Here is a 72,089-nt window from a genome sequence, read left to right as displayed (position 1 = left end):
ACTCTGCTCTCACCATTTTGGGAAAACCTTTTAAAATGATTCTTCATTGAAGTAATGTCCTCCTCATTTTTATATTAGCACTCACTTTTGACGAAAATGTAAGCAAATTTATTTCTTCTTCGAATTTTTTGCACCAAAGGGAATTACTCTGCTCACCTCACTGATTTCCTGTAGGAACTACAATTAATTGTGAGCTGTGTTATGGCAAAAGCATGTTTGTCTGGCAACGGCTCGAATCCTATGGACAATACTTCAGTGGCTGAATATAACCTCTTTAGTGATTTACAAGAAAATATGGATGATTCTGAACCTGGCCAGCCTCACACAGGCAACGCGACATCTACCATATCTCGTAGTAACTCCAAGCAGCCCTCTAAAATTCCTTCTACTTCAGCTTCTGTTTCTACCAAACGTATCAAAAAAGACCCACCATCACCAACTAATTCTACAAGAAATTTGTGCTCTCAAACCCCTCATGGAGGAAACAAATAACCGTCTCCAACATCTTGAGGACAAATGGTCCCAAATGGAATAACAAACTTTACATCTGACACAACGTGTTGACACAATCCAAGCTGTTACCAACCAGATCCCTCCTCTCCAATTGGAGGTTTCACATCTAAAACAAGTTGAAATTTAGAAAATCGCAATAGGCGTAATAACTTACGCATGTATGGTCTTGTAGAGGGAATTGAAGGGTTGGACCCTCTCTCCTTTTTTCAAACATTTCTTACAACTCTTTTGGTTCTTTCTGCCTCTCCGAAATTAAACATTCAAAGAACACATCGCCTCGGTCAAATTACAAAATCGTCATCTTCCAACACTAAACCAAGAGGTGTTGTTCTATATTTTTCAGAATACACTGACTTGCTTAACGTCCTCCATGCTGCCAAAATTAAAGGGAAAATATCTTGGCAAGAAAACAATCTCTTTTTTGCTCAGAACTATGCAAAAACAATTGCTAACCAATGGAAGAAGTTCTTGGATATGAGTCCAGCTCTCCAAAACCTGAATGCTCAATATGGCTTGCTTCATCCTTGTCTTATGAAAGTGACTTTTAACAATAAAACCACTACATATGAAGATCTGGCTCATCTACATTTCTTAGACACTTGCAAAGATGAAAATTTGGAAACTCCTAGCTCTGTGATGTTTTGAGGATATTCTTGGATATTTTGCTGTTCTGGATATGTTTTTCAATCAATCAATCAATCAGGAAATTTGTATAGTGTGCTACTCACCCGGAGGGTCTCAAGGCGCTTGGAGGAGAGGGGTCCGCTACTGCTCGAACAGCCAGGTCTTGAGTTGCTTCCTGAAGGAGAGGTGGTCCTGGGTGAGACGGAGGTGGATGGGGAGGGAGTTCCAAGTCTTGGCAGCCACGTAGAAGAAGGATCTTCCTCCCATGGTGGCTCTTCGAATGCGTGGAACGGCGGCGCATGTGCATCGCTGATCGATCGTAGCTGGCGGGTGGGAGTGTAGAAGGCCAGGCGTTTATTGAGGTACCTGGGGCCCGAGTCGTGGAGAGCCTTGTGTGCTTGGGTGAGAAGACGGAACGTGATTCTCTTGCTGACGGGGAGCCAGTGCAGGTCTCTCAGGTGTCCGGAGATGTGGCTGTGTCGGGGGATGTCCAGGATGAGTCATGCGGAGGCGTTCTGGATGCGTTGGAGTCTTTTCTGCAGTTTGGCTGTGGTTCCGGTGTAGAGGGTGTTTCCGTAGTCCAGTCGGCTGGTGACGAGTGCCTGGGTGACCGTCTTCCTGGTTTCGGTGGGGATCCATCGGAAGATCTTTCAGAGCATGCGTAGGATGTTGAAACACGATGATGAGACGGCGTTGACTTGTCTGGTCATCGAGAGGGAGGAGTCCAGGATGAAGCCCAGGTTGCGTGCATGGTCCGTTGGTTTGGGTGCGCTGCCCAGTGCAGGGGCCACCAGGAGTCTTCCCAGGCAGAGGGTGATGATCCAAGGATGAGGACTTCCGTCTTGTCTGAGTTCAGTTTCAGGCGGCTGTTCCTCATCCACTCGGCTACGTCTTTCATCCCTTCGTGTAGTTTGGTTCTGGCGGTGGCGGGGTTGTTTTTGAGGGAGAGGATCAGCTGGGTGTCGTCAGCGTAGGAGATGATGTTGAGGTTGTGGTGGCGTGCGATGGCTGCGAGGGGGCTCATGTACACGTTGAAGAGGGTGGGGCTAAGTGATGATCCTTGTGGTACGCCGCAAATTACTTCGGTGGCCTCGGATCTGAACGGGGGGAGGCGGACTCTCTGGGTTCTTCTTGCGAGGAACGAGATGATCCACTCCAGTGCCTTCTCTTGGATTCCGATGTTGCTGAGGCGTTGTACTAGGGTGCGGTGGCAGACAGTATCGAATGCTGCAAAGAGGTCCAGGAGGATGAGGGCTGCTGTTTCCCCGTTGTCGAGCAGGGCTCGGATGTGGTCTGTGGCTGCGATGAGGGCGGGCTCAGTGCTGTGGTCGAGGGATCCGTTCGTCTCGAGGAAGGCGGCAAGCTGTTTGTTGACGGTCTTCTCGATGACTTTGGCAGGAAATGAGCGGAGCAAGATGGGGCGGTAGTTCTTGAGGTCGGTGGGGGTCTGCTGATGGTTTCTTCAGGAGGGCGCTGAGTTCGGCATGCTTCCAGCTCTCTGGGAAGGTGGCGGTGTTGAAGGAGCAGTTGATGATGTTCCGGAGTTGGGGTGCGATGACGGAGTCGGCCTTTTGGTGGGGTCATGGGTCGGTTGATGATCCGGAGTAAATGGTGTTCATCGTGCGGATGGTGTCTTTGGTGCTGACCGGAGTCCAGGTGCCGAGGGTCGTGGTGGGGGGCGTTGGTTCTGTGGTTGGGTGTGTGGTCTGTTCGCCGAAGCTGTTGTGTATGTCTGCGATCTTGCTGTGGAAGAACGAGGCGAGTGAGTCGCAGAGGTCTTGTGAGGGAGTGATGTCGTTGTTTTCGCTGCTGGGGTTGGAGAGCTCTTTGACGATGTTGAAGAGTTCCTTGCTGTTGTGTGCGTTGTTGTCTAGTCGATCCTTGAATGCTGACTTCTTGGTGGTGTGGATCAGCTGGTGGTGTTTGCGGATGGCATGCTTGCGGGCGGTCATGTTGTCTGTAGTCGGGTTTTTTCGCCAGGATTTCTCGAGGGTGCGGCAGTTCTTCTTGGAGTTCTTGAGGTCGTCGTTGAACCAGGGGGCTTTCTTGCTTCTGGGCCTGCTGGGATGGTTTTTCAGGGGTACGAGGTCGTCAGCGCAGTTGGTGATCCAATGTGTGAGGTTGTTGACTGCTTGGTTGGGGTCCGTTGATCTGGAGGGAGGGTTCTGGCTCAGTGATGTGATGAGCTGGTCGGTGGTGATCTTGTTCCAGCTCCTGAGGGGGGCCTGTTGCGGGTGGTGGTGAGTCGTGGTCCTTCTGAAGCTGAAGTGGACGCAGCTGTGGTCTGTCCAGTGGAGTCCGGTGGAGTGGCTGAAGGAGATGTACTTGCTGGAGGAGAAGATTGGGTCAAGCGTGTGTCCGGCGTAGTGGGTGGGGGTGTTCACCAGTTGCTTGAGTCCGGGGTTGGCGATATTGTCCAGCAGGGTGGTGGTGTTGTTGTCATTGTTGTTGTGGTGTTGTTGTCGTTGTTGTTCTCCAGGTGGAAGTTGAGGTCCCCTAGGAGGATGTAGTCAGAGGAGGCGAGGGCGTGCGGGCTGATGAAGTCTGCGATGTCTTCACTGAATTGTGTGCGAGGTCCTGGGGTCTGTAGATTAGGGTGCCTCTGAGTGTGGTCTTGGGGTCGGTGTGTATCTGGAAGTGAAGATGTTTGGCGGCTGCGAGGGTGTCGTCGGAGTTGGTCGTGATGCGGATGGTGTTCTTGTGGACGATGGCGATTCTTCCTCCTGTCTGGTTGACGCGGTCCCTCCGGGTAATCTTGTATCCGTCTGGGATGGCGATGGCGATGTCGGGCGCTGAGGAGGCGTTCATCCAGGTTTCCGTGAGGAAGGCGACGTCTGGAGATGAGGTGTCGAGCAGGTTCCATAGTTCCACATCTGTAGACGGAGCGGGTGTTGAGCAGGATGCACTTCAGGTGGTTGCTGTTGGTGCTCGGCTTGGCGGGTGCGGGTGTGGTGCAGGTCCGGATGCAGGAGAACTTGCAGGATTGGCAGGTGAAGGGTCCGTGGGTGCGTCCTGGGGTGGCTCGGTGGCAGCCGGGGATCCGGCCGGTGTTGAGCGCGTTGAGGGTGGCGGCGTCGTACGTCCAGCGGTTGGGATGGCATCTGCGGGGGCCAGGGGGACTGGCGCTGGGCGCGGACCAGGCGCGGACGGGCGCAGACGGGCTTGTCTTAGGCTCACCTTCAGCGCACCATTGGCGCATCCGCTGCGCGTGAACGCTGCGCGTACGCGCGGACTCAGCCATAAATGGAGAGTGGGGGGGCGGAGCGAGGGAGGAGCAGCTGGGAGGCGGGAGCTGGGTGGCGAGTGGGGAGAGAAGCAGAGCGGTGATGCAGGAGGGAACGGGGGTGGGGCCGCGGGGGAGCAGCGGCAGGGAGCGGGGAGCGGGGTGGAGGGGCACAACAGTGGGTAGAGAACACAACAAAATACAATGGCAAAACAGGGGCAAATACAAATACGATCAAAAATACAAAATTACAAAATTATAGGCACAACATGCACAACGGGCAAAACCAGATACAATACGGTCAGGCGAGATCACAGGGGTCAGGGTCAGGGGCACAACAGAGGCACAACAGGCAGTGGCGGCGGCAGCAAGCGGAGACCGGGCACACCAAGGATGGGCCACGCGGCGGGTGGAGCGACCGGCTCTGACCAGGTCAGGTCAGGTCACCTGACCGTACATCATGTCCCTTGATGTACGTTATTATGTATTTATTGCATTTTTTTCTTTTATTAGGTGCAGTTGAATGTGGTACTTGATTTTGTGATCCCACCTTTTCCTCCTGGATGATGTCTCCCTTTCCCGTTTCGTCTTGGAGTTTTCCTGCTTGAGCATACTGTTTTCCTTATGTGGTTCCACCATCCCCATGTTTCCGTGTATTTTTGTGGTATGTTCTTTTATTATGTTTTCATTTCTTTCTCTTCTGTATCTATCTTATTTGTATTCCTTATATCCTCTTTTGTTCCTGTTTCATCTCTTTCTTTCTCTTTCTCTCCCTAATCTCCTGTTTTACCTCAATCACTGGTCTTTCTTCTGTCTTTTTATCTCACTTCATCCCTTATCTCATTCTCACTTCTTTTCCTACTTCATACTTTCCTTTTTCAATATTTACTATTTCTATATGACAATTCCTCAAACTAATAATTTCTCATCCGATGTAATTTTATTTATACATACTTATAACTGTTCTTATCAAAATTTCGGATTCAATGTATATATTTAGATGTCCTTAAACATCATATCTTGCAATGTTAAAGGTTTGGGCTCTCCCATTAAACATCAATGAGTTTTAGCACATATTGCAAGTTTAAAAGGAGATATTGCTTTACTGCAAGAAATTCATATAACATATACTGAGATAACCTAATTACGACGGCACTTGGCAGGCCATGTTTTTGCATCACCAGGTTCAGGGAAGCGCGATGGTGTTGCTATTCTCTGTCATAAACATCTGGATGTTCAGCTCATAAGTAAAGATAATGGCTCTGAAGGTAGATGGGTTGCAGAATGTTGACTGATTAACAAGATTCCTCTAACTGTTTTTTATATATACGCTCCCACTAACCAAGATAAACTTCTGGCCCCAAATCCTTTCCTCTTTGAAGCAATATACAGATGAATATTTACATTTTTGTGGTGATTGTAACATGATTATGAATCCTTTTATAGATAGAAGGTCTAAGTCTAGATTGTCCCCCTCTTCCATGCACACCCAATTTACCTCCACTATCTCCCAAAGGTCTCTTTTAGACTCCAGGCGACTCTGTCATCCTACCTTAAAAGCATACACGTATTATTCACCTGCTCATTCCTCTCAATCACCAATAGATTATCTCTCTATTTCCAAAGCCTTAACTCAACACATTTCCCACTCAGACATAGGCTCTATTTTAATCTCCGACCATGCTCCAGTTTCTTTAAGTTTGGACTTGCTCCCTCCCATCAAAGGTACTAGGAGATGGAGATTCAATAACTCTCTTCAATTAGACTCTAAATTTACATCAGCCTTTCTTGATTTTGCAACCATATTTTTTGCAGAAAATGAATCTCCTCAGTCATCTCCTCAACGTATATGGGATACTTTTAAAGCTGCCTCTAGAGAATTCATTATTTTGTTTGTAGCCCAAAAATGACGAGCATCTTCTCACTCCATAGTTACTTAATACACAAATTTTAAAAATTGGAACATTTTTATTACTTAAGAAAGAACCAATCTGATTTGAATGACCTTATTAAAGCCAAACTATCTTTCAATAAACTTTCTAACGTATCTGCAAATCTATACTTACTCAAGTCCAGTGCTAAATACTATAGCGTGCAAAATAAATCCGGCAACCTTCTTGCCAATTATCTTAAAATTAAAAAAGGAACACACGAAATTGAATCTATTGTAACTTTATCTAATATTACAGTACATAAAGATGAAGATATTTTATTAGAATTCACTAACTTCTACCAAAAACTTTACACACCTAAATCCCCTTCTCAACCGACTGACATTTCATAATATTTATCTTCCATTCCCCCACCCTCCTCTCTGGATGTAGATTTCTCTTCCTTAGAAGCTGATATACAAACTAAAGATATTCTTAAAGCTATTCAAGTGCTCAAAAAAGGAAAAACTCCTGGGCCTGATGGCTTTACAATAGAATTTTCCCAAATTACATCAGTTATTTGTATGCTTTATAGCATCCCAGAAATCTGAAGGTTCTTTGTAAGAATAATAAACCCATCTCTTTAATTAATTTGGACTATAAGATATTTCCGAAAATTCTTGCTCTCCGTTTAGATAACATTTTACCATACTTAATTGGCAAAGAACAATGTGGTTTCATTAAGGGCCGTCACTTATCTGATAACACCCAACACTTTTTTAATGTTCTTAGTAAATTCCAATCTCATAGACACTCATTGGCAGCTGTTGCGCTAGATACTGAAAAAGCTTTCAATAGGGTTAATTGGCAGTTTATTTTTTTCAACACTTGTTTGGTTTGGTTTTGGACCCAAATTTCTTTCTTATGTCTCTTTACTCTATTCTTTTCCTAGGCCCTTTATTCATGCTAATGGTCTTGTATCTTCCTCTTTCCTCTTTACAGAGGTGTCTGACAAGGTTGTTCACTTTCTCCACTTGTATTTATTTTGGCGTTAGAACCCTTTCTAACAAAAATTCGCTTGAATATTGATATCTCAGGTTTTCCATATGGTGATAAGCATCTAAAATTCTCAGCATATGCAGATGACATTCTCTCATTTATTTCCAACCCTCAAACCTCCGTACCGACTTTTCTTGCAGAAGTCTCAGATTTTGCTTTAGTTTCAGGATACAAACTCAATGTTGATAAATGTGAAATCCTCCCCTGAAACCAACATTGTTTCCATGCCGATTTTCTGACTTCCTCTTTTCACTGAAGCTCAACTACGTTCAAATACTTAGGCTTATGGTTCACACCCTCTATTAAAGATACTGTAGCATTAAATTAAAAAAAATTACAATTAACCTTAACTAATTCCATGACACGCTGGCATCCCTTATTTTTATCTTGTTGGGGTAGATTACTTCATTTTTTTCTTAAACATTCTTCTTCTTATTTATCTGAGAATAGGACTGATTCTAACTCCAACCTTTGTGGGTAGAAATTGAATCCTCTTTCTTCCATCCTTTCACCTTTGAAGAATTTGTATCATTATCTCAAACTCCAAAACAATTGCTCTACCCATTCTTGAAAATACCAGTAGAATCTTCCATCCTCTCATATTAGATGGCCTAGATGATCGTACTGTAGCAGGGATTCTGCTCATACACAGAACTGTGCATAGAGACTTGGAACCTCAGTGAATTAGGGTGTAGCCAAAATCCCCTACCAGACTAGCAATCAGTGTCTCATTGGTTCTTCCATACCCCCAATGATTAGACAACCCAGAACATGGAACTTAGAATACTTAGGCAATGTGGAACACATGAACACTCTTTTGTTATACTCTCATACCAGTCCAAAACTGGGAGTAAATAAAGACACATGCAAGTTTGAAATATTTATTTCTAATGCTGTGTTCTCAGGCGCGGTATCTTAGCTAATACAAGCAGACATATTATAAGCAACAAGATTATCAGCATAGTTACTATTCCATAAAATACAAAAGGAGAAAGCATGTTAAAATGCTAAATGGAAATAGGCTAGATTTCACCCTTCCTTGCTAGTAGGTTATTTTATATCTACAGAAGGTCTCTTGAGTTTACAAGGGTGGCCCCATACCTCTGGCCCTAGTAGAAATGGATCACATCATTTTCGACACCAGCTCTCTGCATGCAAATGTTCTCCAAGTGTGTGAGCATGCCTGCGCAGTGCATTATTAAACGCGCCAAATTTAGATGTGGTAGAAAAAGTGAGCAACCCAGTAAACCTTTGGGGGCTTGGGTACAAATGTGATAGGATGGGTAGAGTTGCCTCCAAAGGAGTTTGTTGTGCTAACTCAGTTATTTTACTTATGTAACTAGATTGAAAAAGATAACTTAATTATCCTGGGTGAAATTAATTAAACAAGCTTAAATGAGCATTCATAAACTAAACTAAACAAAACAATACACGAATAGACATGTGTATAGGCAAAAGGTGAATTTTATCAAAATTGAATCATCAAGGGAAAAATACAAAACATAAGGAATCAGCAAAACAGGAATACAGGACAAATATAATAAAATAAATCAAAGGAATCTCTGTAAAGCCTGTAGGTGGCCTATCCAAAAAATAAAGATTATGAGAAAATCTTCTTTGGATAAGGCCTTTTGACCACTCGTGAGCGCCAGAACAAAACTGGCATAGTATGTGTGTCCACCTTTGGTACCCATTCCAACATTATCAAAAAAATAATTACAAAAAACTGGAGTTTATTGTCATCCATTCCGGAATTAGCGCAAATCCAATGTTTGCCTTCAAGAGAGGCACCAACATCCGTGACAGATTAGTGCATGCATATGAAGAGATAAGAAGAGCCTATTGTAAATAACTCACTGACTAGCATGTTACAAATATCGCCTGTAATAGGTCATTTTAAATGTCAAAACTGTGCAGCCTGTTCCACGACTACAACTGTTAAGTCATGTGAAATTAATGGTATTAAATTCACAGCAAAAAGTTTCTCAAATTGTAACACAACCACTGTCATATACTGTATTCAATGTCCCTGTCAACTCCATTATATTGGCAAAACAATTCAACCTGTCAAAAAAAGGATCTTACAGCACCAATCCCGCATTAGGTGCAAGAAGGAAAATGCACCACTTGTTGAGCACTACCTTCGTGCTGGCCACAAGGAAACCGACATGTCTTGGTGGGTGCTTGAGGTCATAAAACCTAACAGAAGACATAATAACTTGGACAGAACACTCTCTTTAAAAGAAGGAAAATTGATATGTTTGACAGATACTGTGAATAAGGGTCTTAATTTGTCCACAGAATGGCATTCACTAGCATGCTTAACATAGGTTCCCCTCACCTATATATAATTCTGCTATTTCGTAATGCTGTCAATATGCTGTAAGTGTCTGTGTCTATAGGATATGGTACATAATGACGCTCAATAATTCAGGTTGTTCCAACCAACATGTTTTGTCTAGATGAAAATTTAATAAATGTTTTAGATATTTCCGTACACATAACAGATATAACCTTGGCTTATTGCCCTTCAAGCTCCATGAAATGCTATGAAGTGATATGTGAATAAGTTGTCCAAAAAATGTAATGAACAAATATGTTTTACTTTTAAATTTTGTAAAACTTTGTCTGCCTTGAACACTATCAGGGTGGCACAATGTTGCCCTTTACAACGCGTCTATATCGCAACTAAATACCGATTAGTAAAAGCATATTTAGTTCCAATAACAGATAGCAATATCTGTTAGTCCTGAACGCTTGTTTTCACTCGGACTTTTTCACCACTACAAGATGGCGCCCAAATTGGCAACATAGTCCTATTTCGATCTCCAAACATTTTTAGTTTAAATTCACGTGATCGCTCAGTGAAGCTTCTTGCTTCGAGAGTGACGGTTCGCACTACCTACTACCTTGGGATTGAGAACTTGCTACAGGTAATTGCTCCCTATCCGTGTGCTTCAGACTCCTCTAATCTGGTCCAACTTTGCCACGCCTGACTTGGGATGTAATTCTTTTACCATTCTCACCCACCTAGATCGCGCAATTCTGGCGACTTGGCGTTTAATTGGGATCTCCTCTACAAACTTTTGAGGATTGATTTGCTCGCGTTCCTGCCTTGCCCAACGCATTTACAGGTAAATGCAGTTGGTTTATGTGCTATATCTCGGGACCCTCGTGTTAACTATGGGCCCTAATTTGTTGAATTTCTTTACCCGACTTATCTTTATAGATCGTCCTACCTAGACATCTTGAATTCTCTCTGTGACTCGCTGCACGTTAGTTGATGCGACTTGAACAATCAACTATGAATAAACACCAATAAGTTTAACTTCCTTGTGAATTCAGAGGTAATGACATAACCATACTTAATGTCAAAGTACCATTTTTTAATGGGGAGAATAGCAGGCATTGACAACCCCTATTGGTTAATATTACAGATTTACCTCTGTCCCGGCATAACAAATCACCTGTCTCCAACATACGGAGTTAAAGTCTTTGATTTAAGGTACCATTTCTACTAGAATCAACTAAGTAATGAAACACGTTTAAAGAATGCTTTGTAAATTCGAGGCACACGATTCCTTTCTTGTGTTTTTGCATCTCTTAATCAATGTATTGTAAGTGAATTGTCTCATTTGTGTTAAATGGCCATCAAAATACTAGACTGCTATTAATTTGACAAATCGATTTCTAGACTGTACTGTGAATTATATCACATTTTGGTGCGTAAACTGAATTTCATGTTGCATTTAATTGGATACATTGTTATCTCTGTACAGATTTTTCTCACTGTGTTGTTTTCATGTCACTATTGTCTAATTGTAATCAACTTGTTGTATATTTTAGTACAGGTCATATAGTACAATGACTACATTTTAGCTAGGGCATATGTTTGCTGTGTGTATATAGCTAGGACATATGTTTGCTGTGTGTATATATGTGTATAGCGCAATAATGATTGTTTAATTCAGCTATTATGTTATAGTTATATTGTTTTATTCTATTTTACTAGGGATTTACAAATATTAATTGCCTACTGTCCTGATGATGGTCTTGCAGAGCTATCCATAAAGACCGAAACGTCAACCTCAACCTTATCCAAAGAAGATTTTCTCATAATCTTTATTTTTTGGATAGGCCACCTACAGGCTTTACAGAGATTCCTTTGATTTATTTCATTATATTTGTCCTGTATTCCTGTTTTGCTGATTCCTTATGTTTTGTATTTTTCCCTTGATGATTCAATTTTGATAAAATTCACCTTTTGCCTATACACATGTCTATTCGTTTTTGTCTTAAGTCAAGTATTGTTTTGTTTAGTTTAGTTTATGAATGCTCATTTAAGCTTGTTTAATTAATTTCACCCAGGATAAATAAGTTATCTTTTTCAATCTAGTTACATAAGTAAAATAACTGAGTTAGCACAACAAACTCCTTTGGAGGCAACTCTATCCATCCTATCAAATTTAGATGTGGCCACAGCTGCGTATATATTATGTCTAGAACGTGCGCTGATCAGACCGAACAACAACCACTGTGTTGAAATAACCTTGAAGGCCTCGGCACTCACAGTTCAGACAAAGCTTGCCAAGCAAAGCTGTTACTATAGGAAAACATATTATTCTCGTGTGAAGCAAAACAGTCTGCTAGACTCTAAAGATTTATAATAATGTGTGCCGTGTGCAAAGGCAGCAGAAAGGAAAAATGGTGTTTAAACTTCTAATAAGCTCATGGTAACTTAACACAGTGTAAATGCAAGGCTCATCCCCATGACACCCTCCCTTGATCCGAGCACGGATAAGACAAAGGACAAATTTGGAAAGCAGAGGTCAGGAACAACTGTCAGAACCAAGTTCAAATTGCCACAGGGAAAAAACGAGAACAAAAACTCCATAATTTGAATGCACTTCAGATCAAGTAATTCTAGCCATGGACATAGTGAAGTCAGGCTGGAAAAAATTAAATGCAAAACTGCCGGGAACACACCAAATATAGTTTGAAAAGAATTCACAAGGAAACTTCTAACAATTTTAAAAAAGTGAGCCAGCCCTGTGGTGGAAGATGCAATAAAGATAGTGTGAATTAACTCACCGAAATGCCAGAGCAAATCAGTATTTAATAAAGCATGCACTTCTGTGCAGGTGTTTGCCACGTGAAGGACAAATGTTTAATGAGCAGATGTGAGGGTGACTTCTTTCTGGGACAATAGAGCTCTTATACAACTCATTTTGTTGAACTCTGCTTTCAAGGTCGGTATCGTCGGCCAGATGGAAACATCAAGCTTCCCATGCGGAGGAGGACACATTACATTTTTACAACAAACTACATGCTCACTGACCGTAACCACATAAGGAATTCCGCCAACAATCCCACAACAATCTTTATTATTTAGGAGTAAATAACTCCCGTAATGTGAATGTTGGCATGATAGCAGGTGCTGGTGTTCCTTTCAAAACACAGGCCAAATTCGGCTCGTTCTGGTTACAAGAGCCATGCAATTGGATATTCCTACACATTAATGAGTTATCTGGTGTTGTAGTGCTATCCTCACCATTCAAGTAAACCTATTTTCCCTCCCTAAGGCATCTATAGGTAAACGGTAGCGACTAAGCTTCATGGAGATAAGCGGTGCCCAGAGGTTCATATCTGCCAATTGCATAGTACTTCATACAGGCTTCGAATTTGAAAAGGGGAAAAGGTAGAGTTATTAACCTGTGGATAAGCCACGTTGCCAAATTGGTCTCATCCATTGAAAATGGTAACGGGTCTAACTTTCCAATGTGCAACATAGAAAAAGTTGCATCTTTCATTGACATAAAACGTTACTTTTCAGTCAAATTAAATGGGGCAAGTAATGATGACGTATTCATGTAGTGCCATGGCACTTTTCCAGCTTTCAAGGCTTGTAAGACCCATGCAAACTGCATAATAGAACGCAATTGATTTTGTCCATGGTACAAAACAGACACTTCATCTTGCACAATATCAACAACAGATGACACATTATTATCTAATGTGTAAATGCGGGAAGAAAGCGTGTTAATGCTGTTATCTACAACTGCTAGCACTTTTTCTAAATTTGCTTGATCTATAGCTCTAATGCGGGAAGTCGCCTCAATCTGGGAAAGTTTCCACACTTCGTTGTAAATAGCATATATCCATCTCTTAGACCTGCTGGAAGCCGGGCCTTTCACAAAATCATTCAGATCAACATTGTCAGTCAATTTAGATAAATGCAACTTAACTGACGCCAAAGTGGAATGTTTTAGCCAACTCTGACATAATTTGCCTACAGAATAGGTAGTCACAGAATGGCCACTTTGAAAACGGGAATCCACCCTGACCTGCGTGTAGCCTGGAGCTAAACCCAGAAAACAATGCTGTCAAGAATCAGCACTTTTGTGCCATAGCAGCCAACCCTTAGGATCCAAACTGGATATGTTAAAGGAAGAATTCAGTAACAGAGTCTGTAATTCTCTGATGGAAAACTTGATATTATTATTCCAACCGGAATATTCTTCTAATTCAGGAAAAGAAGGAGCATTTAATTTTTTTGTAGTAGCCAATCCAAAGCAAGTTGTTTGCGAAATTGTAGAATTCAAAAACAACATATGGTTCGGGATGAGGCATGCACGATGCAAAGCCTCAGGGCCCGATGTAGGTAAATCTAATTTACCACTTCTAAAATACCGAATCATACCGATTCGGTATTTAAGAAGTGGTAAATTAGAGGGGGGGAAATGTAGGTAATTCTGATTCGGTAAATACCGAATCTGTAAGATTCGGTATTTACCGATTCTGTAAATACCGAATCGGTGTCCCCCATTGATTCCTATGGGCCTTGAAGCCCATAGGAATCAATGTGGAATACCGAATCGGTATTTACTGATTCGGTAATTATCTATTCTTGCAAGGGTGCAGGGGGTGTCACTTTGACACCCTCTAGCACCTCAATTACAGGCTTGTGTGCCATGTGGCACACATACATGCCCTAAGGGCATGTCCGTGTGTCACATGGCACAAGTGTGCATGCACAGATGTGCATGCACAACTGGATTCGGTATTTTACCACCCAATTGGATTGGGTGGTTAAATACCGACTCTTGAAGGCCTGTGGCACTCTTCAGAGTGCCACCTACATCTCTATTTACCGATTCTGTACATTTACCGATTCGGTATTTTACCGAATCGGTAAATATACAGAATCGGTAAAGTTATAGAATCTGTACTTATGTAGCCCCCTACAGAAGAAAACCGTAATACCGGTCGGAAACGGCCGAATTCGGCCGTTTCCGACCGGTATTAGGGCTCCTACATCGGGCCCTATGTGCCTTGCACTTGCCAACTTTTAGAACCCCAAACAGATTTAAGATCAATAGTATCTTTCCACAGCTCGTAGCCCCCAACAGCCAATTGGTCTAAAAAGGACGTTGAATACAATAATTTTGTGTGGGTAAGTCTAACCTTGGTAGTCAACTTTTTAGTCATTTTAAAATAAAATTAATTGGGATTTTATTGATTGAAATCAGTAAAATAAGTGAACCTCTTTAAAAAAGAAGTGGAACTGCCTTGTACAGGAGCGGGACAATGCTCCCACTGTGTATAATTAACAATATTTCTCCTGGTGTTTGCTTTATACAGGTAGTGATTGCCAAAATGTTGATTACAAAACAAATCGCCATAATTTGCGGAATCTAGATACAAATCTTCAGCATCAAAGGAAGCATAATATTTCAAATCAGAAAACAAAGCTTCTACGGCATGAACATCCCAATCATCAGAACGTATATTTTGTTTAATCACATCCCCCATAGAAACTCTTAGGACATTTGGGACATTTATATCCTCAGTGGGCCCATGGATTTGAAATCTAATAGCATCCCACACAATCCCATCTAAGACGGGCCAAGCAGTGATATCAACAAAAGCCAGGTCCCTCTTCAATCTTTGTGATGAGGAATGGGGAGCCAATGTTCCATTAATATGTCAAATGCATTTTCTTTCTTCAACATAGTGCCAGTTGACAAGCCGGAAAAAATACATCACAAATCCAATAGACATGAACAGGTAAATTGAAAAAAGCACAAACCAAATGTAGGTCCAAGGAGGAATCAATTTTTTTTTTTAAAACAGTGTTGCAAGAACAGAAATCTTGGAAGGGGTCTTCGATGTGTGAGAGTCACTGTCAAATGAAAATCTGGATTCTGTAGCCAAACACGTTTGCAAATCAGGCATCGATAAGTCAGTGGGATAAGTATATTCAGTCTCATCAATGTGAGCACCAGGTACTGAACTCAATAAAGGACTTGAAACTGCAGGCATCTCGAGGGCAACATCATGCCTGGGATTAGGAGCAGGGTCCAAAACTGAATTTCTCAAAATCAATGGACATGAGACTGCCGGAGTAATACTAAGAAGAATCGGCCAGTTTGTGTAGTTTGACATTTTCAATGGAGATATACTTTTTATCTTTATGACCTGGAAGTGGTGGTAAAATTACTGTTCTTGTGCCCTTCACGCCAAGCACTGGAACCTCGATATGAGGGACCAAACTCCTTCTTGTTTTCGATCTTCTCTTGAACCAGTTCTCCAACTTGGGGTAGCCGCCAACTACCGGAATCTGCAACGCAGCCTCAGATGTGGAGGGCAAGTGTTCCTTTGCAAGACTGTCTCTCGTCTTTTGTAGATCCTGTAAAACATTGCAATGTTCATCTACGTCAAAGTAGGCAGCAACTACCGCCTGGTCTAGACCGTCAAGGTCCGGGACAAACATCTTGATACCAAAGAGCATTTCGTATGGGGTCCGCCCTCACAGATACCTTCTAGGGAGAATATTAAGGGCACGCTATTGAGGAAACACAACCAAGTGGTTTATGAGAAATGTACAACTGTGGCTGGGGCGGAATTGCAGCAGTTGAAGGTTTAATCTGCTGGCAATTGTCACATTGAAGGACATAATCACTCTTCTGTTTGTACAGTCTCCGCCACCAGAAACGTTGCTGTAACTGAGATACAGTAGCGGAAACACCTGTATGCGCAGACGAAACACCTTCATGGGTAGCTGTAATCAGTGTGGACCTGCGGTCCGTGTTGGTAATTAACCTTTCACCAACATCCGGTATTTTCACATAAGGAACTTTATCAGGACTTAAGTGGTATGAATACTTTGAAGGGAACCCCTTAGGATATTAACTTCCCTTCTCAGTTGCGGCTACAGCCGTCAAGATATCATCATCAATCTTACTTTTGGAATGCGTAACTGCTCCAACCAAATATGTCGATACTGCTGATTTTGTGGCCTCATTGGCCAAAGAATTGCCAACAGCGTGAACTCCCACGCGCTGATGACTGAGAGTGTGAATCACATACACGAGTGGCAACTGCTCTTTAAGCTCAGCCACTCGGACCCAGAACATTTTATGTTTTATTGTGCTACCCTTGGAGTCACGAAAATCATTCTGAATCCAAAACAACAGGTTCTCATTGTAAGACTGGACACAGTAGTAAGAATCACTCACAATAAGAGTCATCACACTAGGATCAGCGTACTCCAATGCAAGCATCATAGCACGGAGATCTTCCAATTGTGCGGTACAGTCCCCTAAAGTCTGCGTGTGCACGACTTTGGACTTGAATTCATCATTCACCATGGTACCTACCACAATGGGGCAAGCGGAAACATATGCATGCTTAGACCAATGCGCAACTTGCGCTGAACCATCAGTGTAAATGACACAATGGAAATCTTCCAAAGGTCGCACAGTCAATGGCGCAGGATGAACAAACTCATACTGCAAAAACTCTTGTGACTGTAAGGAGGCATCAAAAATAAACGTAACATCAGTGATGTGTTTTATCTAGGAACCCGATTCAATATTGTGACTTTATGCCCCTAAACGGCTATAATCAATAATATCCCTATAATGGCATAATAATCAGATCCATATTTCAGTAAATCGCCCTTGCAGTCCAATGCACGGCAAAAGCTACTTCCTTGGATTCCTAGAGAACACACCGAGTTCTTTCGACACACCAAACCTCCAGCAACCTGGGAAAGCCCCGCTTGCTTTGTTTTGATTTGTAATAGAACTCCTGCGAGCACTGTAGGAACGGCCAGTTCTTAGTGACATCTTTATTGACGTCTTATGTTCAAACCTTACGTCAAACTCGGCACCTTTCAGGTATAAATATACCAATGCTGCCTTAAGCAAACACACGGTGGTGATTCTGGAGCAGAGCAGCTAATCTACTTTCCGAGAGCCCAGCAGAAGCGAGAAGCCCACGGACGCTGCCCCTCCTATTTGACGCGCTGAGAAAGACGCTGTCTTTTCTCCTGCCGAGAAAATCCAGCTCCGGCGTTTCCAGCCTACCCTTGCGGGTGACTGGGATATCGAGTCCTGAGAGAAAGATACCAGACCTCCTACATTCTATTCCCAAGCTACAGTGCTGACTAAACCCTTAGAGAGAATTCTTGAACAGATCCTTGGCAACAAACCTACTTAACTTACACTGCTACTTACTTACTCCTTCCCATGTATTAGGCTTAGGTCAGGTACACCGGGGTAGGCTTAGTTTAGAAGCACCAGTTGAGCACGTTAGCCTATGTATATATGTATATATATTTTATCCATTTTAAAGTGTCTTATGGCTAAGAAACCATATCAATGCTTTTACAGTATTATTTCATAATACTCCTTTTACTGTACGTACTTTACTTTACATTAAGTATTGCAATTGTGGTAATTCATTTCTCTTGCATGAGAAGGAAGATTGCTCAATAAATAATACCTTTTATTGAAAACGCCCGTCTCTCTATTCTCTGCACCCAGGCGAAACTAAGTATGCACATCTGACTGAGTGAAATAGCTGTCTATTGTTTCACACGACTCTAGAGATTGACTCTTATTCTGAGGGAGCAAAGTTGTCATGTGTATGTGGTTGTCTGAAGCTGAATCCCTTCTTGTCTGAGCCAGGGAAGCTGATCACTTCCTATTCATTCAAGAAAGTTTCAAGTGACCTCTGAGCTAGCTGGCGCAAACCTAAATTAAGTCTAACATAGTCAGTAGAGACCTAGAAGACCTCAGTCCTACGTCTAAACTGCTGTTTATGTTATTCCAATGCACCGGGCCTATAGGGAAAATAGGAACTACACTACATCAGGAGAGGTCAAAGATGCTGCCCATTGTATCCATCGTGGGTGCAAAGCTTTAGAATTCGGTACACTGGCCTTCGTCGCTGTCTCTAGTGCAGGATACGGGGTAACAACCTACATGTGTTTTCCCTGCGACAGTGCACGTTCCTTAAGAATCACCATTTGCACTTCTGTCAAAACTTTTTCCACAGTGGAAAACCGCATTTCAGCCGAAGTGTACAAGTGTGACTTGTAAGCAATACGTACTGCGTCTCCTTCGTTAAAAGTAAGGTAAGTGAAACCCACAGCCCCAGGGACGATTCTTATCACCAGGTTGGTGTGGTTATCACGAGTCATCAAGAGTTTAGATTCTAGAAGATCAGCCTGCAAAGATTGCAAAATGGCTGAATGTTCAGGCAGCCAGCACGATTTGATGAAAGTAGGTTGTATCAAAGCATACAAAGGCTTGATATGCTGGGCATATTCAGGAATATAAGTACGCCGGAAATTCAAAAAGCCCAGCAAGGATTGTAATTTGTAGGAGCGTGCAGCTGTGTGCATTTCTCCAAGAAGTGAGGAGCCATTCCGCGACCTTCATTGTTGAGCTCGTAGCCCAGGGAAAACACTGTGTACTCTGCAATGTGAGACTTTGCAAAGTTGAATTTGTTACCAAAGTCTGCAAAGTTACAAATTATGTGGTCAACGCAATACAGATGCGCCCAAATTTCGTTGTCTGTTAGATAGATATCATCCACATACGAACATGCATCTGGGTCAACTCTCTCCAACAGAGAGACGATGCAGGCAGCAAACACACCTGAACTATTCTTATAGCCCATGGCCAGGCGTTTAAATTGGCCCTGTTTGCAGCCACATGTAAAACTTGTCCATTAGGAACTTAGACCATCCAAATTGTGGGCAAAAAAACATGTTGGATATGTCAAGTGTGGTTTTAAACCTTTTTCGCACGAGGCCATCCACTAAAGCAGAGCCGTGGGTATTTTGTACTCCACAAGGATGACAATGCGAGTTTAAATGCCTATAATCCAATACCAAACGGTACGAACCGTCTGGCTTGGTCACAGTAAAAAGTGGGTTATTCATCAGTGACACGCAAGTCTCAATCACTCCTTGATATTCCAATTATTTAAGGATCTCCGCAACGGAAGCCTTAGCTTCAAGCCAGATGGGATATTGAGGTTGAGGCTGTGGCATAGACCGCAAGGGAATCTCATAGTGTGGGGAAAATTTATCCCAACCACAGTGAGTACGGTACAGAGCCGGCGCAAGGGCTTTAGCCCACTCTTCTGCAAAATTCAGCGCATGCTCCTTCGAGACCGTGTGTGCGAAACTAGGGAGGAGCACCTCCTCCCCTCTTGGTGCTGCGAGAACAAAAGGTGGAGGCCAGTCAGCCTCCGCTAACAAAATGTCATAGGTAGTTGTAAGATTTTGCCAAAATACCCCTTTTATGGTACGTTGTATGTCACCTTCAATTAAAAGGACTATTTCATAAAGTCTATCGGGGGAGCCACTCTGGTATCAGCTGTCTCTACAACAACATATCGGCCAGTCGCTGTCACCTTCAGTAGTGGACGCAGGGCCTCTCGCACTATGGTAATCTCTGCTGCGCTGTCCAACAACGTCAGTGCCCATGTCTGATTCCGAAGCTGTGTTCTCACTATCTGTGGCATATCTCGCTGTTAAAGTGGCAACTTTCTTTTTCTGAAACTGGGGTCTTTTCTGCGAAAATCCTCCTGCTTGCCTTTTCCGTCTTTCAGGCGGGGCTGGTCGCGACTCTGCTGGCCACCCCGACCTCTGCCGCCACCTCCACCACCGGCTGAGGAGGCCGATGTGTCCTGTAAAGAATGAGGAGAGCATTGATCAGGAAACTGAAATCTATCAGGCGACTTAATCATAGTGCGGTCGCACAAACCATAAACGCGCTCTGTAGACGCAGGCACTGGTAAAGGGGGACGGGACTCCTGTTTCTGTTGTTGTGTCCCCTGTTTTTTATTTCTGTTCCATTTTTTCTTTGAAGCTGTGGGTTGAACGTCTGTTTCAGACTTCGCACCCTGGGTTTGCTTTTTATCTTTAGCTTAAAGGCCTTGACACCTAAACTATTATGGTTTTATACGCAGCGTAATAATTCTCGGTAACTGTCTGGGTTTGTCTGCATCGGGGACTTTGCATAAGGCATTAGCCACTTGAAAGTTCACCACATCTCCCTTTACATTAGAAAGGACAAGATTGGCTACCACATCAAACGTACCAACGAGTCACCTTCCCAATTCAACCGCAGCCTCAGGTCCGTGTTCGTCCTGAACATGCTTGATTACCATTGGAAGGACAGCCATTGACGGAGTGCCGAAGCAACTCGTGTACACTGCCACAAAAATTCTCCCCCATGACTCACAGTCACAGCCTTCTGGTACCAAGTCCTTGGGTAAACTAATTGTAAGAATCCTGTGTTTTTCTACGGGACCCGAATTAGGAAAAACTGCCTCCAGCTGGTCAAATTTCTCGGCAAGCCAAAAAGGCATATCATCCTTATCCAGGGGACGCCTGCCCATAACTGCATTGACCATCACACGACTAAGCTTCATTCCGCTCGGTCCAGCTGGAAGGGCCGCAACACCAGGGGCCCCGCCCTGGAAATTTCGGGTAATATATTGAACTAGGGCCCGAAGAACTCTAATAGAAGAGTCATATAGGGTTTGTAACTCAGCAAAGGGGACTTGCCCCGCACGAGGATGTGGGGTGAATCCAGCCCAAACGGCCAAGAAGCGCCTGGAATGGACAAAGAACCCAATCTAATCGCCGTTACACTGTGGGGAAGGGCGCCATCAAACCAAATACGGTGCTGCCATGCAGAAATCGGAATCTCCTGTGTCCTATAAGGGACGTTTTCCCTGGGCACTGCTGTCTAAGTGTGAAAAACCTGCGTAGCCGCTTCTACTACAGGAAACGTCAACCAAGAGTAGAATATCTCAAACGGGTAAGCAACTTCAGCGCTTATGACCAAAATCACTGCCTTGCCCTCCAAAGCAACATTATATGCTTGCAAATGATTGCGAACTGCAATGCGACTATGTTGCGGTATAACAATGTCAGCCATAGTGACACACAGAAGAAAAAGGCTCAATGTAAAACAATGTAGCACAACTGGGTAGTAATTCAAAAGGAACCCGTTTGAAAAGATTCAAGCTTGAAAAGACCTATGTAACTATAGGTAGGTTTGTCTGACGCTACTATTATCCAGAAACAATAGCGTAGGGGTTAAGGACTGAATGAAGTACTACTCAAGCGTCATGTAATAAGACTACCATCGTTGGGCGCCATGTAGCAGGGATTCTGCTCATACACAGAACTGTGCATAGAGACTTGGAACCTCAGTGAATTAGGGTGTAACAAAACTCACCTTAGTAGCCAAAATCCCCTACCAGACTAGAAATCAGTGTCTCATTGGTTCTTCCATACCCCCAATGATTAGACAACCCAGAACATGGAACTTAGAATACCTCAGGCAATGTGGAACACATGAACACTCTTTCGTTATACTCTCATACCAGTCCAAAACTGGGAGTAAATGAAGACACGTGCAAGTTTGAAATATTTATTTCTAATGCCGTGTTCTCAGGCGCAGTATCTTAGCTAATACAAGCAGACATAATTTAAGCAACAAGATTATCAGCATAGTTACTATTCCATAAAATACAAAAGGAGAAAGCATGTTAAAATACTAAATGGAAATAGGCTAGATTACACCTAGATTTCACCCTCCCTTGCTAGTAGGTTATTTTGGGCCCGATGTAGGTAGCCAAATACCGGTCGGTAACGGCCGAAATTCAGTAATTTCGTCCGTTACCGACCGGTATTTGGAAAATGAAATGCAGGTGTCAAAAATGTACCGAATCGGAAAATATGAATCGGTAAAAATCCGATTCGGTATTCACCGATTCCTTATTTAGCGAGTTCTTATTTACCGACTCGGTAATTAAGAAACGGTAAAAAAGGCCCATCGAGATGTAGGAAAGCCCAAAAATACCGAATTTCACGAAAATCGGAATTTAAGAGCCGGTATTTACCATGGACTGAAAGCAGGTGGTAACCAGGTGCAGGCTATAAAAAAGGGCCCAAAATGCAACAGTGTTGCAAGAATGGCGGAATTCTATGTGATTGCGAGGCGGCAAAGGCTACAGGCAGCAGGAGAGAGGGTCTGGCTAAGGCCGGAGCAGGTCTACAGACAGAGGATCACCCTTTTTCGAATGACTGAGCCTGAGATACTGCAGAGGTACAGGCTACACTCCAGAACCATCCTGGACTTGATTAGGGACCTCCACCCATACCTGGATCACCCAACACCAGGGCCCACGCCATTCCACCCCATGTGCAGGTGCTGTGTAGCCTACACCTGCTTGCCTCTGGGAGCTACCAGAGTGTCATTGCTGCAGTTGGGGGTTTATCCCAGAGCTGCCTGTCCCGTTTTTTCAGGAAGTTCCTGGATGCCATGACGCAGAGAATGGAACATTACATCCGGTTCCCTGACACACCTGCGGGACTTGCAAAAACTAAAACTGACTTCTATGAACTGGCACACTTCCCGCATGTGATAGGCTGCATAGATGGGACCCACATTCCACTATGCCCACCTGCATCCACTGAACACATCTACAGAAATCGTAAGTCGACGCACTCCATCAATGTGCAGGTGATATGCAATGCTGGCAACATCATCACAGACATAGTGGCCAAATTTACAGGGAGCACGCACGACTCCTACATTTTCCAGAACAGCGGAATATACACACGGCTTGTTGCTGGAGATTTTGGTGATGGATATCTGCTAGGCAAATAAGTGTAACACACCCTGATATGAATGGCAGATGTATGTGTCATGTGTATGTAACTCATGGACCTCTCATTCCCTCCTAGGCGATAGTGCATATGCCCTGCATTCCTTTATGCTCACACCATACCTCAATCCAACTAACAGAGGCGAAAGGCGTTACAATGTGGCACACAGGTCAACTCGCAACGTAGTGGAGCGCACATTTGGACTCCTCAAGAGCAGGTTCCGCTGCCTCCACAAGAGTGAAGGAGCACAACAGTACACCCCCATCCTGTGTTGCAAGATTATAGTGACCTGTGCCATGTTGCACAATCTTGCCACCAAAGAAGGCACAGAGGTGGAGGTGACACATCACGAGGACATTGATGATGACCAAGAACATGTAGACTCCCAAGCAACAGGAGCAGCAGCAACAGATGGAAGATTGAGGCGGACAGAGATTACAGGTCGATATTTCTAGGTAATGTATGACACACAGACAGGTATAGTGTTTGACAAGTGTAGTTTAATATTCACTATATCAGGATTGTAATAGAAAAGCCATTGTCCATTAATGTCCATGTCCATGACTTCTTGTGCTCAGTTGCCGTGACTGTGAGCAGTCCTGTGAATTTTAGGCAATGTTCAATGCTTACGCCCACGCACTACATTGCGGGATTTACGTGACAGGGTTTCCATATCTTGGCTGGGGCCTGACTCAACATTGCTGCGCCTGATGCTCCTGCGCACCTCTGGTACAGGTGTGCTGGAGCCACTCCTGCTGGTTGACCTCTCTGTCTCCTCCACACCCGTGTCACCAGCAGTGCAAGTTTGAGTGGTGAGCATCTGCTCCATCTCAGAGGTCACTCTTCCCATACCCCGTGTCAAGTCTGTACAGCAGTGCACAATAGCATCCTGCATGGATATTGAGCGGCGGCACAGTAGTGATGTAGCTGTAGAAAATCTGTTCAGTGCCTTGGACTGCTGCCGCATATACTGGCGCTCCCTGCGATGCTCTAGTTGGTCCCTGTCCAACTTATCAGACAGTACACCCATGTATATAGAGATCTCTGACATCCCCTTGGAAATTGACTCAAGACTACAAGCAATGTGACCTATTCCCTTGTCAATGTGTGACATTTTAGTGTTCATGCTGCGCATCTACCTATGCATGGCCAACATTGCCTTGGCCTGCATGCGCTGTAGTTTGACCATTGTGGTCTCCAGGCCACAGAAGACGCTCCCACCTTCTTGACCATCGCCACCCTCACGTGCCCACCTGCCAAGGACACTGGTCCGCGCCGCACCTGCTGAAATCTGTGGTCTGCCCTTGTCAGCCACAGGAGCAATTGTATGGTGTTCAACATCCTCATCCTCCTCATCTGAGGTTTGCGGGATCCTCTGAGGGGGCACATCAGGCCTACTTGCTCTTCCCTGCATGGACGACCTGGATGTTGATTTTGGTGTAAGCGGTGTGCTTTCCAATTCAGGTGATCCAAACAAAAGAGGTGATAGCGGGACAGGTGTTGAGGCTTGCTCTGGTGTTGAGGCTTCCTGGGTTGTGTTGTTACCTCCTTGTACAGCGCTATGACCTGTGCTTTGTTTCTCTTTTTCTCTTCTGTTAGTTGCCGGTGCCCTCTCCTCCCTTGCTGGTGCTGTACTGCGTGAGGATTCTCCTGTGGAAACATGTGGACATAGGGTCAATGGTGTTGTACACCTGTGTGTAGTTCCTAAATAAATTGTTTACACACCTTTGACCAGTATACATTGTGTGTTTGGAGATGTGTGTGGCATGCCTTGCTGAGTCTTGTGGTCTATGCATTGCATGTAGGTAATCATGACTACGTCTACATGATGCATTGCTGGGCCCAAGTATGAGCTGTTCTGCAGTATAATGTTTATACACAGTGGGGTACGGGTTCAGGGTAATTGTTGAGGATTAGGGTCCATGCATCTTACCTTGTTTCTTAGTTGCTTTTGCAGTACTGTCCAGGTCTCCAATCCCATGGATGCATTCAGGCTCCAGGATTGATTCTACAAGCTCCTCCATCTCAGTCAGTTTGGGTGCTTTGCCCATGCCACCTCCTGTCACACCAGCATCCTTTTTTTGGGCAGCAATCTTCTTTTTTGTTATGATGCGCAGGTCATACCATCGTTTTTTTATGTCATCGATCTCCCTGTGCGTCACACCAATGGCATTGACTATGCCCTGTATGCCAAGCCATATGTTTCTCTTCACAGCCTCTGCAACATGCAGAGACTGTTTTCCCAAAATTTGGTTGTAGTGACTCACTATTTCTTCTACAACCACCTGCAGTTCTGCTGGGCTGAACTTGATATTTCTTTTGCGATCTCCACCATCCTTTTGCCCTTCCTGAGACTCCATTCTGTTGGACAGCTTGGCTCTGGATAGTCAGCTCCTCCCACCTCAGCTCAGTTGTTTGTTCAGTTGCTGTGCACCTGCATGGGTGTGGCCACTCCCAGGTACTGGGGAGGGGTGCTTCATTCTGATTGGTTGGATGCTCTGGGCATTGGTAGTGGGGTGTGTAGGATGTCCCTGATTGTTTGGCAGGGTCATATGTCGATTTTCAAACTGCCGATTCGGTATTTACCGAATCAGTATTTACCGAATCGGTATTTACCGATCCGGAATGTGCAGATTCGGTAAATCCCATTCATTCCTATGGGCTAGTTGGTCCATAGGAATGAATGCGATTTACCGATTCGGGATTTTCCGAATCGGTCAATACCGATTCGGTAAATACCGATTGGATATTCCGAAAGATACCGAATCGGAAGTTTTACCGATTTTTTTGCTACATCACGTTTTCCGATTCTTGATTACCGATTCGGTATTTAAGAGTCGGAAAAATTGATTTACCTACATCAGGCCCTTTATATCTACAGAAGGTCTCTTGGGTTTACAAGGGTGGCCCCATACATCTGGTCCTGGATCACATCATTTTCTACACCAGCTCTCTGCATGCAAATGTTCTCCAAGTGTGTGAGCATGCCTGCGCAGTGCATTATTAAACATGCCAAAATCAGAGGTGGCCACAGCTGCATATATGTTATGTGTAGAACGTGTGCTGATCAGACCGAACAACAACCACTGTGTTGAAATAACCTTGAAGGCCTCGGAACTCACTGTTTAGACAAAGCTTACCAAGTATAGCTGCTACTATATGAAAACATATTATTCTCGTGTGAAGCCAAACAGTCTGCTAGACTCTAAAGATTTATAATAATGTGTGCTGTGTGCAAAGGCAGCAGAAAGGAAAAATGGCGTTTAAACTTCTAATAAGCTCATGCTAACTTAACACAGTGTAAGTGCAAGGCTCATCCCCATGACAGTACCTGATTTCTACAATCCCCAATTTGGTATAATAAACATATTAACATTTTAAATAGGACTCTTTTTTGGAAAGATTGGTTTGATCTCGGTCTTAAATGGACTCATCAACGTTTTCAAGATTATACTTGTATTCCCTTCTATGTAATTCAGACCCACTCTTCTCTGCCTCTCTCCTAATATTCCAAATATATGTCATTGACTACAGCCGCTCAAACTTCCTTTAATGTTTTCACATCCCCCTAAACACATATCAATTCTTCTCCTACTACACTCTCATTTTTACGTACCACCTCTTCTGCGTCTCAAATTTATAAGAAATTAAGGGATACCTCTACTACTCATGATAAATCTAAAGTGGAATATAACTGGGAATCTGATTTAGGTGAACCGTTTCCTATTTTAACATGGGACAACATTTGGACAAAAATAAGGAAGTCTTCTAGATCAGCGAATACTACTCAAACATTATTTTCATATATATTAGACTTCTGATCACTCCAGCTAAAGTGCATCATATAGATCCCTCCACTTCCTCTAACTGTAGGTCTTGCCCAGACCCTATAGCAGATCTTAAACATATGCTTTTTACTTGCCCATATATTCACAATTTTTGGATCAGAGTATGGAAACAAATTAACCAAATTTTTCTTACCCATATCCCTTTTTCTTTTAGTCATATTTTTCTAGGTAGCGTTTCAGAGGCATGGTCCTCCTCCCATACTAACATCTCCATTGTTGATTTATGTATAGCTGTTGCATTTCAACAAATCACTACGTCATGGAAAAATGCTTCAAATGTTTCATTTTAAGCCTGGTGGTATGGAATTTGTTATAACCATTGATTAGATTAGACAGGGCTTATGTTCACCCAATCACACTTGCTATTAAAGGAGATTTATTGTGGTTACCTATTACCAATTTCCTAAACACATCCGCTCAATCTTTACCTCTGAATAATCCTTGCAAAAGGCCCAAAAGGCCCAAGCCTCCTTGAAGTAATGGTTATTATCTGTTACTTAATCGGTTTAATATATTTCTCATAGCATAAGTTGCTTCTATAGGAATTAATGTAATTCAACAGTTGTATTTTAACTATAAGACCAGCTATAATATTTGATATACCCTTCCCCCTCTCTCTATCCCCCTTTCCCTTTCCTGTTCTTTCTCCTATATGAAATATTTGCATTATATTTTATTTATATATTGTATTTTACTGCTGTTATGTCTTATATTCTTATCCAATAAACTTTCTTTTAAAACTTAAAAAAAATACCTATTCAAACAATGTATAGCATATACATATAAAACATACACTAAAATACATAAAGGTAACTAAAAAACCTCTTCTTTACAACAATATTTTTGTAAACGATATTAACAACATAGATTATTTGTAAAGACATGAACAACATAGATACTTTTGTAAACAATATTTACAACATAGATATTTTTAACCTTATTATTACTTATTTCAGAAAATCGATATTCTTGTCAATGATATTCCAGCAGAACACAACATTTGTGTATTACTATATTACAACATCGATCTTTGTGTGCTTCAATATTTTTTACTAAATATTTTGTTGAGTACCTTATGTACCTTCACCATGACAGAGTTCTTTATTCCCACCCTGACAAGGATATTCCAGCCACCAAATTTAGAGATATCTGCTGACCCAGAGGACATCTCTTGCATTTTCAGCAATCGCTGTCATGCCAGCTCCTGTAATTGCATTGCAATGTATCTACGTAATGGAGCAGTACATCAAACTTCCAACTTTTTTTGTTTTCAAAAACAAAATCGCAAAAAATTTTTTTGAAAATGAAAAAGCAATGACTCCTCAGCATGGAAGTTTTTGCCCATGGCATGGGAGTCATGTTGCAGTTTTCACCACTTCCCCATACTGCCAGGTTTTACCTGGTGGTCACAGACAGTAAAAACTTGACATTTGTCAATTCAATCTAAATAATATGGTTGGACAAAGAGCAAATCCTCTGTTGGCACTTTACTTCGACGTTTCGGATGGTCTGCCCGACTCTAAATGATATAGGTGGACCTAGAGAATTGTGCAAAGTGGGCAATGGTAATTACTTGGGGCTGTATCCCAGTCCATTGTGTACTGCACACCATGCCTCCTCAAGTTTGGACCCAGAAATATACAAATCAGTCTTGACCCTGCTCCAACAGGAACACGCCAGCCTGTGCTGCTAGAACTGGTCCTCCCTGCACTGGAACACAAGCAACTGAAGAATGGTTTCGCCTAGTTTGGGGATATATCGTCGGTTGTAGCTTGGTTCTAGAGACACAGTGAACACGGGACCCTTGTCTAGGCATACCCATCACACTTAGAGTGACAGCCTGAAGAATACAAGGAAGTGATGAGTGGAATGCTTGAATTAATCTCAGCCACTGGCAATTACTCAGGCAGCATCCCAGTGCAGCATTATTTTGCACAACATGACACTTTAATTTCTACCAATCCGTATGCAAATATACTTCATGCATAACTCGAACTGAAAGATAAATGGAAGATCCATTACTCTAAAATGCTCACAACTGAAAAGAAAAAGAAAACGAAAATGCATTATTTCCAGGGCAATCGTCTGCTGTCAGAAATTGTACACATGCCGCCTCCTTCCACAAGTAGCTTTGTTTTTAAATGCACTTTTTGAGGTGTTCATTGAATTTGACAGTCCATTACTTTCAACCTGCGCTAGAGAGAAAATTTAGAGATCCTCGCCTTGGAAGTGTCATGGCATTATAAACCTGAAATTTATTTTGCAAAACCTAAGCAGACACACCTTTGATGCTGCATACACTTGATTATTACTTAATCTGTGTGTGCATTCTGGTGTTGTTTGTCAAAGGATGGAATAATCTGAGCTGCCCAGGTCTATAATGTCTCTGAATATATTTATTGTAATATTTCTAGTTTCTCTGCGTTACAAAACTGGGCCATCCTGCTTGTTTGTTTCTAAAACTCCGGGGCATATGTACAAGCCCCTATCACCACCACAATGTCATGTTTAGAGATGTTGTGGTGGCGATAGGAGCTGCGCCTTATGTATAAGGCAGTATTAAGCCACTTAACGTGGCTTAACGCTGCCTTGTACATAAGGCCCCATTTCATGCTAAGGTTAGAGTGAAAGGAGTGGGCAGCGAGTTCCACCACAACAGCCCTTCATTTTTACACTGCCCCCTATGTACAAGGGTAGAGTACATGGGAGGGAGCACCAACATTAAGACCAAGTAAATACTGGCCTTGAGTTGACGAAACGAGGAGTAATGCATTATTTCTCCTCATTTTTGCTTTTTCCATGTGTGCTGCCTTCTACAGCAAACATGGAAAAAGCAAAATGCCATGGTTTGTTTATGTACAGAAAGGTACATTAATAAACATTTTTTAAAATGCCATTTTGTCACTTTCATGTGTGCTGCATGGAGCAGCACACATGAACGTGGCAGAATGGCATTTTAGGATTGTTCATGTGCAGGAAGGAACACCTTCCTACACATAAACAACCCTCCCCAGCACTCAGACACCCTTGCACTATGGTGAAAGGGGGCCTGCATTGGCGCTACGTTGCTAAACTTAGAGCCATCGCAGGGGGAAACGCAAGGCTGCACCACATTATTTTAAATATGGTAAAGTCTTGCGTTTTAGAAGTGGCAGATCGGGGCGCTAACTCAAGGAGGCTAACACTGCGCTCCGCCACTTCCTTGTGCATATCCGCCTCAGTCCGTAAATTGCAAATGTGGAAATGTAAGGGCTCAACTTTTTGTGTTAAAAATCCACACCAGTACCGCCCCACTGCCACCCCTAGTACATGCAGATTCCACCACATTTGGGGTTAGCACAACTCCCCACTCAGAGGTCTTGTGGAAGAAAGATCCAGATGCAGAAAGGGATATGGATATATTTTTGAATAATCTTTGCTTAGAGTCTATCTTGCGTTGCACATTCACACAAAATGTTAATACATTTTATTAGCATATAGAACATAGCACCCACCTTAGACCGGCATCCGCATCCACTTCAGATGTTTGCTATAGCCACATAAGGTATATTTGCATACAAGAAAACTAAGTGAACGAATTTTACATAGGCAAGAGGTCATCCTTAATACCAGCCCGAATTTCGCTCGCCCGAATTTACGTTGCAAAGCCCTGCATAAACAAGGGGAATACCAAATACCCATCTGAGTGCAACTCGAATGTACATTGAGCTTCATTCATACAGTGCATGGTTTTCCAAACCCCACAATACTGGTTTTAATGTATGTACCTTTAAAATAGAGCAAGCACTGCAAACCTACACAGTTCTGGTTAGCAACAGGGTTTAGTTACCTCAAGTTTCACCAATATTTGTCCCTACTGAAATGTGTGAACCCTAACAATTCATGACGTGTTTTGAATTATTTAATTTTGTGAAGTTTTGCCAAATTCCACCCCTAATTTGTGAAATTTCACTTTTTGAACAAAATGCGATTTACATGTATCGCACATGACTTTTTAATCTGTCTGCACACTTTGGAGGGAATACATCTTTCAAGATACTGGCAAGAGACTGGCTCGAAAAGGAAATGCCTCTGTGTAAAACATTCCCTGCATGACTGAGCTTCCTGCAGGCAAAACAATTAGACAACGGGAAATTTTGAGAACTTTGAAACTGAATCTGGGCAGAAATTGCACTTGTCCACTGAGCAATTGCAAAGTTTTGTCCACAGAATAGTGAATAACATGAGGACCCGGAATTACCAGTTCCTTTTACATTCCAGGGAGCGATCTTCTCCCTTTCACCATCTGCTCTGAGGTGGTGTTAAATGGAACAGGACTAAAGGGGGTTGCGGGTAGAAGTGGGGAGGCTATCAGAGAGCTGGAATACTACTGCAGGCAGGTTGAGAATTCAGGGGCATATTACCAAGGGCCTTATTGCCGCTTTAGCGGGAATCTTTTCAGCTAAAGCGGCGATAATTTTATCGCCCTATTACCTAGCTGTCGCTAACACCAGTTAGCGACAGCTAGTAGGAGATAGCGATCATCTTGGGGCCCACTTTGCATGTCAGCGATAATTATCGCTAATGACATGCTAATGACATGCAAAGTGGGCGTGCCAAGATGTTAGCGACTGGAAACAGTCGCTAACATCGCTATCTCCTATTACCTACTTTGGAAATATTTGCGCTAAGCGCGAATATCTCCAAAAGCTAACGCCTGGCCAGAGCAGTTCTTAGCCATGTTATCCAGTGGTAGGTGCATAACATGGCTAAGAGCATTAGCTCGCTAATGCATGAATATCGCTGACTTTTGAGCGATATTCATGCATTTCGGCCGATTTTTATTGCTTAGGAGATAAACCTTGAGAATAGCAAGGTTTCTAAGCGATAAAAATGGCGAAGCACGGCGATAAAATTATAGCCGCTAACCAAGCTTAGCGATAATTATCGCTTATTCTTGGTAATATGCCCCTCAATTTTCCTCCATTGGAATCGGAGGCAGTAGAGAGGGGCCTGATTTTACCAGCTAGAATTTCAAGCCAGGGCTGATGTTCATTCATCCACTAAATCTTGGTGCAGGAACACCAATACATTCATGATTAGCTGAACAGTGCCCCTCTAGCGCAGCAGCCCCGCCTGACATAGTCATGCCCCTAGTCATGATTAGAGGCTATCTTCTGACGTGAAATATTCGTTAAAGTTTAGCCGCTCATATAAAACTATGGGGGTCATCACGATGCTGGTTGGACCGGCTTCCGCAGTACTTTCGGAGGCGGACGGACCACTGCGTACATGTCTGAAGCGGTCACTATGACCGCCGGATTGCAATGCATCGAATACACATAAATCCGTCTGCCATGGCCCATCCAACTAAGTATTCCGACCACGATGTTCTCGGAATGGACAAATGAATGCTGTTGGAGCTAGCAGCTGTACGCAGACCGCCCAACCAATTCCAATTTGTAATTTAGGCGAGCCGAGATTAGCGGTCCAACCACCTCATGAAAGCTGGCGGAAATAGAAGGGTAAAAATACGACAATACCTTCCCACAGCTGTCCGCTTCCTGCGCCGAGATAGAGCACGTGTTCCATGTCATGCCAATACTCCACCTTATTGCACACGGACCAAATATGATTAATTGTGGACGCCACAGGGGGTAAGTGACACATCACCCTCAGGACACAAGTCTGGGCTGCAAGCGGGTACACAGCGTCCATTCACCATAATGAAGAGGGTGTGCACCGTCCACCCTGCCAAGAATGTGTGTCCCACAGAAAAATTATGATGCACTTGTCGCTGTGAAACTTTTCAGTGACCGGACAAGTTCAGTGGCGCCTGAACAATGTCTGCTTACTATTCCCAGCAGCAACGTGCAGGCAGCGAGGGGGAATTTTTAATTTTCACCTTCAGCTGGGCCAAACATAAAGGCCAAATTTAAGGGGTCATCAGGCCTCCTTTTGATTGAATATCCTGACTTGATGTGGCCTGGAACCTCACACTTAAATCCAAATGCAACGGAGGGGAAACAAAATCATCTAGCTTGTTAACTCTTGACAGGTACTTAAGAAAGGCATGCTTTTGATTTTGTTCAATCCCTGTACATAAGTGCATGCACTGTATGAATGTCAGAAGTGTTGGTCTGTCCCAGTATTAACTCAAATTACAATTTAAATAGCACTATTTTAAATATTTCATAGTGCTACTCATCCCTATGCAGTGTATCAGAACGTTTTATGTGACATATTCATTATACATTGATAATAAATCATGTAAGTATTTTTTTAAATCTTTTTTAAAGTGTTAAATCCCTTTTTCCTTTTTTGCCATGTGTATAAATAATTATTATAATTAGGATCCTGATAATGATTTAATGAAATTTTTTAATCATGTATATATGTATGTGCTTTTATGGTGATTTTTAATCACCGAATAAAGAATCCTTGAATTGAATTGAAATCATGTAAGTAATATTTTATTTTTGCAGATTAATTAAAATCATTGCAAATTAAATTAAATATCTACATAAGAAAACATTTGCAAATTAAAAGAATTAATTCATTATTAAAATGTCATTACTTTGCAAAAATACAGTAATCTAAAAGCAGGGATTGTCCATCAAGTGCTCTGTGCATTTTTACGATGGGGAATTTTGATTTTATTCAACAATATAGGGAAATTGATGCACGGTTCAACTGGCAGATTTCAAGATCCTCATATCAAGGTTCCCTGCCCTGGGACCACTATTGTATTTCTGGGGGGCCATTTGATGGAAGTAAAGCATTCACTCGTAGAAGGAACTTGGCGGCCCTGCAGCAAAGCTGAATTGATTCGCTGTTCAGTAATGTCAGCATTGCAAAATGACATGATCATATATTTAGTTCCCGGAGTACAGGGCAGAGTAATGTTTGCCTTAAAGAGTTAACGGCCGGGTAGATGCACAGAAAATGTAACAAGCTTTCGTCAAATTGACTGCAAAGTTGGCAGAGAGAGTTCAACCATCTTTGTTCCCAGTGTGGCACCTGGTCTTTTGAAGAAAAGGCTCCCATTTGTGATTTTAAATAAAAGTGTTTGATATGGTTTGTGAAATGTGGCACATAGGGTATGGTTGGGGCCCCCAGCTGCTGTTAGAGTGTAAGACTGACCAGCTGTGTTTTTTTCCTGCCAGTTCACCTTTATCCGTCGACCATGATTTTAATTTGTTGGCTTTGTTGGCGATTCCCTTTTAATGCTGCGTGGCTAATATTTAGCTCCCAGGCCTCATGTAAATTGAGCGATGACAAAGCTTGTCGAAGAATGGTTGGCCAGCTGTGTTTGATCTTATGCTGGCTTTCTATTTCGGGCCAACATAGAGCGACCAAGGACTCCGGAGGGGTGGCTCTCAAGTATGACTGAGACGAGCTACCCATTATAAAAGGCCTCTCTGAACCGTGTCAAAAGCTGATTTTAGGTCGACAAAACAGGTGTATAGATTTGAGGCCTTATGGGTAACTTTTTTGATCATGAGGGTGAGAGCCAGGAGGTTAATGATTGTGCTCATGCCTGCCCGGAACCCCGTTTGTGTGGCCGGGATGATTTTTTCAGCCGATGCCCATGCTTCCAGGTCTGTCAGAAGATTTGTGGCATAGAAATTTGCTTCAACTTCTATCAAGGTGATTAATCTATAATTTTCTGGATTTGTCTGTGAGCCTGATTTGAAAATACAATGAAGAATGCTACCTCTCCATGATGGTGGGATTATATTGGAGGTGAAATCCAAATTGAATGAATAGGGGATTAAAATACGATGACCAGAAGTCCTGGTCATATTTGAATACTGCATTGAGAAGTCCGTTCGATTCTGGGGCCACGTATGATCTCAGTTTCTTTAAGGAGTGCCCCACCTGTGCTTCGTCCAGCCAATTAACGTCTGCAAACTTACATTGGGCAATGCGCCCTTGGTAGTTACCTCTTTCAATGAGCCTCTGTGGGTGGATTCCTCAGGGCGGGCTGCCTCAATGTGCTCTATCCAGTCCGATTCAGAGATGCCGGCATTATGGTGGCAATGGCTGCCGTTAGCGAGGGTGTTGATTTCTGTCAAGAACATTTAGCTATTTTTTGTTTTGCTTGTGTGTAGCAGTTTTATCCATATGTTTTCCTGATGGGATGTTTTTTCCGCCCAGACTGCCTCTCATAAGTGCACCTTAAGGCCACAATTTGCTCTGTTATGGAATGATTAGGCACTGAATTATTTTTGTGCAATTGCCTGATTTCGCTGTTGGTTGCTCTCTTTCTCTCCGAAGGGCTGCAGTGAACCAGGGGGCTCCTTTGGTTGTGGTTTTGAAGGTCTGTGGGGTATTTGCTATATTTGTATAAATGATTGTACAAGAAATGTTACATGAGACAGTGATGGTTACAAGGTGTAGGTTCAAATGTCCTTCATAGCTCAATGAGCTATATTAGAAGGATCACAACTTATGAACTGGTAGCAACAAAAGGATCTCTGTACACAAAGCAGTAACCCACTCACCTATCCATATAAAATAATTTTCTGTCATCTACATATTAAATGACGTGGGTTGCAGGACAGCAAACACAAGGAGAGGATGGATAGAGCACTGAAACTTTTCAGACATTCAGCCCCAGTTACAGATCTGGGTTAAACAAATCATCATTCTTTAGCTCACTACGCCACCTCAGTTCAGACCCAGCTATATGCAAATCAGTCTTGACTCTGTGCCTCACGGGAACAGTCAAGCCCGAACTGCCAAGCCAGGTCTTCCATGAACTGGAAACAAGCATCCTGGGACCGGTTTCTGGGTAACACTCTTCATCAGCCAGGCTAGTTTCAATCCAGTGGCAAAGTGAGCAAGGGACCCACGTCTAGGCATACCCTGCCAATTTAGGGCGAACAAAGCAAACACAAGGAGATAATGGACGGAGAGCTGAAACTTTTCAGACACTCACCCCAGTCACAGATATTGGTTAAATCCATCATCATAACTTAACTCACTTCACCACCAGTTCAGACACAGCTCAGGTTGAAGGAGACACATTAACCTTCTATACTACTTTGTTTCAGATCTGGGACTAAACACAACAATAAATGCATTAACCTCCAGATTTATCTCACAATTATTATTATCCCCTGATATTAACTAGGCACCTCTGCAGCTGATGCCTTAACCCCAGAAAATATTTTTAAATGCTGACTTTGCAAACAATTAAGCAGAACAGATCTACTGCCATGCTTTTCCATGTTGCCAAATTCTTTGTAGCATGATTTAAAAAAGAATAAATGTATCAGTTGAGATTTTGTGTTAGGACTGTGGCATTTTTGTGGCACAACCCCAAGGCAAATTGTCATTGGTCAAATCTCCTAATGTGTTTAATTGTACTCACGATATACCTGATAAACCTATGTGTGAGGTCATAAGATCTGATGTTACTTGTGATGTCCCTTCCAGTGAGGTCACTTCCTGTGATGCCACGTGCTCTATCCTGCTTTGTGACGTAATGCGCTCTGATTGCACATTCTATGATGTCACTTGCATTCAGCCTAATATGGTTAGTCGCCCGCTTATTTTCCTAATGGATTTTGCCCTGCACATATATTCTCCAAACCAATTATAGTAACTGCAATTTCACAGCAGCTCAGTAGTGTGGCTAATTGGAGAGGTGGTTGAGGAGTGGTGGACTCTAGCAACCTGCCCTGAAATGAACACGTGCTGATGTTACATCCATGAAATATACAAATAGGCCCACTCAGACATGACGGGCCAGAAGGGACCTTTCAAAAAACAACTAGTGACATACACAGGACCTTAAACGGTCACGCTCCTGCTGTAGCTTTACCAATTATCACGTGCTGAGACAGGTTACTGTCTGCCTCTCCATTTCTACCCACACCCTCAAGGTGAAAAATAAACATGAACTCTGCAGCTGTACCACCCTTCACTGCCTCTGATGTCATGTCAACGACCCTCTACCTAGTTATTTAACACTTTAATTTCTGTAATGAACCTATTACAATATCATCTACAACAAGCCCATTGTTGTTGTCAATTTATCTCATGCAACTAACAATCATCTACCAAGCCAATAGTCCTGGCTAGTTTGTAGAGCTTGATTTGATTGTTACATATTTGTGATGATTTGGGGCATTCTGAAAGGTAGAGTGCTTAACTCACAATACTAAAGTACAATAGCTATTGAGTATCTAGCAGATGTGGACGTGGCATGCACTTACATTTTAATTCTGGGAAAATACACAGGCACACTTTTCACAATTATGGTGTATTAGGGTAACACACATGATCATTCTAGATTCTGGACAAGACAAAAAGGTGACGGGGCACACACACAAGAGATGAGAGATTAAAGGAGAGATTGAGGATAGAAGATACAGGGGTATTGAACTAGAAAAGTCTAACACAAAAAAATGGAAAGGAACAAGTGGATGCAATAAGAGTAAAGCAGTGAATATGTGTACAAATATTAAAAATCATGACAGAGGTGGTTGTTAATAAAGGAATAGGAGGCTACAAAATTCCATTCAATGGATAAGACAATAGAGCTGCTGTGAGAGGTGTGTGAACGAGGACAAGAGGCATCTGATGAAGTGATTGGGAGTATTTGATTTTGCAGGGATTTTTTGATACATAAACCTGGACACCGCCAGGTGTCTAGTTTTAAAAAATGTTCTGGTTTTGTAGGTTTTCTTAGGTAACAGCTGAGCTGGGACCCAAAACCCACAGCTACCCACATTGCGAAAAATCCAATGTGCCTTCGTTGCATTTGGTGCCTCTGCATGTTGCGGGCACTTCACTCACCCACACAAGTGAGGTAGCATTTGTATCAGGTGACGGGGGAACTCTGGGTTTTTGGAAATGTTTGGCTGCTTGCAGATTCCATTACTTTTACTCTCAGAAATGCAAGGAAATTGTGTTTTTAGGCTAATTTTGCTCTCGGCAAGGGATTCTGATAAAAACATCTAGTGAAAGCCCTGCAAGTCATTTCATCCTGGACTCCCCTGGGTGTATAGTTTTCTAAAACGTGCTGGTTTTGTAGGTTTCTTAGGTGCCAACTGAGCTGGGGCCAAAAATCCACAGCTACCCACTTTGCGAAAAAGACATCGCTTTTCAGAGGAAAAATACGATGAGCCTACGTTGCGGTTGGCACCTTTTCATGTAGCAGGCACTTGGCACTTGGCCCACCCAAACAAATGACGTAGCATTTTTATCAGGAGACCTGGAGGAACTATGGTGGTAGGAAATGCGTGACTGCCTGTAGATTCCAGGACGTTTCCTCACGGAAATACAAGGAAAATGTGTTTGTTAGGCAAAGTTTGAGCTTTGCAGTGGTATCTGGGTAAATAAAACCTGGTGAGAGTCACGCAAGTCCCCCCACCCTGGACTCCGGAGGTGTCTGGTTTTAAAAAATGGGCTGATTTGGTGGGTTTACCTCAGTACCGGCTGAGCTGGAGGCCAAAATCAACAGCTATCCACATTGCAAAAAACATACAGTTTTTTTGTGGAAAAATACGATGTGCCTATGTTGCTTTTTACACCCGTTCATGCCATGGGCACTTGGCCCACCCACACAAGTGAGGTAGCATTGAATCAGGAGACCTGGGGGAATGGTGGGTGGTAGAACTGTGTGGCTGCCTGCAGATTCCAGTACTTTTCCTCACAGAAATACAAGGAAATATGTTTTTTAGGCAAAGCTTGAGCTTTACATGGGATTTTGGGTAAAAGAAAGCCTGGTGAGAGCCATGCATGTCACCCCACCCTGGACTCCACCGGGTGTCTACTTTTCAAAAATGTACTTGTGTGGTAGTATCCCATAGGGGCCTGCTGAGCTAGGGCCCAAAATCCATTGTAACTGCCTTTTAAAAAATACCTGCATTCTGCTGGGTGAAATATGATGTCTCCTATGTCACATTTTGTTTTTTTGGTCACAGTTGCAGAGCCCCACCACTAGGGGTGGGCGGAATTTGCGGAATTGCGTTACGCAAATCTGCGCAAAACAGTAAAAAATCGCTGCAAACACGCAGAAATTCCGTGAACACGAGGAATTGCTTGATCGCTATGCTTTTTTCCTGTTCGTTATTGCTGTTTGCGTGCTCGGGGGGAAAAATCCCGCTTACACGCATTTCGAGAATGCGAACAAGCAAAAAATGTCGCGAAGTGGCAGAACGCAGAATTTTGGGCAATTTTGCTAATTCTGCGAGCGGAACAGAATTTACCGCCCAGGCCTACCCCCCACACAATTGGGGTACCATGTTTATCTGGAGACATGTGAGAGTACCGAATAGTGGAACATTTGTTATTTCCCATTGATAACCTCGACGTTTGTGCCTTTCAAATGTAAGCAAGTTTGTAACACAGAATACTTTTTACAAAATGCCCTCTGAAAACATGCCTGTAAGGATATTCATAAATTCAAAGATGTAGAAACAACTACTGCTCCTAAACTCAGTATCTGGCTTACATTTCAGAAAAAAATACATAATTTTCCTTCAGACCCTTTTTCCATTGTTTATAATTTACCATATGAATTGCTATATAGTCAGTGCACAATGAAAAAAATTGTAAGATACTGCTTGGTTGTTGGCTCTGGGTATCTCTGATTCTTAGAGAGCCTACATTATCTATTTATCCCCACATCAGCGGATGTAGCGGTATATTGCTTTTGAAAATCTTCCATAGTGAAAAGAAGTTATGAGTAAAAACGTAGGCGCAAATTACCATTTTTTACAAATAAATATCAATATTTATTTCAACTGTTACTTTTCACAGAAAAACTTTGAAGTATCTACACAAAGACCCTTTGCAGAACTTAGAGTTTTGCCTCCTTTGCAGAAATGTATAGCTTTCCTGGATCCACCATGGGTTTCACACTCATTTCCAGCAGTAACTGGAAGGAGGTTGAAAGCACACAAAACAAGAAAAATAGACTATTTCCCAGTAAGATGCCAAAACTGTGTTGAAAAATATGCTCTGCTGATTGAAGTCTGCTTGTTCCTGAAAGTTGGGAAGATGGTGATTTTAACACCACAAACTCTCTGTTAATGCCATTTGCAGGAAAAAACGACATGCTTTCTTCTGCAGCCCCTTTTCCCAAAAACCCCAAATTCTTCTATATTTTGGCTAATTTGCCAGTCCCCTTTAGGGGATTTCCCAACCCCTTGGAGCCTTTAGACTCCCCAGGAAATAATGACAGAAATTGGGCGTGGATAGCTTATGTGGACAAAACGGTATGGAGGAATAAGCATGAACTACCCCAAATAGCCAATAAAAGGCTTAGCACTGGAGGTTGTCGAATAACATCAAAAATGAAATTTAACAAAACTAGTAATGCTTTTATAAGCTTTATTTGACTTTTTTCATTGTTTTGAAAGTTGTTGAATTCTCGGGGTCACATCCCACATATATTCAGTTTTGAATTATACATAACTAAATAATCCTCAATGCATTTCGGACTCCTGACCCTTCATCAAGAGGTCATTAGATGCTATGGAACAATAGTAATGGTTATTTCCATTAATGAATAATTTGCATAAATAGATCCAAAGCAAATATTCACACATATCTGAAGACAACGTTTAAAATATATTCACGTGTACATTAAATAAAACAATATAAAGTTAACATGATAAATCTGATTCAAACAATGACTAAGAGTGACAAATTGAGTGAAGATATTTGCTGAGAAAGTTATAAGCAAATCAAATTCAAAATGAACATGCAAGGTTAAACGAACATTTGAGTGTATTATTGTACTATCTTCTTTTGTTCCGTAGCATCTAATGACCTCCTGATGAAAGTCCTGGGCTCTGAAATGCATTGAGGATGTTTTTGTTGTGCACAATTCAAAATTGAATATATGTGGGATGAGAACACAAGAACTCAATAACTTTTAAAAACTATGAGAAAGATTAAATAAAGCTTAGACTAATGTTACTATTTTTGTGAATTTTCATTTTTGATGTTATTTAACAACCTGATTAAAGAATTGTCAAACACGAGAGGAACACACACTGGGACCACAATGCAGGGGGAGACACTACACCAGAATTGGTATAGTGCATTTGGGAACTTTTGAGGACACCAGGGATCAGTGAGTGATATCCCATCAGTACGTGAAACATTGTTATTTGCAATTTAATTGGATTAAAAAGGAATGCACAGATAAATTCATACCTCACTAGATATATATTCACTGATTAAGGAATCAGAAATCATGAACTAAAGGTTCAGGAACAATCGAAAGCAATAAACGACAATTATTATACATCTCTAAAAATGAAGTAATCCAATGACTGCTTGCCGCAGAACTCATCAAGTACTATAGGTACAAAATATACTCAGGGGCCTGGGGATTGCCCTAAAGCATACACTATGTAAAAATAATCAAAGGTTTATAGAGAGATTGTACACCTTTTCACTTGATCTAATGTTATTGATTATTGAGGAGTTATCGAGAACATTGGAGAAATTGACCAAATGAAGTTAAATATCAAGAAAAAAATATAAACTGAGAACTGGGATAAGTTCATGAAAGACACTTAATATAGTATTGGAGCAATACACAACAGACATAAATTATAGAAAAATTAAGAAATGTAACAGATATACTATCGACTACAAACTAGGTGAAGTATGCAACTGGGCTGAAGTTTATGCAAGAAGACAAACTAAACCCATGTCATGAACAATGGAACCTGACACTGCAACCTCTGATTAGAACATAAATAGAAAGGGATATTCCTGAATAAAACAATTCAAATCAATGATACAGTCATGATAGAAAATGAAAGTGCCTCACAAACTGTTTCCACTTCAGCAAGATTTAAAACAATAGATGCATTTTTTTTACAAAAGCAAAAAAACCTGAAGGGTACATCACACAAAAAAACAGGCATTTCAGCCAGAAGACAAACAAAATCCTAACTCGGGATAACCTAGTGATTAACATATCTTAAAAATCATTAATTCCTTTACAACTGGAAATACTTCATAGACTGACATGCTTTGTCCCCACTTATCATTCAAACATACTTAAGGCTGAAGTCAGTTTACTTAAATTCATGCAAACATTAGAATTACACAACTCTTTTGAGAATATGATAGAGGTACAACCCCTAAGACAAAGAGGCAAAAGGAACCTTAAAGAATCTAAAAGTCAAGAGAACTTTCCAGGCCCCAATGAGTCAAAAGACAGTTGACACCTTTGAGATGATGGTAAAAAATAGGATTAAGAAGACATTTAAACAAAAGAAACATTATTACCCACACTTAACAAACAAAGAATTGGGGCTTGTTAAACAAATAGCCCAAAGCAGATCTATAGAATTCAGCACGACAGAAAAGGGGGGAGCATTGTTAATTATGGACGAACAATTTTATGAAAATAACTAGAGGAATCACGTATCAGAGACATCCACATACATGATGATAGATAACAACCCCACTAAGGAGTTTGCCAAGACATTGGAAGCAATTTTAGGAACTGCTTTAGACAGAGGAATTATCACTGACAAAGACAAGCAATGTTTAACTCAATCAATCAATGACCACGCTCATTAAGGCTACTGAGGAGATCAGAGCCATCCTTGACCAGGGCGGCCAAGCTGCATTGATCCTGGTCGACTTATCAGCAGCCTTTGATACAATGAATCATGGGCTGCTGGTGGAGAAACTGAGTTGGATCGGTGTGATCAATCAGTTGATGATTGATTGCAATTCATGCATGAAATTCATGAAACTCAAGAAACATTCTTGGATATAAAAGTGTCAATAAATGATAGACGTGTGTAAAAAACAGACATCTTTGTAAAAGCAACAGACCTCAATAACTTATTGCATTCTACACGTTTCCACCAATTTGCATTGAAAAAACATTTGGCTTATTCACAGCTACTACGGATAAGAAGAACAACTTCAGATACAAACACATATGAATCTGGCAAAATAATGATATGCAGCAAATTTGCAAAAAGAGGATATCCACCTGATATCAAAGGCAATGCAGTAAAAAAGGGCAGGGAAAAACAGTTGACAATTGTAGCTGACAAGCAAAGCACCGAAACAAGATAACACAAGAATGATATTCATATCAAAATATTCAACTAAAAGCAAAAAATTCAGGAAAACAATTTGAAATGATACATTCAGAACTGGACTTTAAAGGCATATTCAACCAGATACCACTATTTGCATACGAATTATCAAAATGTTTTGAAGGCATTACTATACTCCATCAAAGAAATTCATGATATCTCCAACAAAATATACAGGGATACGACACCATGATTCAGTTGTACAATTGCAATAAGATAATCTAGGGAACTGAGATAAACCCTCCTTCAAAAGGCATCTAACTCATAATGAATGCAACATGTGAAGCAAAATATGTAGTGTACATGGTGAAGTGCCCATCTCGCCTTGCCTACATAGGAAAACTGAGCAAAATATAAAGATAAGAATGATGGAATATAAAAGTAACATAAGGATGAAGAATGACAAATCGTTAGTAGCAGTACTTTTCAATAAACATGGCCATAACATCAGCCAATTGAGATGTATCGTATTAGAACAAGTCGAAATTAGATATAACATAAATACAACCCTTAGAACAAAGAATAATAAGCAGACTATTAATGAAACCTGAACAGCAGGATAAGTATAGGAGAACATTGAAAAACTGTCTTTCAACCAGTAACATTCCCTTTGCCATAGATGATCGAAGTCCAGATTCGAAATGTGCAACTGAGTGATATATTTTGCTGTGTTTATTCATTCAGAAAAACAATGGGCATATAGAGGGTAACACTGAGGAAATATTAGAGCTTGATGTGATTAGTATTGAAATAGAGACATGTTGAATTATCATTTAAGGATCACTTTGCTCACCACACATAAGTTGTTTCCCCGAACATGCTTAAACAGACCAGAACTGCGAGGGGATGATATCTCATACTTGCAGAAACACCAAGAGATTTCATAGGAAGTACACTGTAATAATGTATTAAACCATGAAAGTTAAAAATATTCAGAAGAATACATTTAGAAAAGTATTGACAGGCATCAATTCATCTTCAACATGCCTACTAATCCAGATGATTGTCTTTAAACTTTCACAAGCAACCCAAAGTTGAGGAGCATACTAACCCGCAAAACTCTCAAACAAACACACTAGGCACACCACAAAAAAAGAGAGTCCACACAAGGTTATACCAAAGAAATCCTTTGTATTGCACATAAAACACCTTAGACCACACTAACATAGATGATCATAACATAGATCATAAATCACTTTGTCACTGGCAATTGTCATAAACATCACAGTCAATGCAATGAACCAAATACTTTTTAGTTGCCCAGGTCATGAATGTCATCATAAAAGCATTAGACCAATCCTTCCCGTTAGGGCAAGAAAGACAATACCTATACCTGTCCATATCATGGAACCATCAGGTTATACAGAAAAGGCACCATCAGTTTGCTTCTAACCAAGAAACATTGGACTTCCCATATAGCCTTCAGGCCTAACATGATGTAAATCTTGACCAAATGATTTAAAACAAGTGCAGTGATTATAGGCAGAGCAGAAACAAATGCACTCATTTGAACCAACTTGCCCCCAACAGGGAGGCGCAGCTGCCCCAGACCCGTGGCGCTGCCTAGACAAATGCAGTGGGGGGGGGGGGGAGGGAGGGGGGGCTGTCCTGGGCTCACCCCACAATGGCCACAAGAGTGAGGCAAACTGCCCCAAAGGTCTGAGAAGCAGTAGCTGCGTACGGTAAAGCTATGGGTGACCAGAACACATAGGAGGTCTCCTGCAGTTGCAATGGGTGGGGCTGGGAGTCCGATCCCCCCACTTTGTACAAAACTAGAAGTGCAGCCGCCTGTAAACGCACAGTGCCGCTGCCATGTAGTAAACCTCAGCCCCCACTCACCATCACTGGGGGCTGAGCAGGTCAGGTTGCAGCCGAGGCCTCGAAGGTGACAATGTGCTGCTGCTCCGCCTCAGCTCGTTCCTATCCGGAAGAACACCTTTGCCACGTCAGGCCCGGCAGGGCAGAGTCTCTGTTTGTCCACTCAACAGGACTCCAATGTGACTGGAGTAGCTTTATGTCCCTGGGCTTCGCTAGGCTCCTCCTGTCAACAGTCTTCCTTGGTTGCTGCTGGTTCCCCTCGCTGGAGAGGCGGGCTGACCTGGCAGTTTCTGACATGACACACCCAGTGTGTCAGACCGCACCTCCCTCCGGAACCCTTCAACGTCTACATGGCTCCTCTCACCCCATTGTCAGAACCTATGGACTCAACATTGTATCGTATGCAGATGACATCCAACTCATCCTCTCCCTATCCAATGAACCCAACACCCCCAGACACAACTTTTGAGAAGCCGTCAACAAATGGATGAAAAACAGCTGCCTACAACTAAACACCAACAAAACAGAAGTACTCATCTCTGGACCAAACCCCGATGCATGGAGCAACACCTGATGACCCCCGCCCTCGGAAACCTGCCAACCCCCATGGACCACGCATGCAACCTGGGAATCATCCTGGACTCCGAGCTCAAAATGGACCACCGGATCAACTCCATCACATCTTCCCGCTTCCACACCCTCCGCCTCCTTCGTAAGACCTTCAAATGAATCCCCCTCAAACACAGAAAGACCCTCATTTCCCCCCTGGTCACCAGCAGACTCGACTTCGGCAACGCACTCTATGCCGGAATAAACTAAAACCTCACCCGCAACCTGCAGAACATCCAGAACGCCGCAGCAAGACTGACCCTCAACCTGCCAAAACACTGCTACAACTCCCAGCACCTGCGCACACTCCACTGGCTCCCCGTTGAGGCGTGAATCACCTTCAAGATACTCACCCACGCACACAAGACCCTCCACTGTACAGGTGGCTTTGAGACCCTCCGGGGAAGTAGTGCTCTTTATAAATGCCTTGATTGATTGATTGATTGGACCACGCACGCAACCTGGGAATCATCCTGGACTCCGAGCTCAAAATGGACCACCGGATCAACTCCATCACATCTTCCTGCTTCCACACCCTCCGCCTCCTTCGAAAGACCTTCAAATGAATCCCCCTCAAACACAGAAAGACCCTCACTCACCCCCTGGTCACCAGCAGACTCGACTTCGGCAACACACTCTATGCCGGAATAAACTAAAACCTCACCCGCAACCTGCAGAACATCCAGAACGCCGCCGCAAGGCTGACCCTCAACCTGCCAAAACACTGCTACAACTCCCAGCACCTGCGCACACTCCTCTGGCTCCCCGTTGAGGCGTGAATCACCTTCAAGATACACACCCACGCACACAAGACCCTCCACTGTACAGGGCCGAACCAGCGCCCCCCACCACCAACCTCCGCGCCTGGACCCCGATCAGCACCGAAGACACCGTCAGCACGATGAACTCCATCCACTCCGGATCGCCGCCCAAACCCCTGCCCTCACCACGTCTTCAACAAGGCCAACACTGTCATCGCACCCTACCTGCGGGACATCATCAACACCTTCTTCAACACCGCTACCTTCCCAGAGAGCTGGAAGCACGCCGACCTCAGCGCTCTACTTAAGAAACAATCAGCCGACCCCACCGACCTCAAGAACTACCGCCCCATCTCGCTGCTCCCGTTTCCTGCAAAAGTCACCGAGAAGACCGTCAACAAGCAGCTGGCCGCCTTCCTCGAGACAAACGGATCCCTCGACCTCTCGCAGTCTGGCTTCCGGGCCAACCACAGCACAGAGACCGCCCTGATCGCAGCCACCGATGACATCCGAACCCTGCTCGACAACGGAGAAACAGCGGCCCTCATCCTCCTAGACCTCGCCGCGGCCTTCGACACTGTCTGCCACCGTACCCTAGTACAGCGCCTCAGGAACGTTGGAATCCAGGAGAAGGCACTGGAGTGGATCATCTCCTTCCTCGCCGGAAGGACACAGAGAGTCCGCCTCCCCCGTTCAGATCAGAAGCCACCGAAGTCATCTGCGGCGTTCCTCAAGGCTCCTCGCTCAGCCCTACCCTCTTCAACGTCTACATGAGCCCCCTCGCAGCCATCGCACGCCAGCACAACCTCAACATCATCTCCTACGCCGACGACACCCAGCTGATCCTCTCCCTCACCAACGACCCCGCCACCGCCAGAGCCAACCTACACGAAGGGATGAAAGAGGTAGCCGAATGGATGAAGAACAGCCGCCTGAAACTGAACTCGGACAAGACGGAAGTCCTCATTCTGGGATCTTCACCCTCTGCCTGGGACGACTCCTGGTGGCCCCCCGCCCTAGGCAGCGCACCCAAACCGACAGACCACGCATGCAACCTGGGCGTCATCCTGGACTCCTCCCTCTCCATGACCAGACAAGTCAACGCCGTCTCCTCGACGTGCTTCAACATCCTGCGCATGCTACGAAAGATCTTCCGTGGATCCCCACCGAGACCAGGAAGACGGTCACCCAGGCCCTCGTCACCAGCCGCCTGGACTACGGCAACTCCCTCTACGCCGGAACCACCGCCAAACTCCAGAAGAGGCTCCAGCGGATCCAGAACGCCTCAGCACGACTCATCCTGGACATCCCCCGTCGCAACCACATCTCCGGACACCTGAGAGACCTGCACTGGCTCCCGGTCAACAAGAGAATTACCTTCCGTCTCCTCACCCACGCACACAAAGCCCTACACAACCAAGGCCCAGGATACCTCAACAGCCGCCTCAACTTCTACGCTCCCAAACGCCAGCTTCGATCGACCGGCCATGCCCTCGCCGCCGTCCCCCGCATCCGAAGAGCCACCACAGGGGGAAGGTCCTTCTCCTACCTCGCCGCCAAGACTTGGAACTCCCTCCCGACCCACCTCTGCCTGACCCAGGACCACCTCGCCTTCAGGAAGCAACTCAAGACCTGGCTGTTCGAGCAGTAGCGGTCCCCCCTCCCCTAGCGCCTTGAGACCCTCCGGGTGAGTAGTGCGCTTTATAAATGCCTTGATTGATTGATTGATTGGACCACGCACGCAACCTGGGAATCATCCTGGACTCCGAGCTCAAAATGGACCACCGGATCAACTCCATCACATCTTCCCGCTTCCACACCCTCCGCCTCCTTCGTAAGACCTTCAAATGAATCCCCCTCAAACACAGAAAGACCCTCACTCACCCCCTGGTCACCAGCAGACTCGACTTCGGCAACGCACTCTATGCCGGAATAAACTAAAACCTCACCCGCAACCTGCAGAACATCCAGAACGCCGCCGCAAGACTGATCCTCAACCTGCCAAAACACTGCTACAACTCCCAGCACCTGCGCACACTCCACTGGCTCCCCGTTGAGGCGTGAATCACCTTCAAGATACTCACCCACACACACAAGACCCTCCACTGTACCGGACCAGCATACCTGAACAGCAGACTCAAATTCCATGCACCCCAAAGGACCCTACGATCAGCCCAGCTCTCCTACGCCATGGTCCCCCGGACCAGAAAGACCAGATCAGGGGGCTGCTCCTTCTCCTTCCTTGCGGCCAAAGCCTGGAATGCCCTTCCGCTCCACCTCAGATAGACAACATCGCTCCTGATCTTCGCAAGAAATCTCAAAACCTGGCTTTTCCACAGACATCCTCCTTGAAAGTGGATCCTGCCACTCCCCAGCGGTTTGAGACACGTATGGGTGAGTAGTTGCACTTAGCAAACCCCTAATTGATTGATTGATTGATTGATTGATTGATTGTGCTAGCTTCAGCTTCCAATACAGGCTCTTATTTACCCATTTTTCTTAAACAGGGCTGCTTCTTTTCTACAGGACTGGCAGGTGGAATTACACTTGTGGGGTTGATAGTGCATACAAGAGCAGCACGTCTCTTAAAGGTAGGAAGAATAGGGTTTAGACTCTTGCCAACAAAATGCTAGTAGAGCACTTCTGTTTTACATCATTAGATCATTTGGATCTCGTCACCACTGAGAAAATGGCATGCAGAAATGCACAGACAATGGCAATAGATTTGGAGAGGGTTTATTGTAGGCTAAATGGATACATACTCAGGTACAGATGTTCTCCAAGGAGCCCTCATAACCCTGACATCCCATGACATTATTGGGTAACCTGACAAGCAGAACACCACACAAAGGACACAGCTTTGTGTTTCTTACTGGAGCTAAATTAGTTCTCCACGTTAAATAAATAAATACACTGCATGTTAAATTGAGCTGACACAAGAAGTTTTTCTAGAAAACAAACTATTCACTTTTTAATTTTTGCTGTTACTGGCTTTTCAGTACTCGGCTATGAAGAGAGGTTCAACACCTCAGCAAAGGTAATTACAGGTATTAGCAAAACAAGGATGCCTGGCAGAAGTCTTCAAAGACACAAATGTGAACTGCAGAGCTCAGCTTCACACAGACAGCGGATATAAATGGACCGATTAAGCTTTTTCGAATTTTTGATTACCTGCTATGGTTGAGGCTCATTTGATGGGCTGATCATGAATAGTCTTGAAGTATAGCCTTAACATAGCACTCCATGGCATCTTCCAGATCAATGCAACTGAATTTCACAGAGCGTGATAAAAAATGCAGAAAGACTTTGGCACTGCACTGCTGGCCGCCACTTTTTCTGCTGCAAAGGTTCGGGGGGATGGGTCGGGGCTTCAAAGATGAGGTGCAAGCACGTGAGGCCAAGCTCGTTTTGGGCTCGAGAGTCCAGGAGGCCCTTGAACTGAGCCAGAGCCGAGCATCTGCTTGAGTGCTCAGTGGCTTGCCTACCTCTATAAGGTATAATTATGGCCGTTGTAATTTTGCAATTCTTTGGCTAAAGACTTTTTATTTACATCTAAATGCATAATTATAAATTACCCATACTTGCCACACAACCCACCAAATACTGGATTATTTGAAGATTCACCACAAAATATTTTTTCTAGCGCAAATGGACCAAAGTTACTAAGGGCCATATGTATCAAGGCCAAATGGGTTCGCAAACGCCGAAATTCGCAGAATTTCAGCGCTTGCGAACTAATTTTTGCAAAATGGTATGTATGAAAGAATTTGGGTGCAAAATAAGGAATCGCAAAATTTGCGATTCCTTATTTTGCGATTGCATTTAAGGAATCGCAAATTTTGCAATTCCTTAAGTGCAATGTATTAAGCAAAAAAAAATCCTAAATGCCCTTAAGGAATCGCAAATTACCACCAACTTCTAGTTGGTAGTAATTTGCGCTTTCCTTGAAAAATGTACATTTCAGCATTTTTCAAAGTGCCATGTGACGTACATGTGCCCTTAGGGCATGTATGTGCACTCATACTTATTTCAGGGGTGCAACAGGGCTATTTCAGGGCTGCACCTAAATTCCCATTCCTTCCTATGGGCCAGGAGGCCCATAGAAATGAATGGGAAAGTATTCCTTAATTGCGAATTCGCAATTTGCGAATTCGCAATGGAGGAATATCAAGAAATCGCTAAAATATTGCGATTTTCTTGATACATACCAATTAGCAATTCTGAAATAGCGATTTCTTAAAAATCGCTATTACAGAATCGCTAATTGGTATCGGTATCTTGATACATATGGCCCTATATCAGGTGTGCAGCATCAAACTGCGGATGTCAACAGGGCTACCTTTCAGTTCTGGCCGCTTGGCTTGAACTAGTACTAATGAGTTTAAACGTTTGGACAGGCGGAATTAATGAGTGCCATGATGACAAAATCGGGAAATAATTATGTTACAGAATGTGCTGTAATTTGCCTTTTCTGCTACAAAATTTAAGACAAACATGACTTATAATCGATTCCTCCATTGCTGCAGTGGTCCTGGGTACAGGGTTGCAAAGCTTTGGTGCACAATCTTTCTCTCTGCAATTGATATGACAGTGCTTGCCGACTTACAGTGGTCTGATCTGTAGGTATTCGATTGCAAAAAATGTTTTCATAATTTCTAACTCGGTAAATAACACGGCATGCTCACAGCATGCAAGGTGAATTACTCTCTGAAATCAGTACACCTTCGTGAGGGCTGGGTAGCTCAGTCAGCAAAGCTTCAGACCTTTGAGGGTGCAGAGTACGTGCTTATGTCCTTAACTTTTAACTTCTGTAGTTGAGAGGCGGTTGCCTTTATGCGCTCCCTATGGTACAAGCACTCGGGCAGATGGCGTTTCAGAACCGATTTCAGTCTAGTTTGATCTTAGCATTCCTTACCAAAGTGAATTCTTGATTCAGGTACAGCCTTGCACGGACCTCCTGAGGTACTGATTCTTTTTTCTCGAACAGCTCAAACTCTTTTGATGTGCGAATGCATTATACATTAGCATTCCTTTATTAGCGGTGCCATTGACAGGAAGGCTAGAAAACACAAAAATAGAATGTAGCATATGGTAATCTAGTAAAATGCCTTTCCAAGGTGAAGTCTGGTGTTTGTGGGGGCGATTCCTTTGAAATAAGGGATATGAACAATTTCTAGAGCATGGGAAGGTTTGGGGGAACATGTGACGTCTATAGGGAGCTTTTGGCATGTAGTGTTAAAATCATTCCAAGATTTTGGCACCCTCCACTTGAAACCTAGCTGTGTGACATGCAGTTATCTCCTTAATAACACCAAGGGTATGAAAGGAAGTGCCAACAAGCTTCTCAAACAGCATTTGTCTCGAATATGGATATTCTTAGGTCCTGCTACAAGTTTTTAGACCCAGGTAATTGCACTGATGGCGAAGACATATACATTGACTGGCATCTCAAGTAGTACCAACAATTTTAAAGAAAAAAAACTAAATTCCAAATCAAATTTAGAAAAATAGAAAAAATGTTAATCAGCAAAAAGAGGGCAAAACAAACAAAGTCAGAGAAGGATAACTATAGATGACCAAGACCAAGGTGTGAGTTCTTGATGGAGTGGAGATCAGATAAGCCAAGCATGTCACTGCGGTCAATGTTTTCACCTTCAAACGTAGCATAACATTTGGAGCTCAAAGTCTACCAATCAATAAAGGTCCAACGCTGAAGTGAGCAAGCTTACATTGAAGTCTGATACACTCCCACTGGAGTATATATTTGCATTAAAAGTTATGAGAGGGACAAAACTCGATGTCTTAGCCACTGAGGTCACTTTATTGCTGGGACAGATTTTCCACCTCGTCATGGTTCAATATGTTACCTTCTGTCTTAATCACATTTTCAGTTCTTATATTTCACCGGTGGTGGGGCAGCTGAGATCCATGAGTCAGGATACATTTACTGCAAGATCCTGCTGAACCAGATATCAGTATGGAAAAAAGCTCCAATTGTGACAAACCTGTTGTTTTTTTACCAGCCGAAGATGCACACTCCCCAGTAAACCTCATCTCTTTGTCCCGTTTGTTCAACGTGGCAATATTACTAAATCCCACTTTTCTCCAGCTGTCGGGAAACCTCCTCCTGGTCACTCCAGCATCCATTATGTCCTCAGTATAGGGTTTACATGCTGTCTCTCTCTCTCTCCGGGTAGTGCTCCTTTAGGTTGTATTCCTTAGTGGTCTGTTGGGCCCTCGTGGAGTGAGGAGGCCGGCGCCACACACAGGCAAATAGCAGGTCAATCACTAGACCCTTGGTTCTAATTCCTGGATGCCAGCAGGAGTCATGAGGCATTGAATCTTATGCTTACATCAGGCTCACCTTCCTCTTGAAACATGTTTTCTTACCAGGTCCACAAGGGTTGTGAGGAGATGGTGAGATGGCAGTCTTATCTGATGCACTAGCCAGTTCGTTGGAACCCATTTCTATTATCACACAAATTCCTCACTTCCTCACCATTTAGAACTTTGTGTCTGTTTAACGAATCTCCACAAACTTTGCTGAGAGATTCTTTCTTGTTTATTGGTGGGTGATACAAAGATTCGTAGTCAAGGGGGTGCAAACATAAAAGCGGGGTCTCAAAACACGTTTTACCTCAAATGTATTTTCTATAGACCTGCGTATTGGACATATCATGAAAAAGGCTGAAAGGACTTCCATGAAATTTGGCAGTGCTAGACATTATAGTGCACAAATTATCCTTTTGGGTACTACAAGTAAATCGTGTAAGTATTTTTTAAACTAGAGGGCTTTTTACCCTAGTGATATCAGTTGTTGCAGTTTTTTTTGTAAAATGTTATGGTATTTCACAGAAGTACAGTCCCAAATAACGATGATGAGTCATTATGTGATAGGCTAATGACTGCCTTTACAACAGTTAGGGGCAGCCATGTTGTACACTTTTCCTGTATTCTGTGTTTCGCCCTTAGATGAAGGTACGTATTAGGTTTGATATTTTTCTCCTACCTTGTACCACTTTATTAAAGTGATAATAGTTAGGGAAAAAATGTATAACTTTCTATATATTTAAAAAAAAATACGGATCCTGCGGTACTGCCTCAGGAGTACAGCAGTATCACAAATGAATTAAAAAAATAAATATTTTTTTAAATTAAAAACACACTGGAGTACCCTCCGAATTTACAAATAGTGTACTGCAGAGTATTTTTAACATATTTAAATCTTCACTAAATGTCTACGGAGTATCCTGGCAATACCTACAAATTAGTAAGCTATTTAAATGTTTTTTTTTTTTTAATAAGCATTTCACCCTAAAATGCTTCAAAAAAATTTATCCAACATTATAGACACACTTATTTACCTATTAGCACTTCAATAAAGTGGTAACAGGTAGGGAACAATGAAACCTACTACTTACCTAGATCTAAGACCCTAACCCAGAGTGCTTCAAAACATACAATGCAGACAACCTGTGCTAAAATCAACATTGCTGTCATTTACATTTGGTAAACACAGCCATGAGCCAATCGCATACTGTCTACTCATGTGCATGTACTGCAGTATACCACAAACATACTGCAGAATACAGTGGCACAATATATAACTATGAAAAAAAGGATAAATAAAACACTTCTTCCGCTACTAACACACACTACCAAAATTACCATTTACACCAAATAATCTATTTTCCTGCTACATTACATCTAAATCCGTTAATACACTTTCACGCTATGGGGCTTATTTACAAGACCCTTGCACCACTGGGTGCGTCACTTTTAATATAGGAAAAAGTAATGTACCGGTTGCGCACAGGGCTTGCAAATGAGTTCCTATGTCTGTTTCAATTACAACAATTTACTATACGCCAGTACACTTCATGCTACTTGTTAGAAATGGAGTTGTTGGTTGACTGGGGTATGTGTCCTAGTCAAGCAGCAGACACAATCCTAATCAGGGTAAAAAGCAGGCAAACCCTAAATTAACCTTTGCTCTCCCTCTGGTAGGTTGGCACATAGCAATCTTGCTTAACTCTATAGGTAATCTGTAAAGTATTTATGCAACACTAAAAAAATAGTAAAACAGTTAAAACACTACACTAAAAGTTTTCACACTAGGGGGCCCATTACGATGTCGGGCGGATCGCCACCGCCCGACATAAATGCCCGCCTGCCACCCTTTTCCCCCCGCCACATTAAAATGGAGGGGGGGAACCGCAGCGGAGGCAAACACCGCCCGCCACTTTTCCGCCCCGGTCGCTTGCGGCTGGGGCGGAAAAGGGTTCATTTGGTGGCGGTGTCTATCAGACACCGCCAGCCATATTTGGATAGGCGTCTGCAGATGCATTGCCGCCACGGAAAGGCAGGGGGGCTTCACTCTGGGGGCCCCGTGCGGGCCCCAAGAGTGAAGGAGAGTAGGGGGGTGAACACGGGGGGTACATGTGGTACCCCCCTTCATTTGCATTTACAAAGCGGCAGGCACCGCGCGGTGCCTGCCGCTTTGTAAATGCAAATGATGAAATGCATTTTTAGCATTGTGGCGGATGGTGCAGAGAGCACCGTCCGCCACAATGCTAAAAATACAGGATGTGCCCGCCACTGTGGCGGGCACATCCTAATACCCCCTACGGGACCCCCACCCTTATGGCGGGCGGTCCCTATTACCACAAGGATGGCGGGCGGGCAAAGTCCGCCTGCCATCCTAATGACCCTCTAGGTTAGTAAATAGAGCTTAATTTAATAACACAAAACCAAAATGACAAAATCCATTAAGTAGAACCTGATATATTGAATTTCAAAGTTTTTAGGTAAAATAGTGGCAAGAAGCAAAAAGCGCTATTTGGAATATCTAGTTGTACCTGACTGGGATGAAGCCAAAAGTTCAGGCTGCCTGTGATGGAGCACAGGCCAGCTACACGGACCCAGCTTGACATGTTGAACCAAAGTATCTTAATCCTGGTTGTGGAACACTTGCATGGATCAACGTCAAAGATGAAGTGTGCAGCCAAGGTATTGTGTTAGTTCCAAAGTGCAGCAAGGCTGTGGTGCAAAGTCCTGATACATTGACATTGATGATCCTGTTGACAGGGCTTGCGATGCGATGTCCGGTGTTGTGAATGCGAAATGCAGCAGGGTTGATGCATCAGTTCTGATGAGCAATGAAACTCCGATGATCCACTGGCGTTATCTAGGCTGGCGTAGATGATGGATGCTTGCTATTAGTAAAGTGTAGCACAACGGCAGATCTGAAAGTGATGCATTGGTCCCAGCTGTGGGAGGCTGCTGCAATGCAAGTCGCTTGCGATTGCTCCAATCCACACAACGGTAGCGATGCACCGATTCTCCTCGGGAATGAGTTGCTCAGCAGAGGATGCATTGATTCCACTAGAGATACACCTTAGGTCCACTTCCAAGGGTCCAGGATTGGGTTGACACCCCTTGGCAGGGCAGACTCACAGATGGCAGAGTCTAGGTGCAGAACCAGGTTTGTTGGAAGTCTTTCTATACACCTGTGACTTCAGATCAGAAGTCCAGCCACCTAGCCTTTGGATTCACCCTGGGATCAAGTGATGCAGGTCCAAACTTTCACACCCAAGCAGCAGGCCAGCAGGTCAAAACAGAAAAGCAGGAGTCCAGCAAGACAGCAGTCCAGCAGACTGGAAGTCCTTTCAGCAGCACAGCAGTCCTGCTCCTGGCAGAGTCTTTCAGGTCCAGATGTGTACTGTAGTGGTGGTGTCTGAGGTCCAGTACCCATCCCGAGTAGTGCCTTTGAAGTGTGAGAGGTTTCAAAGACAGGCCTTTGAAATGCACAGAGGCCCTGCCCTTCCCTCACTGGCTCCAGACTCTGGTTGTCTATGACGCCACAGACATGTAATCAGAGACATACAGCAGGCACCAAATGGCTAAAGTAAGAAAATGCCAACTTTCTAAAAGTGCAATTTTTTAGAATTACAATTTAAAATCTGACATCACCATAAGTTTAGATTTTAAATTGTGATACCAGAGACACGAAGTTTGATCAGTTATATCTTCCCATTTGGAAATTACTCGTAAAATGTAATATGGTACTCCCAATGTTATCCTCCCATAGGAGATATAAGCCTTCTTCTAGTGAAAAACAATTTTAAGAGTTTTTCACTACCAGGACATGTAAAATTTAAAAGGCCTGCCTTTTAGATACATTGCACGCTTCCGTCTGGGTTGTCCGGGGCCTACTTTATGAATGACATATATGCAGTTGCGTCTCCTCGTGGGAGTGCTGCGGGGCGTTGGGGCGGGGTGGGGTAGGGGCAGGGTGGGGGTAGTAAACTCCGGCATACAGCGGACCGGAGTTAAGTACGTAAATAAATAAATAAAACAAATTACATTGCACGCGCTTCAACGCAAATGGTGTTGCAGCGCGCAATATAATTCGTTTTATTTATTTATTTACATACCTAATTACGGTCAGCCAACTGCTTATATGTATAAAAAAGGGAAGGTTTGGGCCTGGCAATAGCTTTATTTTGCCAGGCCGAAATGGCAGTGTAAACTGCACACACATCCTCTAGAATGGCAGCTCTGAGACATGGTTAAAGGGCTACTTAAGCGGGTGGCACAAACAGTGCTGCAGGCCACTAGTAGCATTTACTTTAAGGGCCCTGGGCAGATGTAGTGCATGTTATTATGGATTTATAAGTAAATTAAATATGCCAATTGGGTATGAGCCAATGTTACCATCTTTTAGGGAGAGAGCACATGCACTATAGCACTGGTTAGCAAAAGTAAAGTGCTCAGAGTCCTAAGGCCAACAAAAACGAAATCAGCAAACAGTAGGAGGAGGAAGGCAAAATGTTTGCGGGTGACCCTGCAGAAAGGGCTGTTTTCCAACACCACTCCACTTCATTCCACTCTATGCTATTCCATTCTATACCACTCCCCTCTTGGCCTCTCCACTGTAGGCCACTCAAATATACACTGTTCCACTACTACACTACTCTTGTGTACTCTATCCCACTATATCCCACTCAATTCTACGTCACTACATTTTACACAAGTAACACTCAATTTTATTCCACTCTACATCATTGCACTCTACGCTACTCTACTGTGCCACTTCACTCTAATCAACATTATTCCACTGTAAGGTGCTACACTGAACCTCACTCCACTCTATGCTACTATACTCTCTGCCACTTCACTCTACCCCACTCCAGTGCACCCTATTCCACTGTATGCCACTCTGGTATATGCCACCCCACTTTGCAACATTCCACTGTACTAAACTACAGTGTACCTTACGACACTCTATGACACTCAACTCTAGAACACTCCACTCTACGCCACTCCACTCTATGCCACACCCCTCTATGCAACTCCACTGTACAGCACTTCACTCCATACTATTCCACTCATGCCACTCCACTATAGGTCTACATAATATATGGAATGTCACTGCATGCCATTCCACTGTATGTCACAGAACTCTACGCCACTCTACTCTACCCCACTCCATTCTATGTCACTGCACACCATGCTAGTACCCTCGACTCTACCCCACTCAATGCTATTCCAATATACGTAACTCCCTTCTCGCCACTACACTCTATCCTGTTTCACTCTATGTCACTCCACTCTAACCCCTCCACTCTACGCCACTCCACTATACACTATGCCCATCCATGCCATTACACTCTACAACAATCCACTGTATGCTTTTTCCACTCTACACTATTGTGCTGTATGCCACTACATAGTACCTCTCCACTCCACGCTCCTCCACTCTACACTAGTGCACTCTACGCTACTCCACTGTATGCTATTACACTCTACCACACTCCACTCTGCGCCACTCCAACCTACGCTATTCAACTGTACACCACTCTACTTTACCCCAGTTCCACTTTACAATATTCCACTCTATGCTGTGCTACTCTACGTCATTCCACTGTTCCACATTCTGCATATCTGCACTCCCCAGTATCCCACTCTATGACACTATACTCAATAACAAAACACTTTTTATACTCTCCTCCACTGTACTGTACCACACTCCACTTAATAACACTACACTGGACAGCAGTAAACTGTGGAGTTCTAAAAATATATTATCGAAAATAAAAAAACATTGAAATTAAATGAGAAAAAACACAGGGGGTATACTTTTGTTGCAGTTAGGAAAACCTTATTTATTCTTTCTTCAGTTATAGTTATAGCTTACATTTATAAATTATGTACCGTCTATAAATTATTATAACTGAATTTATTCTTTCGCTACAAACAAAAATTCAAATTTTTTAACTTATCGTAATACCTTTAATATATAAATTAAGCAATACCTTCAAAGTATTATAACTTGAGAATCTCCAAACGTAGGAGCTTATTAGGAGTGGAGTGTTGTACAGTGAAATAGGGTAGAGTGTAGTATGGTAGACTGGATAGGTGTAGAGTGGAGTGACCTACAGAGGAGTGACATAGAATGGAGTGATGTACAGTGGACTGCTCTAGGAGTGGAATAGGATTGTAGAGTGGCATAGAGTGAAATAGCATAGAATGGAGTGCTCAGCAGTTGACTTGCGTACAGTGGAATAATGTAGAGTGTATTGGCGGACAGTTTTGTAGCACACAGTAGAGTGGCGTACACTGGACTGTTGTACAATTGAGCAGCATACAGTGGAGTGGTGTACAGTGCAGTGACATACAGTGGAGTATGTTAGAGTGTATTTGTATATAGTGGACTGGCGTACAGTGCAGTGGCGTAGACTGGAGTGGTATAAAGTGCAGTGACGTAGAGTGGAGTGGTATAGAGTGGCATAGAGTGGAGTTGGATAGAAGCGAGTTGCGTAGAGTGAAGTGGCGTAAAATGGAGTGGTAGACAGTGGAATAACATATATTAGATTGTCATTGAGTGGAGTAGCGTAGAGTGGAATGACATAGAGTGGAAAAGCATAGACTGGGGTGTTGTACACTGGAGTTGTGCACATTGGAAAAATGTAGGCCAGTGATACTCAAAGTACAGCCCGGGGAGGTGCATGCAGCTCTCCTGACCTTTACGTGAGGACCCCTGTTCAACAGCAGCACTGGGCTGCCACTCTCTCCACAAACGTTAAAAAGATGTTAAATAAGCAGGCAAGCATTCATTAAAGGTTAATTGAAGTTAGAGAATAGAAATGAGTAGGGTATCCTGCAAGCTTAAACTTAGAAACAACTTCATTTCATTAACATGCACAACCATTTCACCTTAGTACATCAGATTATATCAGTTCATTGAGAAGTATTTTTTTGAAGTGCTAGTTGTCAAACATGAATTTAGAAAGTTTCATCCCCCAACCCTATAAACAATGCCAATAGTGAACTGAGAGCCTAGTTTGTTGTTGTGTGCACTGTTTGGGTGGTGTGGGTTCTTATTATAATGAACACCATTGTTTATTAAATCAAACATAGGAGATGGTTTTGTACAGAACACACCCTGAAGTCATGTATTTCGAAATCCTCATATGTTATAATGAAGAAAAAGGAGGAAAAGTGAAATAAAACAACTGCCAAGGATCATACAATTTAGTTAAGTGAAGAAACCTGGATTAATCATACGTTTTTGGTTTAACGTTTCGCGATTCTAACACTAGCTATACATGCTTCGATTCCCTTATAACCACCGTACTGCTAATCTACCCCCACCAGTCCCTGATTGCCACCCTGCTGGCATCAATGCAGCCCTTGGTCACATCAAAGACCAAACTTTGTGGCCCCTGGGAGAATGTGTGTGAATACTTATGGTGTAGACTGTATTGGCCCATAGTGTAGTGGCATACAGTGGAGTGGCATAGACAGGAGTGTCTTAGAAATGAGCAGCATACAGTGGAATAGGGTACAGAGAAGTGGTGTGCAGTGCAGTGGCACAGACTGGAGTGTGAGCAGACTGGCATACAGTAGAATAGCATAGAGTAGGGTGACGCACAGTGGAGTGGCATAGAGTGGAGTAGCAGTGGTGGAGTGACAGAGTGTAGTGGCATACATTGGAATAGCAAAGAATGGAGTGGCATACAGAAGAGGCATATACTGGAGTGGCTTAAAGTGGCATACACTGGAGTGGGGTAGAGTGGTGTGGCAAAGAAAGGAGAGACGTAGTGCCGTAGAATAGATGGGAGTGGCCTACAGTGGAATAACATAGCGTACAGTGTTTTAGAGTTTAGTGAGGTACAGTGGACTATTATAGAGTGGAGTGTTGTAGAGTGGAATGGGGTAGAGTGTGGTGGAGTAGACTGTAGTGGTGTACAGTCTAATAGCATACAGTGAAGTGATGGAGAGTGGAGTGTTTTACAGTGGAGTGACATACATTAGAATAGACGAGAGTGTAGTAATAGAGAGTTGTGGTGTAGAGCATCATAATATACATTGGCCTACAGTACAGTGCAGTGGTGTAGAATGGAATAATATTGAGTGTTACTGGTGTACAGGGTATTGATGTAGAGTGTAGTGGCATATAGTGGAATAGCATTCTTTAGAGTGGAGTAGCATGGTGTGCTTTACAGAGGAATAGAGTAGAGTGTAGAAGGATAAATGGATTGATGTACAGTGCAGCCTCCTAAAAAGGAGTAATGTACAGTGTAATAGCGTAGAGAGGGTTGTCATAGAGTGGGGTACAGTGGAGCAGCTTACAGTGCGGTGGTTTAGGCTGAAGTGACATAAAGTGGAGTCGCATAGATGGAAGTGTTGCAGAGCGGAGTGGGGTAGAGTGAAGTGGTGAATAGTGGAATTACATACAGTTGAGTGGCATACAGTACAATAGAGTACATTAGGGTGGTGTACAGCGGAGTGACATAGAGTGGTGTGGCATAGAGTGTAAGAGCATTATAGCTGAGTGTTGTATAGCTGAGTTGTATTTTGCCCAAGGCACTCCTTGTGAGGTAATAGAATTATTTATTCAAAAACTAATGGCAATGCATTTTGGTATGAGACCTTTCTCAAGTCAGGGAGTGATGTCACATACACCACGTTCTTATATATAACAAATATAAAATAGAAACAACTTTGTGAAATGTGAAAAAAAAATATATATAGTATAAAACACATACATAGCATTGATAGAATTATAACTTATGTAACCACAGAGCAATCTGCTGAATCAAACCTGTGTCTCTTTGTTTGATAGTTTACCTGATAATACAGTCAAGCTAATGGGTTAGTTCCATACATCTGTGATCAATTTAATACCATATTCTCACATCCAAGTGGGGTCATTGGTAAACTGAATAGCATGAATAGCAATGATCGAAATAATAAAATAATAATAACAATGATACATCACACCCAATTGGGCTTATAATGTCAAGCAATAGTTCTGTATACATTTCCATTTTTTTAATCTCAAATAAAGCTCAAGTGGACTGCTGTTCTGCTACCATTTCTATTCATAAATGATCTATCATATATCACATTGTCATTTTGAGCCAGATGTAGGTAATTCTATTTTTACAGACTCTAAAATAGCGAATCATACCGATTCGGTATTATAAAATTGGAAAATGGGATGTAGGTAAAAAATCGATAAAAAATACTGATTCTCTAATATTCGGATATTCAGAATCGGTATTTAATGGGAATGAATGGGAATTACCGATTCTGTATTTACCAAATCGGTAAATACTGAATCTATAAATACGAAACACACCCAATTGAGCCTGTCAACCAATCAGGAACACCCACCACACCCCACAACAAAGCAACAGAGGAACCAACCAATCAAATGCAGCTACCCCACCCCACTCCCAGGAATCGGCCACACCCATGAAGGTGCAGAGCAACTGAACAGCATTGAGAGCACTGAGACACTGAGGAACAGGCTACCCAGAGCTGAGCTGAGCTGCAGAATGGAGTCACCGGATGCCCAGAAGGAAGGATCTGAGCGCAAGAGGAAAGTCAAATTCAGCACAGCTGAACTGCAGGAGCTGGTGGAGGAGGTGGTGAGACACCACACCCATCTCTTTGGCAAGCAGTCTCTGCATGTTGCAGAGTCTGTTAAAAGGAACACCTGGCTGGGGATCCAGTCCAAGGTTAATGCCATTGGGGTCAAAACCAGGGACATTGATGACCTGCAAAAAAGTTGGTATGATCTTCGGATCATAACAAAAAAAAAGCTTGCAGCCCATAGAAAAGAAGCTGGTGCCACAGGTGGAGGAAGGAACCATGCACCTGCACTTACTGACCTTGAACTGATGGTGGAGTCCACCCTGGAGCCTGAGAGTGTCCATGGGATAGGGGATGCTGACAGCTCAGCCAGAGCTGCTACAAAACAAGGTAAGCTGCCTGGACATAAATCCCCACCCCTTTCCCTGTCCCCCTTCCCCAATGTGGTAGTGTACATCACACTCCAGTATAGGTTTTAGGATTTACCGGCAATGCATCATGGGAGACATAGTAATAGAAACATACATCAATATAGTAATCACAGAAAACAGCAAGGCATGCCACACAGTACATCCAGAAGCAGGGGAGAACTATACAATTGTGTGACATGAATGTGATTTAATAATGACACACAGGTGTACATCTCCACTGAGCCAATGTTCATATCTGTCCACAGGAGAGTCATTGTGCAGTACAACGCTGGAAAGGGAGAAGAGGGCACCAGCAACAGAGCGGAGTGAGGACGCAGCCAAAGGTGCAGGTCAAAGCACTGTACTGCCACCCACAGCGCAGGCAGCAACAACACCTGAGGGACCCACCACTCCACAGCCTCTGTTACCTCTTCTGTTTGACTCAAAGCAGTTGGAACTACCATCACTGTCACCCACACCAACCTCAGAGTCATAAGTAGTGGTACGGCCAAGGAGGCATGATGTTCCCCCTCTCAGGATCCTGGAGACGTCCGATGAGGATGATGGGGAGGGTGACACACACACAACTTCACTTGAGGCAGACAGCACAGGACAGCAGAGTGCATCTGGAGCTGTGCCTACTGGTGCCAGAGGCCGGAGGGTACGGGAGAGAGGCGATGGCGAGGATGGAGAGGGGGTTTTCTGTGGTCTTGAGGACACCATGGTCAAATCCAGCGCCTGCAAGCAAAGGGCATATTAGCTGTACAGAGACAGGTGCGCAACTTGAATCAGAGGATGGGCAACATCGACCGGGGAATTGGCTCCACGGCACAGAGCATGCAGTCCATGGCAGAGGGAATGAGGGACATGACACAGTGCGTGATGAATCTCTGTGAGAGACTATGCTCAGAGAGGCGCCGGGATAGACAGTGCATGCGCCAACAGCAAAGGCCATGAACCGGCTTGCCACAGCAACCTCCCTGCTATGTTGGCGCTCTGCCGCCATGCAGGATGGCATTGTGCACTGCTGCACGGATTTGACAAGGGGGATGGGGAGAGTTACCTCGGCCATGGAGCCACTACTCACCAACCACGCATCCAGTGCTGGGGAGACAGGTGTCAGGGACACTGAAGACTCTACCAGCAGGAGTAGCTGTACCACTCCTGTTCATGACATTCGAAGGAGCAGGAGGCGCCAACCTGCTTACCCAGGCTCCACTGCCACCGTTGCCACCCAGCCTCGTGCATCCCGCACTGTTGTGCGTGGGCTCAAACAATGAGGATGCCCAAAACCCACAGGATATGTCACGGTGAGGCAACCTGTGACCACCCAGTGGGGTATTCAGACATTGAGCTACCATGGTGTGCTAACAGTAAATTGCCGTAGTGCCCATTAAACTACATCATTCAAATACAAAGCCTAGCTGTGTCTCCTTACTTACTTAGAAATCACTGCGTGTGATCTCTGCCCATCTCAGTCTCCCATCTGTGGTTTGCGCTGCTCCTGCTGCATAGGGCTCTGGCTGTTCAGTTCCATCATCAATGTCCTCATGATGTGTAATCTCCACCTCTGTGCCTTCCTTGGTGGCAAGGTTGTGCAGCATGGCACAGGTCGCAATGATTTTGCAGCAGATGATTGGAGTGTACTGCTGTGCACCTCCGCTCTTGTGGAGGCAGCGGAACCTGCTTTTTAGGAGTCCAAATGTGCGTTCTACAACGCTGCGAGTTGCTCTGTGTGCCACATTGTAATGCCTCTCACTCCTGGTAGGTGGATTGAGGTAGGGGGGTAAGCACAAAGGACCGCACAGCATAAGCGCTATCGCCTAGGTGGAAAAGGGAATGCCATTAGTTACATGCTCATGATACATTCATCTGCATTAACTATCAGGGTGTGTCACAGTTATTTACCTAGCAGGTATCCATCCCCAAAATCTCCAGCAAGAAGGCGTGTATATATCCCACTGTTCTGGAAGATGTACGAGTCGTGGGTACTCCCAGGGAATTTTGCCACAATGTCTATTATGATGTTGCCAGCGTTGCATATCACCTGCAAATTGATTGAGTGCGTTGACTTCCGGTTCCTGTAAATGTGTTCTGTGGCTGCAGGTGGGCAGATTGGGATGTGGGTGCCATCTATACAGCCTATGACGTGAGGGAAGTGTGCCAGTTGATATAAATCTGTTTTGGTCTTCACAAGTTCCCCAGGTGTGTCAGAGAACCTAATATAATGATGCATTCTCTGCATCATGGCCTCCAGTAACTTCCTGAAGAAACGGGACAGGCAGCTCTGGGACACCCCACCTACTGCAGCAATCACACTCTGGTAACTTCCAGAGGCAAGCAGGTGTAGGCTACACAGCACCTACACATGGGGTGGGATGGCGTGCGCCCTTGGTGTTGGGTGATCCAGGAGTGGGTGCAGGTCCCTGATCAAGTCCTGGATGGTGTGGATGTTTAGCCTGTAACTTTGCAGTATCTCTGGATCAGTCAGTTGGAAGAACATTATCCTCTGCCTTTAGACTTGCTTCTCCCTTCTCCATACCCTCTCTCCTGCTGCCTGTAGCCGTAGCCGCCTTGCAATGACGTCGAATGCCGCCATTCTGGTACCACTGTTGCCTTCTGGGGCCTTATTTTATAGCCTGCACCTGGTTACCACCTGCTTTCAGTCCATGTTAAATACCGAATCTTAAATACCGAATTTCAAGAAATTCTGTATTTTTGAACTTTCCTACATCACAAAGGTCATTTTTTACCATTTCTTATTTACCGATTCGGTAAGTAAGACTTCAGTAAATGAGGATTCAGTAAATTCCGATTCGGTAGAATACCGACTCGTATTTACCGATTCGGTAGATTTTTGACTCCTACATCTCATTTACCCAATATCGGTCGGTAACGGCCAAAATTACTGAATTTCGGCCGTTACCAACCGGTATTGGGCTACCTACATCTGGCCCATAATCTTGTAGCGACGTTTCCAATCTAAAAATAAAGGAAAGAAACAAAAAAGGATGGCACCAACCACAAAACTAAAACAGCACTAATATAATAATTGATATGCTATTGTCAACAGAGATAATCTTAAATTAATTTCAAATGCACCACCAAATCTCCATCAGAGTTAGCCCATTATTCTTAGTGCCAAGATTTATGACGCATTTGGATTCAAGTTGTAATAAGTGAATCTCACATTGACCACCTCTAACCTTTTTCTCCACTTTATCTAGCCCAAACTATGTCAGTTTCTTTCGATCACAATCATTCTTTTAAACAAAATATTTTGCCACTGGATGAGTGTAATCTTTATTTGTTATGACCCTAATGTGCTCTAAATTACTTAGTTTTTACTGGAAATTTGTACTGTCTATGAATAGTTAATCAAAGGGAATTTCAATGCATATACCACTAAAGGTGTTCTATAAGTGGCCAAGTCTGGCTCCCCACAGGAACCCTGCCCTCCTCAGATTCTTCAGTAAACTTCACCAGTTATTTCTAAGTACTTTACAAACATCTTTAACCAGCAGCGACCCATCCCCTGCCAAAGTGGCGGGGTAGGCTGGGAGAGGGAGCTGGGGGAAGGGGGACAAAATGAGAATTTTTTTTAAAAGTACCTGATCGTCGCTGCCTCCGCTGTCCGCTACATCGCGCTCTTCCTGCTTCTGGGACGGTTCTGGGGTTGCCAGCCAAACCTACATGCACAAAGAAGAGAACTCACCACTCCCCCACCACAGTGTCATCAGCTGGACCTGCCCTCAAGATTTGTCAGAGTCCTGAGGGCAGGTCCAGGGGATTAAAATAAAATGGTTTAAAACCAGTTTTGTTATCGTTTTAATTGCGGGTGGTGGTTGGCGGATGCTCCTCCGCCCTAATGAAGGGGCCACCACTGTCTTTAACAAGATATTCATGCTAGGTTCCTTTCAAAAGGAAAGGAAAGGGGTTTCTGGTCTGCATCTCTCAAAAAAGCTAACTTAGGTAATCACTTAATCTCCCCGTGCCTAACAAAAATGAATGTGTCCTCATGTAATGCAACCCGTGATATCTAAGGCACTGTGATACCCGATTCAGTTCAAGTTTGCGCTATGTAAACCTGTGTAAAATAAAATAAAAAATAAATAGGTAGCAACAACCCCAACAACTACAGGCCAATTTATCGCCCTCTATTTCATTCCAAGATCGTCGAAAAAGCTATCAATCAGAAGCTATCTCAGTTTCTTACCAACAATTTTCTTCTTGATGCCACCTAGTTTGGGTTAAGAGGCCAACACAGCACCGAACTACCATTGATACTGCCTCTGAGTAAATTGGGCAAACCCTGAACAAATGGAGGTAATGCTGCTCTGATTTTATTAGACCTCTCAACAGCATTTGAAATTGTTAACCACAGACTCCTCATTGATCATCTCATCACCTTTGGCATCAGAGGCTCTTGAGCTCCTCAAATTATTTCTCTCAGACAGAGAACAGTTTGTCGAGCACAATGGTTTCAAATCTCCCTCCTCTCTCTGGCTAGTGGGGTCCCTCAGGGATTGTCTTTGAGCCTGACCCTTTTTAATTTGCATGTGACTCACTTGGCTAACCTCATAAGATCATTAGGTTTTGCAGTAGTGTCCTCTGCCGGTGGCACCCAAATCGTGGTGTTTGTAGCTAGCAATCCTGACAATACGGCCTCAAGATTTCATGACTGCATGCTTCAAATTGGACAGAGGATGGGCTCCAATTGTCTAGAATTAAATTCAGCAAAAACCTAGGTCTGGCTCTTTGGGTCTAATACACCCTTTTGGTCTCCTAAGTGGTGGACGCAGGAATTGGGGAATCTCCCTAACCCAGTTTCTGAAGTAAAAAATCTTGGGGTTTATTTTGACAGTAAACGCTCCTGCGAGAGCCTTTTTAATTCCATCACTTCATTGGGTTTCCTCATGCTTACATTCTTAAAGCCCTTAGGAAAACCTTTCCCCACATTCCCACAAAATTGAAAAAAGGCAGTAATTTTGCATCTCATTCTGTCGAAAATTGATTACTGCAGTGCACTCCTTACCAATACTCGGAAGAGATTTTTAAACAAAGTCCAGATCTTACAAAATGCGTCTGCCAGACATCTTTTGGCTATTCCCAAACACCATTCTGTATCCCATGCTCGTCAATTCCTACATAGGCTACCGTTTAAGAGAACAATTGAATTTGGAGCCCTCTGTATTGCCTTTAAAACCCTACATGACTTGGGTCCCAGCTACTTGACACAACATTTTCTCTTTTTTTACATTTATTTTATTAAATTGAAAATCAGGGCGAATAGTACATTTAGAAACACAATCATGATTGGCTGCAAACAGTGCTTTAGATAGTACAACGCTTATCTTATCCATATCCTCATACACAATACATGCTACTTTCGACTCATATCTTGAACCCCGTTGAAACAGCATATTCAACGATATCTCTCTAGCAGAACTCTACGTTCCTCCACAGTATTCAATCTTGCCATCCCCAGGGTCAGGACAGCTAACTGGGGAGGAAGGAGTTTCATCACCTGCACGGCTAGACTGTGGAACTCTTTGCAGTGGGATCTTAAAAAGAATTCAGATTTCCTTTCCTTTCATAGAGCCCACAAAACCTGGCTTTTCAATCTAGGATTCTCTTACGTTTTCTTTTCTTCTCCTCGCTGAGCAGCAGCGCCTAGACACCCTAGGGTAGTAGAGAGCTTTTTAAGATGTATTTTTCATTTCATTTCATTTTCATTTTTATATTTTCCTTTCTTGTTCATTACCCGGAACTATGCATGTTATCTTATCTTTACTATAATTGCAAGCCGTACAACCCCGGCAAGCAAAAAACCCTTCAAACAACTTCTAGTAGAAGTGATACCCTCCACTGGCAAATAGCTTGTCACCAACAAATCTTCGAGGAAGCGTGCTCTTCTATATGTCACAGATGGAGCAGGGCCAATATTTTCTGCTATGGTATTATCACATTGTCAAATATTAAAAAAAAAATCAAAATCTTCATAATCTGCAACGAATTTGCATTTTTTTTAACAATCAAAGAAGTCTGATCATATTTCTCATTTTTCAATTGTTTGATGTAGGTGTTAAAAGCTCCTCTCTGTTACTATTTTCGATTTTCTTCTCAGATTCAATAAGTACAAATTCTGGTTATTCCCTTTCTCTCTGAACCTAGCTATCATCTGTTGTAGTTCTTTTAAAAGGACATCATCAGAGCTGTAATACCTACGGACCGTTAACTACTCACCATAAGGAACACTTCACCTCAAACATGGGAGATGGCAGCTTTTCACAACCACTGTAATATATGAATAAGTCACTTGTCTATTTAGCATTTCATATTGTAAATTTAAAGTCAAATAATTTCTATTCTGCACAGTTAGAAACTCTCTGACCTTATTTCTATGTCCTTGCCAGATTACAAAAAGGGCATTGATATATCTCAGCCAAAGGATGATATTTCCATGATATTGTTCCATCTCCTTTGCCCAGACCACCTGCTCCTCCCATCAGTCCATGACAGGATTTGCATAGCTACAGGCAAAACAGGGTCCCATGCCACTTTAACACCTTAGCTGCTTTGGAACATCCAGCTCCAGTGCTGAACGTTCCATTGCGCAGGTGCAGCTGGAACGTCCAACGGCCGACGGCAGCACTCCCGAGGTAGTGGTGCCGTCGGCCACTGGTATAGGCGCAGCACTTAAGAGGTTATAGGACTTCATCCTGAATACACCATTTAAAAAAGGATTTTTTAAATACAGGCAATCTTCAAAACTATCAACTAATCTGTGGATATCAAACATTCTTGATCTTCAAGGCTACCTTGATGCACACGGGCAATTGAACTCCCATCAGTCGGACTTTAGCCTTCGTCATGCTACCCAAAAGGTGGAGTAACACTACTCGATGTTGTAAAGGCAGAAAGAGCTGAAGGAAGTATGTATCTCCTCAGAGTCTAGTCAGCACCATTCAACATTTTAGACCTTAACCTTATGCTTTCTAGGTTTTGGGCACAATATCACTGTGTAGGTCAAGGAAATTAGGTTGTGTAGATCCTTCTTGCAAAGCCAAACACAAAGGTTCAAAAGTGGGTCTTTTTTAATTTACAAAGTGGGGGCTGAGGGTGGCATCTCCCTGAATCCCCACTGGCCCTTCCTGATTAATATGTTCATCACTTTACGGTTCTCCACCATCATGGCCAGAGATTTGTGGTTCACTCTTATGCTGGTGACACAGGTCTGTCCGCGTCAATGGCCCTAATGATGACTTCTCCAACCTAAGAACAGGATTGGACAATAGCTTACTGGATGAGCAATAGAACCTTGAAGTTGAATTGACCAAAACAGGAGTTCTCCTATCTGGATAAATTAACACCTTTGCCCTTTAGGAATGTGGCCTCAGCTCCCTGAACTGTTTCACCTTTCTACTTCCCTGTGAAAAACAGCCACATACTGTGGTGGTTTCAGTCTCAGTTTGAAAAGGAAGATACAGACAGTGGTCCTCTCAGCAATCCATTGCTTGCAACACCTTAATTACATGCTCCCTTACTGTGAAAAATAAGTCCTAAAAAAAACGTTAAGGTCTTTTACCAAAGCTAAGCCCGACTCTGCAAAAGCCATTCTACGAAACTGATCAGTCGACTGCAGATCATTCAAAATATGCCCCGAAAAAATATAGCTCCACCAAATACTAAGCAGATGAACCTGGCCTTATCCAAGGCATTGAACGTAGGCACATCTTTGCATCCACATTTCAACAGACCTTTCTCAAACAAGAGCCCCTTTGCCCCCGCACCCACCGCCTGTGTTTCCATGCTCCCCAGCTTGACATTTTCTCCTCAGCCTAAATTGGCATTTTGCCATTGCCTAAAAGCAATCAGCTCTTTGCATCTATCCTTTAAAATATTAAATCAGTCTGCACCTCTTCAATGTGTGCCTCTTCAAGCATAACAAAAATCCCACCTCAATGGCCAATAATATTTAACAACTTTTCAACACATGCTTTCGAGACTTTTTGAGCACTTTCCTCTGGTCTCCCCTAAAAAAAACAAAAAAAACAGGAAAACGATGAGGTTAGTGTCCAAATCTAGTGTCACACAAAATATTCCCTCAAAGCTGCATCTCAAGCACACAACTCTCTGGGCATTATTGGCTTCCCAATCCAAAGGTTTCTGTATCCATTATTTTATATCATTTGATGTACTGTTCAATAGCCAGCAAAGTGCAGTTCTAGGGAGGCTAGTTTCAGAATGCCAGAACCTGGGCCTTCGAGGTATCTTCACTAGTGGACCTCATGACACAATGAATTTATCAGGCCAACATGACCATCACTGTCCAAATCTTGAGAAACACAAATGTATCATACTTTGCATTGCTGTTAGCAAATCCAGGAAGCTTCAAACATCCTCCATTGACAGACTCAATCAATCAATCAGGAATGTATAAAGCGCAACAGTCACCCATAAGCACTAAAAAAACAGCAACAATTCACCCCATCCACAGACATCCCATCTCACCAGGCATTAACTTGTCTCTTTTTGTGTTGCTTACTACACCTTTCTTCTGCATGTCGCAAATTACACCTTTACCTCAGGGGAGCCTCTTCAGCAAGCAGACCTTCATTTGCCAAAGCCTTTTCTCTACTTTTGGGTCTTTGAAAAAAATCGACTTAATACTATATACACTGTGGATTGAAGTTTGACTTGCTACAATAGAAGAGGTATTGGGGCATATTTACGAGCACCTTTGCGTCGTTCTTGCATCATTCACCATGATGCAAGAGCAACGCAAACTAAAAATGAGATTAATGAATCCACACAAAGCCACCTTGCATGGCCCTGAGTGGCTCCATAAATCATGAGTAAAGCAACGCAGCACAAATTGCTGCGTTGCAGTACTCTGCACCAGAAAAGTGCTTCCATGGACGATGCATGGGTGTTCCCACACAACATTAATGGATTACGATGGTTTTTCCAGATTTACCAGAAGTGGTAGACCCGAGAATGCACCAAAAACCTACAACTGCCCCGGTGAGGTGAAACGAGGAGAAATATGTTGGGTTCTCCTCGTTTTCGCTCTTTCTATGTGTTCTGCATTCTGCAGCACATATTGAAAGAGGAAAACGCCTCTAGGGATTGCTGTTGTGCAGGACATTCCTCCTTACAATGTAGGCACCCTTGCACCATGGTGCAAGGGTGCCTGCGTTGCCACAAGGCAACCATATGGGCACCAGTGCACAGGAAAAGGCAGAAAAGCACTGTATTGACTTAAAAACAACGCAATTCTGCCCTTTCTCTGTCACACAGTGCAGAGCAGCCAGGTGACTTGCTCTCAGCGCTGCGCTGCGTGACTTGGCCACAAATATCGCCCATTATTTATTAGTTCTGGATGTGGAACATTGGGACAC

The sequence above is a fragment of the Lissotriton vulgaris genome, chromosome 11, assembly GCF_964263255.1.
Source record: "Lissotriton vulgaris chromosome 11, aLisVul1.2, whole genome shotgun sequence".
NCBI lineage: Eukaryota > Metazoa > Chordata > Amphibia > Caudata > Salamandridae > Lissotriton > Lissotriton vulgaris.
The sequence above is the reverse complement of the archived record's forward strand: the minus strand, read 5'-3'. Positions refer to the sequence as shown.